Source organism: Hevea brasiliensis, chromosome 1 (assembly GCF_030052815.1).
Source record: "Hevea brasiliensis isolate MT/VB/25A 57/8 chromosome 1, ASM3005281v1, whole genome shotgun sequence".
NCBI classification, from domain to species: Eukaryota; Viridiplantae; Streptophyta; class Magnoliopsida; order Malpighiales; family Euphorbiaceae; genus Hevea; species Hevea brasiliensis.
Window position 1 is genome coordinate 18077056 of NC_079493.1, and position 72089 is coordinate 18149144.

Genomic DNA, 72089 nt, shown 5'->3' on the forward strand with positions numbered 1-72089 from the left:
TTCTCAAATTCTCATGCAATAACAACTTATTATAACTCAATTTCAAAGATTTAAGAAGAAAGAAAGTAAAGATAGGCACTAACCTCAATTAGGACCAACTTGGACTTGTTTAAAACTTAATTTTTCTTCAAATTTTTGCTACCTAAAGCTTCATCAAGGTGTAGGGATAATTTTTAGTGAAGAAACTTAGGGGTTTTAGGGTGTAGAGCATGGGGAAATTTAGTTTTGAAAAGCTTAAAAAAAAATGGTGAAAGATGAGCTATGAGGTTCGGCCAACTTGGTCCCAAGGAAGAAGATGATCATTTCTTAGTCAATTTTGTCTCTTGCTATGCATTTATCTCCATGTAATTGAATTAAGGTTATAATTATGTTATTTTATGATCATCCTTACATCATGCTTAGGTTAGCATGAGGTAATACTTATGTAATTATTCCATTTTCTTTTCCTTTTCTTTTATTTCCCATTTCCATCAATAAATTCACAATTTTAATTCATTTTATGTGTTTTAATCTCTCTCATTTTAATTGACATTTATGTCAAAATTCATCACTGAGGGTGAAATAACCAAAATGCCCTTCATTGAACTTATCGAGTTATAACTGCCTTTACCAATCAGTATAAATTTCCTTATATTTTCTTGGCATTTTTATTGTTGTTTAGACCTCATATATTCCCCAGTTAAGCCCCAATATTTATTTTATAGGGTTTCCCCATGAGTCTGGGGTTGGCAACTATCTTCACAGTCACTTTCCATTACCGTGACTTCTGGCTCCCTTAACCTATCTGTACTTCATTTCTTTTATTTTTTCTTAATTTTTCTTAGTCTTAATTCAGTCAATTTATGTCTCCTCACCCCAATTTAAGTGTAGTTCCAAATATCCTAGTTGTCCAAATAGACATTAGTAGTCAGAACAGTAAAATATACGGACTACCTAAAGTGAGGGCGTTACAATAATAGTGCATATAGTCTCCTGACTTAAGACAATACAGTTATCTTATATATAGGTCTTTTGAGTTTGATACAACTTACATACTTATACTAGGTATGGGTATAAGGGCGTGCATTGGCTTCAACTTGTTATAATATAGGTGTTTAGTCAGGATTGGATCTGTTACCCTAAGTAAATAGGGATAAATTCCTATGTGTATCTAAATTATTCGTGATAAAAAAAAGTTACTGGCTAGGACAGATAAACTAATTAGAAATGTGTTTTGATGGAAAAGTCTTATTAATCAAGAATTAGAATTAAGATGAGGACATATGGTTCTAAGCAATTAGGGTTTGACATAAACTGTGACCCTAGCTAGAATCAGGATTTTCTAACGGAGAGACTTTAGTGCATGGTATGTATGATAAAGGTTCAAAGGTAAGGGACGAATTAATTCATCACTAGTTGGGTAGTCATGTTACACTATGCTAGCTGTCAATCATGATTTATAAGAACCAAGAGTAGAAAGGAAATTTCACTCTAGGTATGGAAAGAGTTCCACTAATATTAAAGAGATAATATTATTCTTATTGCCAATTAGCAATGGACTTAAGAAGTCATAAACATAAGAACAAATGATCAAGGCATAATTAATTTGATTAATTAATTAAATAGTTTAATTGATTAATTAAATTAATGAATTTCATTTGCAATTAGATTGTAAAGTTCCTAACATAACTTAAAACTAAATTCAAGCAATTGGGTTTATAAGAAGAATATAAGCTAATATTTAAAGTGTTTAATATAAGCTTAATTAATTAAAAGAGTTCAATTAATGGTAGGAGAATTAATTTAGCTAATATAGCTTATGAAGCCATGAAAGAAAAGTGGTTTAATGGCTTGGTAGAGATTTGGCAGAACTTGACAAATGACACCATGAGATGATGGCAACTCATCTGATTGATTAGATGAGATGATGAAACTTGCAAAATCAATCTAATTAGTGGGAGACAACTAATCTCCACTAATTGAGTTTAGGGTTTATAATCTCTAAAATTTGGAGAGTTCTCACTTTAGGGATATGGGAATCCCTAAAGCATAAAAAGCCTGCAGCTTCTTCATTTTGGTGGAATCTTTTAGAAGATCACTCTTCTTTTCTTTCTCTTTTTTTTTTTTCTCCTCTCAAGCCAAAATTCTCTCTACCCATTTCTTCTTGTGATTGATTCAAGAGGTATTAGAAGTTTTACTCTTGAATTAAAATTAGAGAACTTGTTTATTTAATCATCCAACAGATAAAACCAAAGAAACCCAAAATTCTTCTTTGTGCACTTATTGATTGGACCAAAAAGGAGAGCACCAAGAAGGATTTCGGTTCAAGGGTCAAGCCAAGATTGTTTTGTTCATATGGATGGACAAGAGCATCGACACTTAGAGGTTTAAACTACTCGGATTGATGGTGAATTAGATTCTACGCCTATTCAAGTAAAATCCTAAAACCTTACTTTAGCTTTTTAGCTTTTAAATTCCTAATGGCAAATAAGCTAATAGTAATTGAGTTACAAGAGTTGTAATTATAAATATGTGATATTTGCAAAAGCTAAATGGACTTATATGTGATGCATGAAATATAAGATTTATAAATTTTAAAATTGATATTTTACACCCTCCACTACACCAAACCCTTCAGATAATTCTTCCATCCTTGACATTAGATACATATTTACCATCATTCCTACCTTAGGAGATTGTGTACGAACTTTTACCTACCAAATTCTCAAATAACTATGTCACCTCGACACTGTCCCCCTTCCTTATATAGCCTTCTAAAGCCAAAAGCATGAGCAAAACTTGAAGAGGAGGAAAAATTCCCTCCTATAGTTAATAGCACACTATTATCTATAGAATAATTTTTAACCCATGCCTCTTAGTCCTTTTCTTCAAATTTTATCATCTCTTTACAATTATTGTGCTTTATCTATAAGATATCAGTTACATCAACCATTTGTTGCACCACCATCCTGCTTGACATAACATCTTATAATTTACAATCTCTTTTTGTACTCCATTTATTCTCCATGCCTATCATCATTTGTCTGGTGCCCCTATATTCTGAAAGATATCTCTCGCCAATGAACTTTCCTAGAACTAACTCCAATCATACCTACTACCATTACTCTACTCTTCGTACTTCCCAATTTATACCTGTCTCTTCTTATTCTATCCCTTACTGTTATCTTGCCATTAATGCTTTGCTACAAAGTGACTTTATTGGTCACACTGAACACCTTCACTTAATACTCATAATAGACCTCTGACTATCTTCTTACTATTTCTGCAGCCTAACCTGAAGCATTTATGTCATTACCCATCATTCCTTTCTTTCATCATGCCTATTTGATCTATTAGGTTAACTTTTATTCGACTTACTTCTTACTAACTTCACTTCTTTATCTGATAAGATAGTTCTAGATATAAGTATACACCCTCTAGCTACCATTTGCTCTAATTGTGTTCTTGTCCTAACTTTCCTTATACTATCAACAAGTTAAAGGGAACTTATCCCATTGCCCTTTATTCCACTTTGGGGATGGAAAATAGACAAAGTCTGATCCAAATCCTATAACACTGAGCTCCATTTTCTAGCTCTTAACATTGTACTAACTATAACTTGCTTTGCCTTCTATACTTCTCGATTTGGTCCTGTTTTGGGCTCTTTAACTTTACATTTAAGTTCATCTTGTTTACCTTTCCCAAAACAACACCTTGCCTTCTATGTATATTGACTCTATTTTTCCTTTTGACCTAATAACTACTTTAGAAATTTGCACCTTTTCTTGCTATCTTTGCTACATTATCTATGCTTTTGTGTTACTCAAAATTGGTCCTCTGACCACTCTAACTAGCACTTCCACTAGTATCTGGTTTCTATCTTCTAGTGCATTTGAATCTAACTATCCTAACTCTATTTCTACACTTTTTCTATCTACTAGTATTCTATGATTTGTATACTTTAACTTACTATCCTTATCGTTTGCTTTGCTTCAAATATTTTCTTGTTTTGGGCAGTAAGAAGCTGAAAGGGAACTAAGGGAACAATAGCCATATATTCATTGCATGATCTCTATTCCTATCTGTTAAACTATAGATTACCCTTTATTACCTCAAAGAGGGAATTTGCAGGGATTCTCTTTTCCCATTTTCACTCAATTAGCCGAAACTTAAGGTACTGGATACCCAATTCCCATTACAAATCTAAAGGGCTCTACATCTATCATGATCTGATCATTCATGATTCTTATAGTGGAATTTCTACCCTCCCTAGGTACTTGAGCCACCAAAACTTTATCATAATATGATCCTATCTAGAACACCATTCCATAGGTCACTAACACTAATAGTAACCTTTTGTCTCTCCTGAGAAAACATTACCATACATTATAGCACAATTGACTTCAAAAGAGGTATTGTCCCCATTAATCTCTAGAAAAACATCCACCATAATGCCAAGATTGTCACAAATCCTACATGGAGACCAAAAGGTCCTACATAGTAAGTGCCAACATTACACTGCAATTATACTGAACCTCTAACTTGTGGCAACTCTTGCTATAATCCTGTGCTCAAGTTAGGATAATCGAGTCATTGATTTTAGTTATCACCCAACTAGAACCTCTGATACCCTATCTCAAGAGTTTTAAACCCTAACTAGGAGTTTTCAACTCCTATATAAAATATAAACAAAAGCTATCTACAAACATTTTCATGAAACACCATGGGATGCACATAGCTTTATATAATAATCTCATGTCAGTATTATAATATGCAATTTAAAGCACAAACAAATTGCATAGGTTACTGTGATATGTCAAAACAGACTGTGTTTTTTAACCTCTTTTCTCTCTCTAAACCACTGATACCAAAAGCTTGCCCTAACGAGTAATCCACTGGCAATCTGCCAACAGTGGTGCTCTTGCCCTTACTAGGGTGGCTATATTGCCATAACTTACCTCAATGTACCCATGCCTTGCACTAATTAGGCACACTGCATAACCCTACACTAGCTTATCACATTATATCTTGGGGTACATATTATTATAAGGATAGAGCTTAATGAATCTATTAGCTTAAATTTATATCAATTTATATCCACAAGACCAAGACACTAGACAAACACCAAAATATGCTACCCGAGGAATAACGCTACTACTAGAAGTAAGGAGTTAAAAGACAGATGAAACATGATCTTATAATCCATATGTGATAAACCCAAGACTGTATTTCCCATTAACTTAGAGCTTAAGTTTTGATGCCAACTTTGTCACAACTCAATTTCGTGGACTAGAGCAGCACTAGGACTTGGGCCATCATAAAGCCCCTGAAACCCATGGTAAGCCTTACTGTTCTAAAACCTATAACCATAACCAAACTCAAGGCTTAACATGCAAGATAAAATAAAATATTATAATTAAACTTAGGTCATCTCAGCCCAAAAGTCATCACAAATACACAACTAGGAGAGTCCAACTCAACTTTGATACTCAACATAAATAATCTATTTAAAACCATTAATTAAAACAATATATTTATACACTAGTGTTATAGTGGAGTTCTAAGAATGACATAAATAATTAATAAATTAATTAATTAAATTATTTACTAATTACACAGTTTAATAACCTATAAAGAAAAATGCAGGTTAGACTCTAAAAAAAATTCTCCTCTTATAACTTGGGTAAAACATATTGAACAAGAATGAGCATTTGACTCAAAGAGTTTAGATATTAATTATAGTTATAATTTCTGTAACTATCTATTTCTAATGTAGTCCTATTAATGAGAATGTACCAAACAAACAAATCAACTAAATCCTCACACAAGAGGATAAATTGGTGCTACGCACACACATACCTAATACATATTAGGAGCTGAACCCATACCTTGACTCTTTGAAATCAAATAGTTTCTCTTATTTCATACTGCAAGAGTTAGTGGTAATATAATGCACATATCTACCCTACAGGTGGTGAACGATAATATAATGCACATACCTACCTTGCCCATTAGTATCCTTATCCTCAACCATTAGTATCCATATCCATGAGAGTTAGTGAATTCCTCATGTCATACCTACCACAAGATTTCATTTCCATAATACATATATATAAGCTCTAATTTATACCTAAGATGGCACAACATGGAAAATTTATAATGCAACACTTAAGGGATGCTCATGCTATTAATTACATATGCGTAAATGAATAAATGAGCATGCCAATAAATATAAAATATATAAAAAAAATATTGAAACTATAAAAATAATCAATATCCAACTCACAGACTGGTTGACTAGACTACAGCTGGTTCAGCTGAAAAGAAGAACACGACGTACTCCAATCACTTATACAGACATGCTAATCTTTGTCAATTGACTGACTTAACTTATTAATTAATTTAAGCTACAGAAGCAGGAATAAATCCTAAGATTTTGCCGAAATATCAAAAGAGTCTCCTTTATAACTAGAACTAAACATCTCTATAAGAAATACAACAACAACAACGACACGCAGGGCTTCAGACCTACAATAACAATTATAATGTTCATTCGGGGCCTACAAGAATTCTAATTTAAGTTTAAATCTCCAATCTTCATCTTAATTTCTAACTCCTCTACAGTCCAAATAATTATCAAATACACCCACCAAAAATATTTCTAGGGATCCTTCTCATCATCTTAAAGTCTATACAATTTATTTTAATTATTTTTAGCATACCAAAATATTTTATAAATTAATCAACTAGTTTAGAACTAAGTAAAAGCTGCATAAGTTGAGTTCGGGTTTACCTTTACAAAATCTGCTACTTAAAACACATTTGAAACACCTGAAAATGCTCGAATCGACCATAAACATAAACCCCTTTTAGGACAGGCCACCGGGCATCCAGATCGAGTTGAAAACCTAGTCCAAATTGCTAGCAAGCTATTATTGATCATATCACACTTAAATGAAGCCCATAAATTATTAATAATTATCATATAATTATATTAATTTATGAGAATTGAAAAAGCTCGAAAATCTCATCGCCTGATTCAGGTCATCCGATGATCGCCTCTTCCAAATGATGTTCAATCAGAATAGGATTGGTCCCATCTCGAAGGTTTGGCATGTTGAGTCCAATGGTGATCTTGGATTACCAATCTGACGGTCGATTTGGTTGAAATATTGCCGAAAAACTCTCGGCTAACCCATTTCTCTCTCTCTCTCTCTTTAGTTCTACCTCCTCCGGCATCATAGTAGCTGCGACCAGTTGGAAATGAGAGCTAGGAAGGTGAAGAGTTCTACATTGTTGAGAACAGGCTCATCGGAGGTCAAGGTTCACTAGAAAAAGGCCACCAAAGTGGCATTTGCATTTTTTTTCTCCCTCTCTCTCTCCTCAATTTTGCATCAACCTATCACTGTAACACCTTGCCATTTTCCCTTGGAGGTCGTTGATGCTTGAATCAGTGCTTTGTCGGCCTTGAAGAGTGCTCGCTGGAGATGGAAGAAAGTGAAAGGGGTAGTGGGGAAAGGAAAAAGGCTGGTTTGGGGGGGGGAGGGGGGGAGGGGGTGGTGGGGAGGCGACGTGTTGGGTAGATTATTTTCTTTTTTTTCTTTTTATTTAATATATATATATATATATATATATATATATTAAGTAAAAAAAAATATTATTTAACTAATATTCAATTCTAAAATATCTCAACATTTTATAATTTAATAACACACATAATAATAATAATAATAATAATAATAATAATAATAATAATAATAATAATAATAACTAACTCCAAATTTTTTTAATTGATTAAATTATTTAATATACTAATAATAATAGTTGTAAATAATTTTCTTTAAAAATCACCATTATATAAATTATTGTTTTAACAAAATAAATAAAATAAAAATATAAAGACATTATTGAAATTTTTAAGTTCAAGATGAATAGAATATTAATAAAGTAATATTGTAATTCAAATATTTTATTTAAAAAAAAGTTCAAGTTGTTACAGAAAATGGCTAGGGCCTAATACATAAAAGAATTTAACTAGATTCAAGATTACTACAAGAGACCAAAAAATCTAATTTAAAGATTACAATAAATCTCATAAGCCCAATGCAATAAACCATAGTCTAAGGAGAAAAAAAAAAGGCTTTAGAAGTAGAACCATGCTTAAGGTCCAAAGAGAACCCTAACCCTACAATCGACCTGCAGAGAGAAACTCGAAATAGAGGCAAAGACTAGAAGCAAAGGAGACACACTGCCATTCGAACTCCCACAAGTAAAGCCAACCAAGGAAATTTCCCATAAAGTGAAACACAAGGGAACCAAAATTGGCCATAGTAAGAAGAAGTTCCCCGCTAAGGCATTCCCCAATTGTTGAGCTAGCCCATAAAACCCATGAACAAAGAAGAAAACTCAGTACCATGAAAAGATAGAGTCACGCTGATGAGCACTAGTAGCAAGGGGGTGAGAGGTGACCCACTCTTTGGCATCTCTCTTGGCCTTTGGGTTGGGCTAATTCTTCAAATCTTATGAGTTGTTATCCCACAATCAAATTTCTCTAGCCTCCTAAAAGTAGCAGAGACCCAAGCATAAAACTAACCAAAACTCACCAAGCCACTAGATTAGCAGACGTAGAAGCCTTGGAGCCTTAGGCAAACGAAATGAAAGAGAGGAAATTTTTGTCTCTATCGCTAGAGAGAAGTATGGAATTGTAGAATATAATTAGGGGTGAGCAGATTTCGGTTAAAATCGAAAAACTGAACCGAACCGAGTTCGGTTTTAAAATTTAATCGGTTCAGTTTAATTTTATATTATAAAAATTTCAGTTATTTCGGTTCAGTTTGGTTTTGAAGAGAAAAAAATCAGTTAAACTGAACCAAACCGAATAGTAATTTTATATATTCAAATCGAATCAAATCAAACTGAATTGATTTTTGAATTAATTTATTTTTATGGGGAATTTATGAATTATATTTAATTATATATATATATAAATTGTTTAATTTTATTGATTAATGTTTATTAGGTTCAAACCAAAGTCAAAATTAGACCAAATAACTTAAAAATCAAGTCTAAATTAAAAAAATAATCAAAAATCAAAACCGATCGATTTGAACCGAATCGAACTGAAATGGAGCAGTTTGGTTCGATTCAAATTTTCATCCATTTCTATTTGGGTCAGTTTCTAAAATATGTAATTCAGTTTTCATAATTTAATTCGGTTTGGTTCGGTTTGATTCAGTTCGATTTGAATCAAATCCTCACCCCTAAATATAATATCATAATAATCATATAAAGTAAATAAATAAATATAAAAAATGAATAAATTGTTAAAAAGATCATTACAATTGATTTGTTGATGGACTAACAAAATATAACTATGAAAATTTATAAATTAAATGCTTAGATGAAATATATGAAATCATGGTTCTCGGCAAAGCTTTTGCACAATACTATACCTGTTGTGGTTCTTGGAGACAAGTGAAAGTGAGATATAATAAATTAAGCATTCCTTCTATTTCTATGGATTCGTAAAAAGTTTATTACTTACATCATAATGTCATAATATCACAATAATTTCTTGATTATAATATCATAATATAACAAAATAACATATGAGGGGTAAATTTCGCTTGCGGTCACTGAACTTTATGGATTATTTTAGTAAGGTCACTCATCTTCAATTTTTTTTTTTTAAAAAAATCATTCAACTTCAATATGAAATTCATTAAAGTCATTTTGACTAATTATTATAGGTTTTCCAGTTAAGTTGCTAATTTATCATCATTTTACAAAATAAAATTATTTATCTACCCTTTCTTTACATTAAAATCCATTTTCTTTCTTCCTTGCACTTTGCTTTGCACTCTCTCTTTGAAACACAGAAAAAGAACAGAAATTTAAGAGATACCCAAAAAAACAAAATACATCAAAGAATATAAAACATATTCAAACATCAAAATCCCATTAATTGAAACTTCAAATCAATGAATCTAACATCCAAATCAGCAAATAAATATTCAACAAATCCAACATCAAATATCAACTATTAAAACCCAAAATTCAACAAAAATTAGTGAATTGGGGGAAGGACAAATTGCAATAGTTAGCAATGCACTATGGAGAGGCTTGAAAGTAATTGTGAAGGCAATGAAGGTAAGATCATAAAAGAAAATATGAGATAGAAAGGAAAGAGAAGAGAGTGTTAATCAACATCCATAAATCAATAAATACCAAACACACAACCAATTTATTGAGAATTGCAAGAAATTAAAACAAGAAAGTTTTTTTTGAATTAGTAAATTAACAAACAAAAATAAAGAATCAGTTTAAAAAAAGCAAACTTTAATAAAATAGATGATCAATCTCCACCTCACTTATGCTACAACAAACGATCTTTTGATATTTTTTATACAAATTAAAAGAGTATCACTCCTTTCAAATTTTGCATTCAAATCCCCATGACAACATACTAGTATTTTTTTTTTCAAAGTCATGATTAGAAAAAAGTTGAAATTTTCAAGAAAGTAGACAAATTTAAGAACTTCAAAATAAAAAATCCACCAGCCAAGAAATTAAATGACATCAGAATATACACACCCACCCCATCAAATCTGTCACGACCCAACCTATGGGGGCCACCACACTAGACTACACAGGCCCAAACCATAATTTAGGCCCAATATGCATATAAAAATAATTTAAATTAAACTTATAATTTTATTTAGCCCACTCAACCTGTACATCATTTACAAACTATTTAAAACTCATAAAAATTTTTCATTTATTAACACAAAAACTTAAATTCATGCAGTCCCTGACAGGATTAATGCTACTACTAGTACATGCGGAGTCCTAAATTACGAATTTAGAGAATAACAAGACAATTAAGTAATATTTTCATAAATTATGAAAAAGGTCTCCTCCTGTAGCCTGAAAAAATATGGTGAACAGGAGTGAGCGTTCGACTCAGAGAGTAAAACATCAATTTTAACCATAATCTCTATAACTATCTAAAGCTAATGCTCTTTGTAGAGTGAAATGCAACATCAATAATAATTTCACATCATAACAGCAAAAAGGTAATTTGGAGCACTCACACACCCAGTAATATCAATCATAATATATGGGAGCTGATCCCCTATACAGCTCTCTTAAATCCAACTTTGTGCCGGAAGAACTCAATCGGACTTCCATTTAATAAATCCATAGTCAATACCACATCACCGCACACCAACGCGCATGCTTTTCCAAATTACCACAACAACATCCATGGCACTTTAACGCTTATGAATGTTTAACTACTTAGATACATACATATAAGTGATGCATGGGCATGCTTAAACATATAATAATATCGAAATAACAATTAAAATTAATATTTTACTCACAGTACACCGATAACTATTGTGGCTGCTGGATGCAGAAAAATAGCTGACCTCGATCATTTAATAATTAAATTATAAATTTATTAGTACTAAGTTAAGATAAAACTCTAAAGAGGCAATAGACAGCCTAATTCATGCCGAAAAATCGAGTTTTTCCCCACATACATGGACCCCCCCACCTGCAAAAGGCTCAAATAATACTTCTAAATTCAACTCATATCTCATTATCATTATAAAAATTATATTTTAGTCCTTATAATTGAAATTTTGTAAAAATCCACTCAAACAAGCTCTAAAAATTCTAAAATTTTGCCCTGCGGTCCTTAATAATATTATACGGCTATTGCAAAAGGAATTATAATTTTTTGATCATCCACGAATATTTTATGAATTTTATTCTAAATCGATATTAGTCGAAAATAAGCAACTTGGAGTTCGGGTTTACCTATATGCATTTCGACACCAAGCACATCCAAAACTTCAAAATGCTAGGATTGTAATATTGACCACGTTACGAGGAGGGCGGCGCAGCGGGCGGATGTCAAAATCAAATCTCCGACGCGCGTGAGCTATCCTCAATAAATTAAGTCCAAATTTTGTTAATAATTATCATAAAATTATTTTTAAATTTTAGAAATTGAAAAAGTTCAAAAATCTCACCAAATGATCTGGACCGTTCGATTATCACCTTTTTCAACATCGGTGGCCTCGGATTCGATCCGACGGTCGATCGTCGGAAAACTTTTCCTCGCCGTCTCTCTTTCCCTCCGCCACCAAGCGGGTGCCCAGGTCTCATCTAAAAGTTCATCATCTTGGGAGTCCGTGGCACTTGAAATCACGAACGTGAAGAAAAGCAGCCCACACACTCTCTCTCTTTCGGCACGGGAGGAGGCGGGGTACCTTTGCCAGATCTTTCCGGCGGCCGAGCCGAAAAATGGGAGGGAGAAAGTGAGGGGAGAGTGAGAGAATGGGGAGGGGGTTGTTGAGTTTTAAGTTTTTTTTTTTTTTTCTCCACCCCTTAAAAAATTCATCCTCGAATTTTGAATAAACAAGAGATATGGAAAAGAAGATTATTAGAACAAGTGCTATCCCTTTGTTTCAATAATCTCTTTCTTCCAAATATACTTAGACCAATCTCTGTCCATCTTATGTAACTAGTTAGGTAGAGTTCCCTTCAAGGGCTAACCTTTATCAACTTTGGAAAGCAAACTGGGTCTCCTCTCTTATATGAAAAATGTGTTTATATTCCTGACTACCCAGTCCATGTGACTTTATCAATTCTCACTCCTCCTCTGGAATGAGAATATCTAGATTTTTTCCTAAGCTTTCTAGTATGTGGCTTATCACACATTGGCATAGATACTAGCTTTACCGAGCTTTCTTCTGTCCTTTGGATCTTCTATCTTGATTACTAGTTCCATTACAAATTCTTTTTGTATCCCCTTTTTCCAACAACTATCGAACTTCCCTACCAGCCTTAGTAGAAATTCCAAACAAGATACTTCACGCTCATCATTCTCTTAAATATAATATATATTGCCCATAGCTTTCTAAACTTCAACCTCAAAATTACCCATCAAAAATTTGTATTCCCTCCGACTCATAGTTTAAAAAGTTGCAAGCCTTTAGTAGCTAACTCAATTTAACTCTCTCCACACTCTTTCCAAGCTTTATATTTAGCCCCCCGCACTACCTCAACTACATCATGTTTATGTATCATATACATTTAGAACCACCTTCACTTTCATCACTATTTGATATGAAGAAAAAGGAGAAGAGGTGGAATGAGAGAAGATAGAAAAAGAAAAAGGGAAAAAAAGGGAATAGGGTTATTAATAAAGGGTAATATGGTAATTTCATTTGTAAAATAATGAGAAATCAGTAAGTTAGCTGGAGAACCTACAATATTTGGTCACAATGACTTTAATGATGCTCAAATTAAAGTTGAATTATTTTTAAGTAAAATATTAAAGTTGAATGACCTTACTGTAATAATCTATAAAGTTTGATGACCATTATGAAATTTAGCCAACATCTAAGCGTAATGTTTTGATTTTAACTTTTTCCTACTAAACATAATGAGGTGAAATGAATTGGAATTTGTATAGAAATAAGACAAGGAATCTGAATTGGTTAAAGGTATTAATGACACCAACTAGGACTAATCCAATAAAAGGAGAGTCTCATCTTCAAACAAATTTCTTCAGTCATCACTGTTTTGTTAATTGTTTTATTTCAATCATTATACTTTAATTTATTTTAATAAAATCATTCATCTTTTGTTTTTGGTTTACTAGTAATAACTCATACTAGAATCCTATAAAATCTCTTATGAAGTTCTTATATGATATGTCTAATGTAGTTTTAAATCATAAAAAAATCTATCTCCTCGCCAAGTCAAATTAAAAAACCAAAAAAAGAAATAAATTTTATCTCTATGCTGCTTATTACATTTACTAATCTCTATTTCTAGACTAAAAAAAATAAAGAAAGAAACAAATTTTAATTTGACCTGCCAAAGATATAATTTTTTTATGATTTAAAGCCACGTAAGATATGCCACATTGCAGCTTTACCAGAGATTCTACTGAATTCTGGTATGAGTGATTGATAGTGGACAAAAAATTAAAAAAATGAATGATTTTAATGAAACAAATTAAAGTATAATGACTAAACAAAATAATTAGCAAAATTGAGTGACTACATGTAAAATTTATCCTCATCTTCCTTTATAAATACAAGAAGAAGCTAACTAATTTTTGTAAGGTCATCAATCATCACTCTCTTTTCTCTCATCTAAAGGAATTCATCCCATCACCTATCACTATGCATTTCGTTTTACTAATTTCTTTTGAAATAAATCATTTATAAGAATATATTTGCTTTCTATTTATTTTAAAATGAATTTTTCAAGTTAAAAATAATTTAATTATTTCATTTCAAATATGAGAATTGACAAAAAAAATTAATAAAATTAAATTATATATATATATATATATACACACACACTGGATGGGCATAGATGGCAGTAATATTTATTCTATAAAATGTATTTATTTTAAATATAAAATTTAATTTAGGAAACTATTTGATTAATTCAACAAAATTTTAAAAAATTAATTATTTTAAATTAAAAAATATATATAATAAAGGGCATTTTAATATTTTTATTAAAAATAACATTAATTTATAAAAAATTATATGAATAGATTAATTTGTATATATAATAAAAAATAAGGGACTAAATTATTTAATTTAAAAAATTATAAATTTGATTAAATTTTATGAATTATATTATAATTTATAAGTTAATTTTCTCAAATTCAAATTCTTTGGTTGCACTACGTCTCAAAGATAAAGACTTTATTATTTAAAATTTAAAAGTTAAGTCAAAATCGAAAAATAAAGCAACCTTTTAAGCAAAGTACAAATTTCCCCCCAGAAAAGTAGATCCCAATTTGCCTTAGATTAATAAATTTTTTTAATATACGATATGACTATTTAATCATTAAATTATTAGTTGTACAGTTCTCTCCGTCTGGATAACAGAGTTGTAATTTCTAGACAAGTTGTTAAAGAGTTGGCAATTTGAGGGCTCAAAGCTTTTGTCTCTGTTTCCATTGTGCGTGATGATATAAATGGTAAAATGTTTAAGTTTATTGTACTCATTTCATTTTTTTGTCAGAGTTAATTTAGAAGCTTTAATTCAAACTAATTTAATTTAAAAATTAAAATTTATAAGCTAAATTTATTGATTTTAATTTTTATTTAATTTTTAAATTTTAATTATTAAATTTAAAATTATTTTAATAATTTTTTTTATGAATTTTAAAATTTTCTTAAGTTTACAAATTTAGACATTGTAAACTATCCTAATCCTATCATATATTCCTAAAATCAATTATTTTTTAATTAAATTTTTAGTTATATTAAAAAATTAATTATTGTTAAAATTCACTAAAAAATTATTTAAAAAATTTAAATATATATTTTAAAAAATATTTCACTTATTTAAAATATGAAAATTTTAATAATGATATTTCAAAAATTACTAATGGTATTCCATTTTATTTATCCTTTTATTAATATATGTTAAATAATTTAAAGACTAATAAAAAATATTCTATCAATTTATTTATTTATTTTAAAATAAAATTATAAATAAATAAAATTTATAATATAATTATAAAAATATAAAATATATTAAACTATATATTAAATTATATTATTAAAATAAAATAATAAAATGATTAGTTTATTTTTAAACCAAATACATAAGTCCCTCAGTTATAATTTATTACATAAGGCCAATGCCAACTAAAACGCAGTTAGTATGCTCTTCCGCTCTTCGCTTCTCTTAAGATCAAAACGTCTCCTCTCCTACTTCTCCTTCTCTACAGCGTCCATTGCAGCTCCTTCAATCTCTCCGACTCTACTGAAACAATGCAAATCCGTTTTCCAAGCAAATCTCGTCCACCAGCAAGCCTTAATTCATGGTCTATTAACCCATTTCTCCATCAATCTTATCTCCACCTACTTAGCTCTCAGTGCTCCTTTCCATGCTCTTTCCCTCCTCCAACGCCTTACCCCTACTCCCTCTGCCGTCTTCTGGTGGAATGCTCTCATCCGCCGTGCTGTGCGCCTCGGCTTTCTACACCACTCCCTTTCTCTCTTCTGCAGAATGCTCAGCCTTGGATGGTCCCCTGACCACTATACTTTCCCCTTTGTTTTTAAGGCGTGCGGTGAGCTTTCCTCCTTTCGCCATGGCAGTTCACTCCATGCTGTTATCTGCTCAAATGGGTTTGATTCTAATGTTTTTGTTTGCAATGCGGTGGTGGCCATGTATGGCAGGTGTGGCGCATTGGACCATGCGCGCCAAATGTTTGATGAAATGTGTATGAGTGAGATATACGATTTGGTTTCCTGGAATTCAATGATCACCGCTTACATGCAAAGTGGCGATTCGAAAAGTGTACTTGGGTTTTTTCGTAGAATGTGCGAAGTAGGTGACAAAGATATCCGACCGGATCCTGTTAGTCTTGTCAACGTGCTTCCTGCTTGTGCTTCTATGAATGCTTGGTTGTGTGGTAAGCAGGTACATGGCTATGCATTGAGGAGTGGCTTGTTTGAAGATGTCTTTGTGGGTAATTCACTTGTGGATATGTATGCAAAGTGTGGAATGATGCACGAAGCTTACAAGGTTTTTGAGCGGATGCAGGAGAAGGATGTGGTTTCTTGGAATGCAATGGTTACAGGGTATTCTCAGATTGGCAGGTTTGAAGATGCTCTTACTTTGTTCGAGGCAATGAGGGAAGAGAACATTGAGCTGGACGTTGTGTCTTGGAGTGCTGTTATTGCAGGATATGCACAGAGGGGACTTGGCTATGAAGCAATGGAAGTGTTTAGGCAAATGCAGGCTTGTGGGTCGAAGCCAAATGAGGTTACCCTTGTGTCACTTCTTTCTGGTTGTGCCGCGGTTGGAGCATTGCTTCAAGGGAAGGAGACTCATTGTTATGCCATAAAATGCATTTTGAACTTTGATAGGAGTGATCCAAGAGAAGAGCATTTGGCAGTTAACGCCATAATTGACATGTACACAAAGTGCAAAAGTATCAAAGTTGCCCGTGCCATTTTTGATTCTATTGTGCCAAAGGATAGGAATGTAGTGACTTGGACTACTATGATTGCTGGGTACTCCCAACACGGAGAAGCTAATGATGCAATAGAACTCTTCTCCCAGATGCTCAATCAGGATATATCAGTAAAGCCAAATGCGTTTACCATATCTTGTGCCTTGATGGCATGTGCTCGTTTGGCTGCATTGAGATTTGGTAGACAAATCCATGCTTATGTATTGCGCAATCATTACGATGTACTTTTTGTGGCCAATTGCCTGATAGATATGTATTCTAAATCTGGAGATATTGATGTTGCAAGAACTGTGTTTGATAACATGAAGCAGAGAAATGCTGTTTCTTGGACATCCCTGATGACAGGTTATGGCATGCATGGGCAAGGCGAAGCAGCACTTAATGTTTTTGATGAGATGCGAAGAGAGGGTCTTGTTCCTGACTGTATAACGTTCCTTGTTGTGCTCTATGCTTGCAGCCATTCAGGAATGGTTGATGAAGGGATTAAATACTTCAATGAAATGAGCAAAAACTTCGGTGTTGTTCCTGGAGAAGAACACTATGCTTGCATGGTTGATCTTTTGGGCCGTGCTGGTCGCTTGGATGAGGCCATGAAGCTCATTGATGGTATGCCTATGGAAACAGGTCCTATAGTGTGGGTAGCGTTGCTAAGTGGTTGCAGGAAACATGCTAATGTGGAACTTGGGGAGTATGCTGCAAACCGATTGTTAGAACTGGAGTCAGAAAATGATGGATCTTACACATTGCTTTCAAACATATACGCCAATGCCAGGCGTTGGAAAGATGTGAGCAGGATCAGATCTTTGATGAAACATACAGGGATTAAGAAGAGGCCTGGTTGTAGTTGGGTCCAAGGGAAGAAAGGCACTGCAACCTTCTTTGTTGGGGACAGGACTCATCCACAGTCTAAACAAATATATGCAATCCTCACAGAATTGATTCGACGAATTAAAGTTCTTGGATATGTTCCAGAGACTAGCTTTGCTCTCCATGATGTGGATGATGAAGAGAAAGGTGATCTTCTTTTTGAACACAGTGAGAAGTTGGCTCTTGCCTATGGCATTCTAACATCAGCTCCAGGCGCACCCATCAGGATTACCAAGAATTTGCGCGTATGTGGTGATTGCCACAGTGCCATTACTCACATATCTATGATCATTGATCATGAAATCGTATTGAGGGACTCGACCCGCTTCCATCATTTCAAGAAAGGATCCTGCTCCTGCAGGGGCTATTGGTGATAAATGGAATTCTGGATTTTCAGTTGAGCTTTTATTCTTTCTTTTTCTTTTTGTCTTCAATTTTTGGTTAATAACAGAAAAACCTATTAAGTTTACCTCAAAATACGTTTTGGTTTAAACTGTTTCAGAATTAATATTTAAGTTTCTAGGCAATCGTTACTGAAAAATGCTAAATCTCAAGGGATTATGATATAATATTCCAGTATTAAGTGTAATTAAATATGAAAAGACTAAATTGTAGTCTAGTTTATAATATTAGGAAGTCATAGTACAAAAATTTATAAATTTATAAATTTATAATCAAGGATTAAGTTATTGATTCATTAATAAATTTCATGAATTAAAGTATTAGTTATGAAATAATAGAGACAAAAATATATCTTGAGACTGATTTTAAGAATTTTCTTTTTCACCTATTCCCTACGAAACTTTAAACTTACAAGGACTGGTTTGGTCTATTAAAAGCATTCAATTTCATCTATGATATATGGTTTCAATATTGTATTTTATAAAAATGGTTTCAAGAAATCAAATTGCTAAATCGTATCTTCTCTATAGTCAAACAGCTCATTCTGTATTGTATACTGACTTGAATGATCATATTTCTAACTTGTTAACAGGTTACCAAAACAACGAACCTGTTAAAACCAATAAGAAGGAAGAGGAAAAGCCTCCCTCACTTCAGCTTATAGACCAGTACCTTTAATTCTAGTATGACAAACAACGTGTGACCATGTGCATTAAGCATTATACACTTGTGAGCTTTGAGAAGAGTTTATATACACAACCACTCGTGACCTCTAAGTCACAAGCAAAGTAACTTTACTATTGCACCAAAGCCACCCTCTTTATTCTAGTGTGACACAATTTAGTGTAAAATGCAACTGCTAATATTACAAGGAATTTTATTTCAATAGAAAGCCAACGTACCAATTCTGATAAACAACAATTTTCTATCCGCTATCAAAGAATTCACCGTTCAGTTGCTGCTCATTTTCCACTGTAAGTACCTTTCCACACTGTCGAGCCCACAGAGCTCCTTCACAACAGGCATGTTGGCAGGGACCTCTAAGTTGAATGTTGAATGGGAACTGTCTATGCAACCCCAGGAATAAAGCTGTTGTCTAGCATCTCTAATAGCAGCTCTTGTGGCACAGTGAACTGAGGCTGCTAAGAGCAATGGTGGCTCACCAGAAGCTGCACAAAGCATAAATGAATCAACAACTTAATCTTTATCAAAGAATACAACTTCCTCCAAGAAGTGTTGCGTTAGTGTCCTTGAAAAGAATTACATCATAATTGGAGCCTAATTACAACTAGTACTGGAATTTGGACTTAAATGTAGCTTTATCATGGAGATCCATTTCACTGGTAATTCTAATGTCAGCAGTATCTGAAAACCGTATCATTTTTAGCCTCACTTTCTTCTCAAGTAGTTCTTTTGTAGCTTGCAATGATTGACTTGCAAAATCAACCTAACTTCACTTTATTATGTTTATCATTAAAGAACTTCCTGAAAATGCGTTTTTATATTCTGTCCTCAGAGAATGAAACAATTAAAAGATTCTGCTTCCCTAACTTATAGTGCAAATGAGTATTTTTAATAGTCAAACATCAATCCATAAATGCCAGTTTCAGGCACAGACAACATGCTGTCTCATTTGATCACCCTGTCATTCTCCATAAATGTGCCTCTTAAAAATATCTATCTTCTGTGTCATCTCTAATCAAGCTTACTAGTAATAGTGGGGTTCATTTCATCATCAATCAACTAAACTTTTTATTAAATCCCAATAAAATCACTAAATTTCAATTTGCCTCTTAAAAATGATTAAACCATGGTTTTTTTAACAATAGCATCAAAGAAACAAGATTTGGACAAAATCAGTCAAAAAATTTTATGCAACAACCATATTAGACTAAAAACATTTTATATGCTTAGCGACCCAAGAAAATTCTCTACTCTGTCCTTTCTCTCTCCTCTATCTTTGAAGGTAAAGGATATTATAAAAAGAAGAAAAAAAGAACTTGGGTTGGATAGCAAGTAGAGAGACAATGAAGTAGTAAGAGAGATAAAGAGTGTTACTTTTTTTTTTCTCCTGGTCTTTTACTAACAGAGAGAAAAGAAAGAGTAGGAGAGAATAAAGATAAAACTGTATCAGGTAGCTCACTAGGTGTTGAGTTTTTAAAAAGAAATAAGAAAAGGGAGAGAAAGGGAGAGAATTGGAATGAACCTCAAAGGATTACATTTTCATTTACTTGCACTTGGCATAATACATAAGAGTCTATATTTATAACGGAAGATACAAAATATATGGCATTCTTTGAATCACTCCTTAATACAAGCACTAATTAAGCTAAGCAATCACATGATTTTCTCACAAGCATATCTCATAAATTGAAATAAAATCTCATCAATTCCAACATTCCCCCTTGATAAGATTTTTGCTGAGATCCATCATCAAGAATGAAAATTTAGGAGAAAAATAGCTTTGGGACTCAAACCCTAGGATAAAATGAAGAAGAATGAGAATATGAGAGAAAATTAGCTAAGACTTAAATCCTAGGCTCTGATGAAGGATAAGAGAGTAGGGACCTCAACCCTAGACTCTCAAATCATGAAGAAAGAGAAGAAAAGGAAGATAAATAGCTTGGGACTAAAACCCATAGCTTTGGGACTCAAATCTTGAATAAAAAAAATAGTTTTTGGGACTCAAACCCATAGCTTTGTGAAGGAGGAGGACAATGAGAAAGAAGAAACCCTAGAATTTTTTTGTAGAATCTGATAACATGTTAAATTTTGAAGAGAGTATTGGTCAAATTACAATTTAATTCATTTTTAATTCTAGCTTACATGAGTGATTAGATTGCTTTACACATTAAAATGACTAACTAAGTCAATGTTGGAATCTAATCACTTATATTTACCCTTTTATATTTATACTTTTCCAATGTGGGATTTATAATCCCAACACTCCCCTCTCAAGTGTAACCACATGGTTGTCACTTAATAATTAGTTTATGTTTTTAACCCAATATGGGCTCAATTATAAGCCTTATGGGCAGCTGAAACCCACAACCCAGCACGGGCTCTGATGTTATGTTGAATTTTTAGAAAGAAAGAAGAAAAGAGAGAGAATTTGAATGAACCTCAAAGGATTACATTTTCATTTACTTGTACTTGGGTATAATACATAAGAGTCTATATTTATAATGGAAGATACAAGGTATATGACATTCCTTAAATTACTCCTTAATACAAGCAATAATTAAGCTAATCAATTATATGAATTTCTCATAAGCATATCCCATAAATTAAAGTAAAATCTCATCAATTCCAACACTAGGTAATACAGAATAGGAAGATGATATCATTAATACAATTTAGGAATTATATTCCATATAAAATTAGGAAATTTAAGAGTTTTATTCTTTAGGAATTTTATTTTTATTAGGTCTATTATTTAGGAATTCTATTATTTCTTAGTTTCTTTTGGTTTAATTTACCAATCTCTCCCTGGAGCCTTCACCGGACTGATCAGGAATTTGGATCTGTTTCCACACCCAATAAGCTCACCTAGCTTTATTGTGAGCCTATAAGCAACGAATTTGACCACAGCAACAACTCACATCAGATAGCCACATCAGCTTGTGACTTCAATGCCACATCACCTACCATAATTGCCATGTCATCATTGCCACATCAGCAAAATTTTAAGAGTTTCTTTCCTTGCTAAGTTCGACATCCGGCATTTGATTTTGTAACTCGCTTTCAGCAGAAACAACTCTTAAAAGCTGAATTTTGAGTTTTTTCTTCAAGAAAGGTATGTTTTCTTACTTCAAATGCCATGACAACTTATATGGAAAGGCTAGAAGAGGAGATCAATTACTATAAAAATATTCTCAAAGAAATTTATTATGACACTGGATTTCATAAAGGTCAATTTTTATCTCTATATCATTGGATAGATAATTATAATTATAGACGAGATCGTAGAAGGTATTCGTTCTTACATGGTGAATATTAAGAAGTTAGATAGATTTTACTAGATAATTCTTGCAAGTTAAGGAAAGAAATCTTGAAGAATGCAGCAAAGAACTTGTAATTTCAAGTGTAAAAAAATTAAATGCACAGCTTGATAAGTTTCCCAAAGTAAAGCTTAATGAGTTATTAAAAGTAGAATTATCATTAGCTTTACAAGGACTTAAAGAAGAAATTCAAATTGAAAATCAAGAAAAAAAGATTGATGTTAAAGATGAACAAGAACTCAACTCAACTCAACTCAACTAAGCCTTTATCTTAAAAATTTGGGTTCGGCTATATGGATTCGCTTTCTCCGCTCTAAACAATTTTGGGTTAAATCCTCATAAATTTGTAATGCTTCTAGGTCATATTGTACTACTCTCCTCCAAGTCAATTTAGGTCTACCCCTTTTTTTCTTTCTATCATCTAACCTAATGTGCTCTACTTGTCTAATTGAAGCCTCTGTATGTCTACGCTTCACATGACCAAACCACCTCAATCTCTCTTCTCTCAACTTATCCTCAATTGGTACCACTCCTATCTTTTCTCTAATACTCTCATTACGGACTTTATCTAGTCTAGTATGGCCACTCATCCACCTTAACATTCTCATCTCTGCAACTCTTATCTTAGATGCATACGACTCCTTCAATGCCCAACACTCACTACCATATAACATAGCCGGTCATATGGCAGTACGGTAAAATTTTCCTTTCAACTTACTGGGAATCTTACGATCACATAAAACTCCCGTGGCATGTCTCCACTTCAACCATCCGGCTTTAATCCTATGACTAACATCCTCCTCACATCCCCCATCTACTTGAAGGACTGAGCCGAGATATTTAAAGTGATTATTTTGGGACAATACCACTCCATCCAAACTAACTCATTCCCTATCACCAGTTTGGCCTTCACTGAACTTGCAATGCATGTATTCTGTCTTTGTTCTACTTAACTTAAAGCCCTTTGACTCTAGAGTACCTCTCTAAAGCTCTAGCTTTCTATTGACTCTTTCTCCCGTCTCATCTATCAGAACAATATCATCCGCAAACATCATGCACCAAGGAATACTCTCTTGTATATGTTTCGTCAATTCATCTAAAACTAATATAAAAATATAAGGGCTTATAGCTGATCCTTGGTGTAATCCAATTGAGATAGGAAAATCTCTTGTGTCCCCTTCCACTGTGCGCACAATAGTAGTTGCTCCTTTATACATATCTTTCAACCCTTGTATGTACCTAATAGATACCCTCTTTTGTTCTAACACACTCCATAGGACATCTCTTGGAACACTATCATAAGCATTCTTCAAATCAATAAAAACCATGTGTAGATCTTTCTTCACATATCTATATTTCTCCATCAAGCTTCTAACGAGAAAGATCGCTTCCACAGTTGAACGACCAGGCATGAAGCCAAATTGATTGAGAGAGATAGAAGTATCATAACGTAGTCGATACTCCACAACTCTCTCCCACAACTTCATAGTATGGCTCATGAGTTTAATTCCCCTATAGTTCGAGCAACTCTGTATGTCTCCCTTATTTTTAAAAATAGGTACTAAAATACTCCTCCTCCATTCATCAGGCATTTTCTTTGAGTTTAGAATCTTATTAAATAATTTAGTTAACCATGTCACTCCCATATCTTCCAAACACTTCCACACTTCAATTGGTATTCCATCGGGTCTACAGGCTTTATCCACTTTCATTCTCTTAAGTGCTTCCTTTACTTCTAAAGATCTAATCCTTCTAGTATAATTCACATTCTTTTCTATCATTCTATAGTCTATATTCACGCTATTACGATTTTGACTATTATTAAAGAGATCATTAAAATAATTTCTCCATCTTTCTTTAATGTCCTCATCTTTCACCAACACTTTTCCTTCTTTATCCTTAATGCATCTAACTTGATTGAGATCTTGACATTTCCTTTCTCTCCTCCTTGCTAATCTATAAATATCTTGCTCCCCTTCTTTAGTTCCAAGTTTCTCATATAACTTTTCAAAGTCCTGTGCTCTTGCTTGACTAACTGCCTTTTTTGCCTCTTTCTTTGCTATCTTGTACTGTTCATATGCCTCGTTATTATCACATTTAGGTAATTTCTTATACCATTCTCTTTTTCTCTTCACTGCCTTTTGTACTTCCTCATTCCACCACCATCTCTCTTTTGAGGGTGGTCCATGTCCTTTAGACTCTCTAAGTACTTTTCTAGCTACTTCTCTAATCTTTGATGCCATCTGTATCCACATATTATTGGCCTCCATATTCAGCTTCCATGCTTCAGATTCGAGAAGCTCATTTTTGAACTTCACTTGCTTTACTCCTTTGAACTCCCACCACTGTGTTCGAGCTGCACTATTTCTTCTGATCTTACTTGAATTGTTCCTAAGCTTGACATCCAAGACCACTAACCGATGTTGACTTGTTAAAGTCTCTCCTGGAATGACCTTGCAATCCTTGCATAGAGCTCTATTTGTCTTCCTGGTTAAGAGGAAGTCGATTTGGCTTCTATGTTGGCCACTTTTGAAAGTCACTAAATGTGACTCTCTTTTTATAAAGTAGTTATTTGCTAGTATTAGGTCGTATGCCATAGCAAAATCCATGATGCTTTTTCCCTCCTCATTTCGACTACCAAAACCAAAACCTCCAAGAACATTCTCATAGCCTGGCTTATCACTTTCTACATGTCCATTCAAATATTCACCAATGAAAATATTCTCTTCATTCGGTATGCTTTGCATTAAATCATCCATATCTTCCCAAAACCTTTGTTTACTCTCACTATCTAATCCTATTTGTGGGGCATAAGAACTAACTACATTTAGTGTTTTTCCTTCTAGTACTAGCTTTACTAGTATAATTCTATTTCCTACTCTTTTCACAGCTATTACAGCGTCTTTCAATGTCCTGTCTATGATTATGCCCACTCTGTTCTTATTTCTCTCCTTTCCGGTAAATCACAGTTTGTACCTTAAATTACCCACTTCTTTGCTTTTCTTTCCTACCCATTTAGTCTCCTGAATGCAAGCAATATTCACCCTTCTCCTTTCCAAGGTATCTACAAGCTCTATTAATTTTTCTGTAAGTGATCCAACATTCTAAGTACCAACCCTGATCCTCCTTTTATCCTGTTCCTTCCTAGTTGGTCTTCTTTTATGATATCTTCTATTATTTTCTATGTCTATCTTGTGTTTTGTTTCACTATCTGTTCTACTATCTATCCTATGGACTAACTTCTTTATCCACACCCGTCCATGATGTGGGAACCCTTGCTCACTTAACACCACACCCGGGCGTCGGCATGGCACGTCGCTTTAGTTGAACACCCTACACCCTTGCATATTTCTCACTACACCTGTGCTCCGATGTAGCGCATCGTTAGTAGAGGACGCCCCAACGTTTATATCATTTGAATCTATATTATAAGGTGTGATGAAATTTTTACGTTGATTGTCACCTACCGCAACCCTCCTCCTTTATCCAGGCTTGGGACCGACTAAGCGCAAACTACTACTTAGGCCAAGTTTAAAGATGAACTAGAACAAGAAGAAGAATTCGAAAAGCAGCTTGAAAATGAGAATGAGGAACAAAAAGAGTAACCTAGAGAAACTAAACTTGAAGAGTATGAGATTGAAGAATTTGAAGATTCGAGTCTTGAACATTCAAATGTTGAAGAGCCTATTCCAGAGCAAGAAGTTGATAAAACTGCATAAGCAAAACTTGAGAAAGATATATTTGAGAATGAAAAAGATTATATGGAAACATCAATGAAAATTGAAGATCCTGTTGATTTAAAGGACATTTCAACTATTGTTCTAATTGATTTTATCTATCTAGATGTTTCCAAGTCTGCAAAAGAGAGTGCAAAATTCTTCAAATTAATCTTGCTGTTGCCATACATGAAGATAGTACTGTGTGTTCTCTGTATTTAGCTTGTAATCCTTCAGCACTTCAAGACTCAGGGATGAGTTTTCTCTGACCAAGGGAGAATAATGCAAAATAGGAAGATTATATCCTTAACACAATTTAGGAATTATATTCCATGTAAAATTAGGAAATTTAAGTGTTTTATTCTTTAGGAATTTTATTCTTATTATGTCTATTATTTAGGAATTTTATTATTTCCTAGTTTCTTTTGGTTTAATTTAGTATTCCTAATTAAGATTAAATTAGAGTTCTAAAATTCTAATGTGATTGAGATTTCTAATTCTATAAATAAGATCTAGAGTTTCTATTATTATTAGACAAGCTTTGTTATGACAATTTTATAAAATCAATAATATCTTGAGAATTAGTTTTCTCTTTCAAGGATTGGTCCTTGATTTCTCTTAGCTTCTTACCTAGGGTTTCTATTGTTATTAGACAAGATTTGCTATGACAATTTTATAAGATTAACAATATCTTGACAATTAATTCTATCTTTCAAGACTTGGTCCTTGATTTCTCCTAATTTCTTTATTTGTTCTACATCACTAGGCAAAATGCATTAAAAATGTCCAATATGGTGACTATGAGTGTCTTCTATGGTTACTAGCCTTTATTCATAGTATAATTACTTTATTACGAAAAAATAAGATGATTTAATATAAATTTACAACTCATCTCATGTGATTTTTGTAAAAAAGTTCTTTTTACTGTAAAGTAGTTAATTGTGATGGACAAAAAATATAGCTTATTCACGTAAAAAAACACATAATATTTAATATAAAAAAAAAATAATTACAGATAACACCAAATAAATAGTAAGTTAACAGAAAAAAATAAGTTCACGTAAAAAAAAAACACATTATATATAAATACACACACACAAGCACGCACGCACGCACGCACGCACACACGTGAAAAAACTTTGTTTTTTTCTATTAAATTAATAAATTTTTCATAATTAACTATTTTACTGGGAAAAAAAGTATCAGTTTACAAAAATCTAATGAGATAATTGTAAAATTTTATTAAATTATCTTATTTTCTGTAACAAAGTAATATTACTTTGTAATAGTACCAAATACCTATAGAATATACCGTCACTATGTCATACTTTTGATATTAATTTGGTAAAATTTTGATTCCAATAGTTTTATCGTTGCAAAAACCAGAGTTCATTATTTTTAAGAGAATGAAATTTACCCAGTAATTATGCTACTCCACAGAATAATATGAATGGTGAGCCCACCTGTATCTATACATTATCTCCAACATAATTAAATTTGACAGTAATACAATGAAGATAACATGAGCAATTTTAATATACTATTATGCTCACTTTCAATAAACAATTATCCCTCTTGCTTATGTTCCATCCAATCAGATCATTAATTTACTAATTGAAAGTTGATACTTCACAATCATCCGAAAAGTTTCAACAAAACATTGAACAGTTGATTACAAGACAAACTTTTTAACATACTGCATGCATGGAGAAAACTATTATGGTTTTTTTTTTTTTCTTATTTATGAATATGGAAACAATATACCTTTTGACGACAGAACACGATTTTGGTGATGTCCACTGTTAGCTATTTCCACATTAAACTGTTTTGGTATGGTGTCTATTGTAGGGATCTTGTATGTCCATGTGCCTTCCTCAACCACTAATCCATCTGAGTTTGTTGTGTATTCTTCAAGCATGAAAAACCCAATTCCTTGGACAAAAGCTCCTTCAATCTGCAAATGCCAATTCCTACTCTCAATATAAAAAGTATACGACGATCAACCATTTACTCTCCCTTTAAAAAAGGCGCAGGTAAGAGACAACATGTTCCTTCAAATCAATATAAAGAATTTTGATTTTGACTATCTGAGAACCGTACGTAATCCAAGTATATTTAAGAGGCTAGGCCATAGTTTAAGAAAAATAAAAGCAAGGAAGACTTTTACGACTCGAGAATTTGACTTTTTTATATATATAGAACTAACCTGTCCTAGATCCACAGCAGGGTTGAGACTTTGTCCACAATCATATATAATATCTGATCTCAAAATTGTTGTTTGTCCTGTCAGAAGGTCTACCTCCACCTGTGTAAACCAGGGCTTCATATTAAGTTTACAATTATTATTTTTAAAAAACTGTCCAAGCATATCCACATCATCTTGAATTAGTATTCCCTGATTTTAAGTTTGAACGTGCTTGGTTTCCCAGCTCATATTGAGAAACAATACTTTGGTCTCGGGTCAAACCAAAACAAATAAAAAAGAAAAGGAAAGATGAGTCGTGGATAAACTTGCCTCACTCACTGCAGCACCATAATTCAGGTATCTCATTGAAGCAAGGTCAGGAACAAAGAAAGAACTAGCTGATAAGTTCACAGCTTCCAAATAGGCCTGCAATTTTTTTGGTTGATTCTAACAGTTAGAATGCAAATAGCTTCCATATCTAAATGAGTATATATATAAAGAACACCCCCTCTCCTTAGCAATCAGTAAATAAAAACCATTCTTCTCATGATAGGGCCCATTCAAACAGAATAAAAAAATAAATAAGAATCTAAAATTCAACAAACAGAAAATATGGTTGAGTGACCAAGAATTTGATAAGAAAGTAAAAATAAATCAAAAGCACCATCGTTTGGATGGCTTTTCTAGTCATCTAGACTTCGATCCTACAAGAGGTAAAGTACATAAAAAGTATAGAATGTTTGAGACATGCAGATAAATACCTGGCGAATAAGCATGTCCCATTTTACAGAACCTATTTGCGCTTGCAACCTTTCCTTTAGAGGTGTCAGTCTGTCAACCAAGGTTTTACAGCACATTCTAACTGCTTCACAGCTTGACTCAGAGGTAGTGCTCCCAGAAGTAAACCCCCCTTGAATTAAACTCAAGGTATTGGATTCTATGACTCGCACTTTGTCCAAGAGGTCTCCAACTCCGACACATTTGATTGAACCAAGACCAAATGCAGCCATCTGTTTTACCTTTGTCCAGAGCCCCTGGCCCAGCTCTATTCCCCCAACTTCAACAACAACAGACCCATCACTTAGAATGCTTACTTTGCCCGGAGTTGGCCTCAACATCACCTCATGTACAGCAGGTACTCGAGAAATACCTCTTTTTCTCCACAAATTACACCTATTAAACTCTTTTATCATTTCAGTCCTTTGGATAAAGCTCGAAGATGTCGCTAACTTATCCCATAATGAAGGTAAAGTGTATTCAAGAGGTTCTCCAGCACTAACATCATAGAATGAGTTAAGGCTATCATGGGTGTGGAGATTTATGGCTCTAACTGAATCTGCATCCATGGAAAGAGAAGATGCCACATGTTCAATTACGGCTTCTGCAATATATGAACCTTGCACCTCTCCAGGGGCTCGCATTGCTGATCTACTTAGAAGGTTTGTTTTGCATACCTTCATATCAAAAGATAAAGCACCCCAGTCATATTTTTTCAATGCTCCCATTATGTTATGTGGCATAACTGGACTTATGTCTAGATATATGCCAGCATTGATCAGTATATCAAGATTTAAGGCTGTAATTTTCCCACTAGACTTGAATCCTACACTGAAAGTTATTTTCATGGGATGCCTTCCTCCTGCCATTATCATATCAGTCTTGCGATTGAGATACATCCTGACAGGGCGCTGTAACTTGTATGCTGCAAGTGCACATGCAGTAGCAACCTGAAAAGTAAAATCCATTATAATTTCTTGCACCCGCAATTACAAGATGAAAATAACTAGTGATGTAGAACTACAAAAGATATCAGAAACACAAGAAGAATAAAACAAGATGCTCTCAAATTTGATTTAATTCTTAATAATCCAAAATAGGAAAACTAGTGATAAGGAACTCCTTGAAATAAAATAAACCTAATCCTAACTGTTGGAGGATACCTCATCTATTGCAGATAAGAAGTTTGAAGAAGATAAAAATTATCTTTAATAAAACTGAAACCAACAACTTCTATCATGTTTTTTGAATTTTTTATTATGTTTTTGAATTTTGAATTTATAATCTTTAGTAGATTTTAGCCAGCAATATCATTATATAAGTGCAAAACCAATCAACAAAATGTGACAATTTTCAATCCCAAAAACAACTTTCTTGCTCTTCCTTTGAAAAACCAACAAAATGGTATTAAAGTATATTTATTAAGGGCCTGTGAATTTGAGAGAGATTGAAAATTAAGAAGAAAAGAAGAAAAAAAAAAGTGATAAAGAAAAAAGCCAATAGTGCCTAACAAAATAGGCACAAGTAAAAGGTAGGATTGAGGCAAGGAAGTCCAGGAAAGCTTTTGTCATTCAATTTACACATTAAGAAAAACACAAAACTATGCCAAGACAAGCCAGAAGGGGAACAAAAAGAACTTCTTCAAAAAACGACAAAGCAAATTCAATAAAACAAAATCAAGACAAGCCAACTTCTTCTTCTTCAAAAAAAAAAAAGGAAATAAAAAAAAAAAAAAGCAAAGCCAACAAAACAAAATCAAGCAAGAAGCGACAAAGCTCTAAGGGACCTAAGCATGTCCATAAATTGTAGATGAAAAAAAAAATGATGAAGAGACATACACGTCTCTTACAACAGACTTGCAAGTAACTTTATTAAAAGAGGAGCTAAAGAAAGATGCTTGATGATGAATTCAAAACTGCAGCAAATGATGCAAAGAAGAGAATTGGAAGATGCCCAAATAAGAAGTAAGAAGAAAATAAAGACTCTCTCCAATAAAACTGAAAAAATGTTGCCAACAACTATCAGGTTTTTGAATTTTGAATTTATAATCTTCAACATATTTTAGCAAGCAATGTTATATAAATGCAAAACCAATCAATAAAGTGTGTGACAATTTTCAGTCCCTAAAACAACTTTCTTGCTCCACTTCCCTTCCTTTGAAAAACCAACTGTAACATCAACTACTAAATTACCCATTAAATAATATAGAAAGGACATGTCAATGTTAAAAGGAACATCAATGAGAGAAAGACAAATCATAAATATTAAGAATGACATTCTTGGAAAGTTATACACAACAAAGTATCAAAGAATTTGCAATGATATGATAATGCAGTCTGAAACAGCATTTTTTGCATTTCATCATTGTAAATGGGCTATGATTTCTGGTCTGATTAGCATAATATAAAAATGAAACTCATTTTGCATAGAATGCCTTCTATTTATCCACACATTCTTCCCTACAATATGATACATCACCAACAAAGATAACAAATTTGATGAAAGTTTGTTCCATGTAGAGAATTTTGGACCCAGGAGTGAATACCAAATTGGCAGGTCACACGCTAAATCAGGCTTGAAATTGGGCTCCTCGTCACCAAAATGGCTTAATTGATTTGCCAACACTTATATGCCCTTTAATTTTCTTATACACTGCCGATGTAGGACTAGTTCCCATAAGTGATATTTCAACATTCCAGGATAACATGATAACCACGAACATTCTGCCACGTAAAATTTTGATTTGAATCTTTATTTCTTTTACTGCCCACTTTCTTTCACGAAGGAGATGAAATGAGGGGATGGGTAAGGGAAGGGAAGGGCCTTTTCCTACTTGATAGTAAAGTTCCAACCAAGGAATTTAATGTTGATTCTTGAATGACAACAAAAGACATATTGTGTTAACCTGGATTTTTTTTTTCCAAGAAAAACCTTAAGAAAATGCACATGTGATTCTGAGCAGCATCTCATGTTTGCCAGTAACCTTTTGCACATGACACATGACTAGAAGTCTAGAACTAAATTTGCTCCATGGGCAAGATAAAAGTTTATGCAACAATTGTGCCAACTTTAACAGAAAGTCATATTTGTGTCAACAACATATTTTCCTCAAGCGAATCCATATAGCCGACCCCAAATTTTTGGGATAAAGCTTAGTTGAGTTGAGTTGAGTATGAGCATAGCCCATAACATTATTTGAATTTATATCCTTCTCCGACCATAAACCTAAAGGAAAAACTGCAACTGAATTATAAGAAAGATGCTTGACTAATAGATTTTTGTATACACAAATATTAACATAATCATGTTCACATTGCGCCAGATTGTAAGATAACAGATCTGAATCAATCCCTAGAGTAGAGATTGGAACAGAGTTTCGAGAGGAACAGAAGAAAAGAATGGATGAGAAGAGAAACAGAATCAGATGAGAAGAGAAACAGAATAAGATGAAAAGAGAAAAGAATCTAGAGAAGAAAGAGATATGATTGATGTTCATTCTTGAATGAATTACAGATCTGCTTACTACTTTTATAGACAAAGTAGTAATTGCCTCCTAACAACTCTAACAGAATCAGTTAGCTAAAACTGATTTAACTAATACAAGTAATTCCCTCCAAAGAGCTGTTACAGCAGTTGCAAGCAATTCCCTCCAAATTCCCCAGCTAACTATCTACTAACAGCAACTACTGATTAACGTTCTTCTTTCTTCTTTTATAATATGTAACAATACCCTCCCAAAGAGAATCTTCTTGTCCTCAAGAAGATGAAAATTCTGGAAATTGAGCCAGGTTGAATGATTGATCCCCCCAAGTAGCTTCTTCTGTTGGAAGATGAAGCCACTTGTAAGGCCCTGAAGAACTTGCAAGTTATCCCTGGCAAATTAGTTGAAGCAGAAGTGGATGCAGCAAAAGTGTGACCAGAACTACTGCTGAACTAAGGAAGTTGTAAACAAATTATCTCTTGTCCATTGATTGGATTGTATTTTCTTCCTTTGTCTCCTCCAAATTTCAAATTCATTTTCTCTGAGCAGTAAATGATTGTAGTATCTTAAAGGACACATTTTCTTCCTCTGTCTACTCCAAATTTCAAATTCATTCTCTTTAAGGATTATATGACTACATGATGTCAAATCAATTTTATTATCCCCAAAATTGCAATCTTCCTTTCCACATATATCTTCTTCATAATATCTAGCTGCATATTCCCCTGGAAAAATCTTGCTAAAACTAAAAAGGAATCTATGGTTTGTCTTCACAATAAAGACATGTTCAAGATATTCTGAATTTTTTTCTTCAAAATTCACTTCAAATTCACCTCCTATTTTCTCAATTGCAAACTCTGGTTGTCCATCATCCTCTTCTTCATCATTTTCCTCCTTAGAATCTTCATTCATACTAAATATATCAGCAAGAAAATCCTGCTCCTACTCAGTGCCCTTGTCATTCTTAAAAACTTCACTGGAAGCATTTTGGTCTTCATTTGATTTGTCATAATTTCCAAGAAGTTGATCTTCATCAATTATATGTTTATCTTCATTCTCCGCTACTGATCCATTGCTAACAATTCCTTCTTGTTGGTAGTTGACTTTCTCCTTTGGATTAGGGAGAATACCTTACTCCCGAAGACAGCAACAGAGATTCCCACATCTTTACTTACTCTAGGACCACTTCCTTTACTTTAATCAGGCAAAGAATCCACAAAAATGGCTCACAACTCCTCCCTAATCATCCTTCTAATCTCTATTGCACTCTGCAAGGCATACTGCTTCATTTCCTCCCTCAAATCATCCCTATCCTTCTTGGATTCTGTCTGCAAAACCCTAACTAATTCCTCCAACTCAGAGATCCTTGGGTCTTGAGTAATTACCCCGGATCTAGTCATTATTGTGATAACAGTGGAACAGATTGAAAGCAAAACTCACACGTTAAGAACTTCAAGAAGCAAAGAAAATCAAGAAAGGGTAGAAATCTGATTTTCGGAAAACAGAATAAGAACACAAGGAAAGGAAATTTTGAGGGAAAATAAAGCAAATAGGGAGAAGAAATTAGGGAAAAAGTGGAGGAAGGAATAGGTAAGAATTTCAAGAAACTGGTTTTTTGAAATGCAAGAAGTGAAAGATTAAAGAAGAAAAATAGAAGAAAGAACTAGAGATTAACAGAAGAAGAAAGAAATTTGATTCAAGAATTTCAAGAAAGAAAGAAAAACAGAAAAGAAATCATAATAGAGGAAAGGGATTAGAAATAGAAGAAGAAGAAGAAGAAGAAGAAGAAGAAGAAGAAGAAGAAGAGAGAGAGAAAGAGAGAAGAAAGGAAGAAATCTCAGAGAAGAAGAAGAAGAATTAGAGGGAAGAAGAGAAAAGAATCTAGAGAAGAAAGAGATAAGATAAATGTTCATTCTTGAATGAATTATTACAGATCTGCTTACTACTTTTAAAGACAAAGTAGTAACTGCCTCCGAACAACTCTAACAGAATCAGTTAGCTAAAACTGATTTAACTAACACAAGTAATTCCCTCCAAAGAGCTGTTACAGCAATTACAAGCCATTCCCTCCAAATTCCCCAGCTAAGTAACTATAACAGCAACTACTGATTAACATTCTTCTTCCTTCTTCTATAATATGCAACACAGATATAAGAATAACAACATCCATGATCCTTTATATAATCTCATGTTAAGCAGCATCAGCTATGGTCTTTTATCATGCATGTCGACTTTAGGATAGCTGAATATATATAAGCATTTCAACTATGTTTCATTATCTATTAAGTAATAAAGTAGAACAACATTTTGATGAGCTGTATATATGCCATGGTACACACCTATTAGTTTTCGATGGATATAAAAGTTTATTGAATCATATACATAAAAAACAAATTAGGTAAGCAGGTAAAACTTTGATTGCATAAAAATTTACAAATTGTTGTGAAATTAGTATTACATTTAATGTGATTGAAACCCACTTCTCTATGATGCATGTGTATTTATTTGATCATATATACATGCATAAGTGCCTAGAAACAGAGAAGTTAAGTTACACCAAAATAGAAGTCAATTTTTGGCCAAGCAGATCCTCCAATACAGGTCTGAAGCCACATAAAAATTTGAGAAGAAAAAAAAAAGTAGCTTTTTCTTCCACAAGCAAAGAAAGTATTAGATATCATTTATTATGGGCATCATTTTTTTGCCAAGATTAGAATTGAGGGACCCGGCCATCCTATCTCACCATCTAAAGTAAACCCTCATATGAAGAGAGCTGAAAGCTTATCTTTAGAAAAATTCAGCGTATCCATCAACAGAAAACTCAAAACCAACTCTAGAATTTATGAATTTAAAATGTCTAATCAAAGATGGTAGGTTTTGGACATTGCTACCAACAAAAGGAGTGCACTCAATACCCACTATTAGAGTCACTCACATGGTTCTTGGGATGGATAATTTGCGTACAATTCCAGCCTTGTGCATTTTATCAAGCGGTTGTATATCTTTCAGATAAAGAAGGAATTAAAATGCTCAACTATAGAGTTTGAACAGAAAGATACTTACAGGCATCGCTTTTATGGCCTTTCCACCAAAGGCTCCTCCAACCCTCCTTGTAATTACACGCACATTATGTTCAGGAACCCCAAGACATTCAGCAATTACAGCATGTGCAAACTCAGGGCATTGCGTTGAACTGTAAACCACCATGCAGTTTTCTTCATCAGGCACAGCAAGGGCAGTTTGATTCTCCATATAAAAATAATATTGTGATCCTAGTTTTATCTGGATATCATAATTCAGCAGAAATTTGGCAGTGAGTATTGAGCAAAATCATAATGCTGAAAGATTCTAGAAAGACAACAAGACCAATTTTTAGACTTGCAGTTGTGCCTTCAAATGGAGAGGAATATTTTTTTTTTCTTTCCTTTTCTTGAGGGAAAGAAGGAAAGAGAGGGGAAAAGGAATTGAAAAGTACCTCAGCAGAGATAATCTTGTGATCAGCTTCAGCCATTCCCTTTGATACATCACCAATTTGTTTGGGGTAGATAAAAGAAGGGACCTCAAAAAGGCTGGATCTCTTAATAGCCTGTTCTACAGTTAAAATGGGACGGTCCAGATTTTCCAAGTCATAATCAACCACTGCAATGCTTGATGCTACATCTGCATGTTTCTGTGTATCTGCAACCTATGACAATAATTTGATAGGCTGGATTAGGAAAACACTTGCCAATCCAATCAATTCCCTATTTTCTTAATCCCCAAAGCAAATCATTTGCAAATCAAGTGGATGTTGCCAAACAAGGATGATGAAGAAACAAGTTACCACAAGAGCAAGTCTTTCTCCTGAACATCGAGTGAACTCATCAGCAAACAAAGGTTCAGGACCAAAAATGGTCTTAGCACCTATGTTCTCCCCACCATTTGGAATGTCTTTGAAAGAAATAAGTGCAGTGAGTCCAGCTGGGAGCAATTTAGAATTGAATTCAATACCCTTTACCCTTGCAAAAGGCTTTTTGCTATAAATGAATGCTCCATGTAGACAATCTCTTGGAGAGGGAATGTCATCCACGTAAACAGCTTCACCTATATAATTTGTTACAAAGTAAGATATCCATATACTCATTGGCAGTTCTCCACTATGAACCAACGAAGAAATTTCAAATTGAGATAGATTAAACCAACAAAAATCTTTAGCATGGTACAGAAAAGTGTCTGTCACTGACCATGTCAAAGCAAGGAAAAAAGAAAAAAAAAAACAACAAATCTGATTTATTCAATTTGATAGTTCCTTGTTAGAGAAAAAGGACTTTTCAAGGAAAATTTTTATGAATTAGGTTTTTGCTTGCATACAAAAACAGAAAGAGTTCATATTAACACCTAGAGGACAATTTCAAGAACACAAACCTAAAAAGGAACAGTTAAAATCTCCATTACATGTTCTACCAGAACATAAAAAGCAACACATGACTATGTTGTAATATACAAATAGGAATATATATTATGAGAAAAGGTATACAAACCAGAAGCTTGAAGTGCAGCTCCCGATTTTGTAACTGGCTCACCAACGGGATGATATTCTTTGTTTATTTGGATCACTTGCCTTGCAGATGATAGCAAAGTAGGGAATTTAACATGGTCTAGACAGTCATAATTCTGTTTTGACTTTCCGTCATTGAACATCAAAGTGTTAATAGATCTATTCACTGAACCATTACAAATGGTATTTATTAAGGGGCTAAGAAAGGCAAAAAGAAAACCAACAGCCAAGCTTGACCTATATGTAGGATTCCTAGTCCCATCTTCAGGCATTACATTAGCTTTAACTAATTTAATAGCATCATACAGAATATCAATTGTTAAAAGTTTTCCCGCCAGAAATTCCTCAACTTTCCATGCTCTAATTGCATGTTTGGTGCCAAAAGCGCCAAAAGCCAACTGACATCTATTTAACATGATTCCAGCAGATGATTTTGAGCAGGAAACTTCAGCTAAGAAAGCAGCATTCAAATAGGGTAAAGCATTTCCTAGGGGCCGAGGTGCAGCTCGATAGGTTTCAAATAACAACTTGCTATTTCTTTCAGGAGATATATTCTTAATTGATTCACAATTTGGGATTTTAACATTTAAGAGTACACTTTTGGAATCAAAGGGAGCCCCTACCAAAAACTCCTCCAATGTAAGCTTTTCACGCATGGTACCTGTTAATATTTCAACCAATGAACCAGCTGCCAGAAGTATGGTAACAATATCTGAAGGAAAATGTTTTCTTTGTGCCATCACCAAATTTCCCCCAACACTGCCTGTATTTCGAATAAATTCAGAAGCGATTTTCTCCATATGAACTGCAATTTTTTTGAACACCACCTTACATTCTGAGAGAAATTCACCTTTCCACTCTTCTTTCAAAGCTTCAATAACTTTAGAAATAGTCAAACTTGCCCCAATTTCAATCCCAGACTGATCCCTCCTAATGACTGAGAGCTCAGGAATATGTGTGAGATCAACATATTTGTCATAGTGTTCTAGTTCCTTATAGTAACCCACGCCTGTGTTACCAACCACTATTTTCATCTGGACCCCATTGTTAGCGTCAATGGTGTCTAATAAGCTCTGAAGCTCCTCAATGCTAGCAGGTTTGTACCAAGAGAATCTTTTAGATTCTAGAGGCAACGAAGATTTGACTTCCCTTTTCAAAAACTTGGGGAAAGTACAAATCTCATGATTACGGTTATAGAAAGGTAATCTACTTATCTTTACTTCCTGACTCTCTTTCTTCTTCCAGAAAGAGTTAAATCCCAAATCCTCCATATCAACATCAGCAGCAAAACTTTTGCATGCATCAGCAATTGGTCGATATCCAGTACAACGACAAAGGTTTCCTGCAATAGCTTTTTCAGCTTCAATGACTGTTAGCTTGGAGAATCCTAGAAAGGGGTCCGGTCGATCAGTCTTTTCAGCATTAACAAGTGCCCCAAAGAGAGAAATGCACATTCCAGGAGTACAAAAGCCACATTGAGAGGCATGGAATCCAGTGAACCTTTGGTGAATCGAGTGGAACCCATCTTTGCTATTACCAAGGCCTTCAGTTGTTGTAATCGAACATCCATTTATACTGCAGAGCAGTGTGAGACATGAACTTATCGTAAAATCCTCAATATGTTCACGTAATGGATCATACTTTGAGAGCAGCACAATACAAGCACCACAGCCACCTAAACCATAAATTTGAACACATTGAGAAACTAATGTTTGACAGTTTCAACTTTTTCAAGTAATTCACATTCCAACACAAACCAATAAAGCCTCAATCATATATTGGCTACAATGAGAACACATTGAAGAAATACCTAAAGAAAAGAAAATGGTCTATTATTTGCTTACTAAAAGAATACAGCATCAAACACCTCCAGCCTCAGAGAAGAACAAAGTTCAAAAACTCACTGTTTGAGAGTTTCTTATTCTTTTCTTTTATTATTTTATGTTATTTTTGTCATTTTAGTAGTTGTGGTTTTTATCCATGATTGCTTCTATACCATTTTCATATGTGAAAATGACTCATTATGCAGCTATGACCAATTTACACATGCAGGTTTAACAATATTTCAGAGTCTCATAACTTATTTGTGAATCATATTTTTGCAAATTGACTGTTGAATTTACTATTTTGATCATGTAGATCATGAATGCCAAATTCCAAGTTATGTAGACAGTTAAAGGTATATCACATAAACAACTGTCAAAATTTCCTAGAAGAAAAATACTTGTATATGTTTTCTTTATTTTTTGTATAATAAACTTTATAAAAAAAATTATCAACATTATGCTGAAGTGATGCCTCATGAATATGTTAGGTAAGAACCCTAACAACTGAAACTCAACAGAAGAAGAAATAGAATAGAGAAGAAGAGAAGAGAGAAATGATATTATTGATTAGAATCTTGAATAAATACAGAATTACTCTCACCTCCCATTTTATACAATCTTCATCCATCCATAACAGCTCAGAAACAACTTTTAACAATCCTAACAACTTGCAACAGCTTCCAACAGCTACAACCAATTTTCCCACCAACAGTTCCCTCCAATTACAATCTATACATTTCTATTTCTATACTTTCTCCTACTATACGTAACAGAATAATACTCGAACTGAATGTTATTTTATCCCATAAAGGCACCATACAAAGAAGAAAAAGAACATCCCCCTTCCCTCTCCCCTCTCCCAAAGGAAACTCTAAGAAACTACAAACTAAGTAATGTAAATATGTTCATGACGGTATAAAAACTCTGAACTGACTAAAGACCTTTACTTTCATCCCAAAACAATGATCCTAAAACTTTTATTTCAGCAGGCAACTGAATACAATGTTTCAGACTTTACATATATTCAACAATAACAACTAAGCCTTAATCTGAAACTAGTTGGGGTTAGCTGTATATATATTTTTTTCCATTCAGCTCTGTTTAAGACTGATTCCACATCGATATTCAAATATTGTAAATCTTTTAATGCTACTTCCCTATGTCATTTTAGGTTTCTCTTTTTCCTCCTCATCCTTTCACCACTAATTTATCATATTTTCATATTGGAGAATTTAATTCTCTACATTGAACAAGACCAAACAATCTTAATGAACACTTTCTCATTTTTTGCTTTACATAAATTATGACCAGTAAAACTCAAGAGTGTTAGAGATTAAAATCCGACATCTGAAAAATATAAAAGAGGTTAAAGCTTAATAACATTTTAGGATCAAACTTTATCACCTAGGTTTTAAAGTTGGATTTGGTTTTTCTAATACGGTATAAGAGCCAACTTATACTCCCCATTATGTAAGTTTACATTGCCTGCGTGTCTCTGCCACATGTTTGTCCGTTTCATGCTAAGTTTCAATTGTTTCAACACTTGTGTTTTCAATCAATTAATGACTTGGTTTTTCTAATAAAGGTAAAAAGTATCATCCATAATTTTAAGATTTTATAAACAGAAATTAAGCATTCTAAACATCAACTAATATCCGAACAACCCACTATCCTATTCAGTAAACGAATCAACCTATCTCGAAAATCTTTTCAGCAAACAACATATATAGAGATCATCAAACACTAAAAGTGAGTGACACACACACACCAAAAAAAAAAAAAAAAAAAGGAAGCAGCTATGACAGAAAACACAGTTAAAAGTCAGGGAGCAAACCGCTAAATTCTAAATTCTATAGAAGCAAAACATCAATAAATCAAGGAGAATGGCTATTTAAATAAATAAATAAATAGATAAATAATCTTCAAGGACATAGACATATACATACACATATAACTATATGCATGCATAAAATTAAAGATGCTCATCAACCCATCCAAGTAAAAGTAAGCCAGGTTGAAATCTAACTAGCCCTCATTCACAATTTGTATATAAACATTTACAAAGCTTAACACTCTTGACAGAGAGTACCTTCACCACAACTGAGCTTGACACTCTTGAAACTGGTGTGTGAACGCAAGAATTCAAGCAAAGTCATAGAAGGGTCAACGCTTGAGAGCTCAAATCTGTGTCCATTAACAGCAAAGACCAGATTGCTGGTTCCAGTCGGTCTTTCTTCTTCCATTTGGTTCTGCATTGGGAGACGCAGAAACTGCTAAGTAGCGAAACAGGCATCCACATTGCCTTGAAAGATGCAAGTAAATAGCAAAAGCGAATCACAGTAACTCCATACTGTCCATTCAGATACCCAACAAAATATTAGGTAGCACCACAGCATTAGCATATAAAATGACCAAACTACCCATTAAATTATAGAAGAAAAAATATAACCATAGCTAAATCCTCCTTTGCCCAAATCCAACTACACAACTTGTTTAGATTAGAGAGGTAAGGGATGGATTTTTAAAGTATTATACTTATTTTTTAAGAAGATTTTTTAAAGGAAATAATATTTTTAAAATTTTTAAGAGATTTTACTATTTTATCTTATATTATATTATCTTACTTTATAAATCCTTCTCTCTTTCCATCCAACACACACAATAATTAATGATAATTTGCTTATATTTTCAACAAAGTAAAGAAGAAGCTCGCTCATATTTAGCTTAGACATTGATGAGACAAGCTATTTGACAACTCTTCATTATTTTTCGTTGCACTTATTCAGTGACCATATTGTTGGAGTGAGAAATTAAATCGAGATAAAACAAGGCCATCTCATAAGTTAATTAGCAAGCTATCAGGTTTGATGGTAAATATCAACTAGTAGTTTTTGCTGCCTCATTACGTAGGTTATTTTTTTATTTATTTTAATAATATAAATTAATATTTGTTTTTATATTTTTAAAATCATATTAAAATTTTTTAATATTAAAATTTTCAATTAATTATATTAAATATAAAATAAATTTTATTAAAACTTTGAATATTGTTATCATGACATAAATAGAAATGAGCATTCTCATAATAGGTAATTTTTATTGAATATATATATATGATAATTGTAACTTAAGAATTTTAAAATTTTAAGATATGCCACGTGATAATTTTTAAGTACTCTCATTAAGTTATATGGCACACTCTTATAACCTTATTACTAGGACACAGAATAAAATAAATTGATAAATAGATAATTTTCCATTATTTTTTAAATTAGTTGGCATAAATTTTGTAAAAAAAAATATACATATATCACGTGGCAAATTTTAAAATAGTATTATTAAAATTTTGATACTTTAAATATAAGAAATTTAAAATATATATTTAAATTTTAAAATTCTTAAAAAATATAGTAAAATATTAAATAATTATTTTTTATGAGATAATATTTTAGTAATTATTTGAAAAGATATAAATAAAAAATTGATATTCAACATCATAAGATAATTTTATAAAAAAAAAATAAAAATAGAAATATATATATATATATATAGTGCTTGTGCTGTGCAAGTGGATTGGTTTTATGAAAGGGCAGTTCGTCATTTCATCACCTAATTTACAGTGACGTTACGTATCATATTTCTCCTTGGCAGACAAGGATTTTCCGGAGGAGGGTGGGATACGAAAGAGCCTTTAACGTGGCATGATGAATGAATATGAGGAGAGTGTGATGTGTAGTCCATTAAATGAATGCAGCATATTTTTCATTTTTTTTAAATTGTGTTTGTGGTCTTGTAGATCATTTTATCCATTCTTCATTAATTTATGAAAGAACTTTATTTTATTTTATTTTTTAAATACATGTCATCCAACTTGTCCTACTAGATTCTTATAAAATTTAAAATTAAATAATTTTTTTTGTCAAGCTAAAATAATAAAGAATAGCTTGTTATAAATGGAACTTTTCTTTATTTAACATCACTATTTTCAACATTATCATAAATAGTATAATAAAAAAAATGAATTCTTCTTCATTTTTTAATTATTATTTATTGTACCTTTTGGAATTATCAGGCAACGGATAGTAAAAAATTTATCAAACTATGGTGGCTTGGCTGAGGTTAATTAAGATAGTGTTTAGTACAAATAAATTTATTTATAAAGATAAAATTTTATTATTTAGTTTAACTGAAAATTTATTTAAAATTTTTAATAAATAATTTTATAAAATTTATTAAATTAAATAAAATTTTATTAAAATTGATTAAATTTATAAATAAATTTAAAATTTAAAATTATATATATTTAAAGTAACAAAATTATTTTTTTTTATTATATATCATATTATTTTATTTTATTTATTTTAAACACAAAATTCATTTCAATTGAAATGAATTTCACATTTAGGCTCCGTTTGTTTCACGAAAAATATTTTCTTAAAAAATATTTTTTGTATTTTCTGATATTTGGGAGTGCTCATAAAAATTGATCAACGGAAAATATTTTTCTGATCAAAGGAAAATTAATTTATTTTTAAGGAAAATGATTTCTATTTTTCAAAAGAGAAAGTCATTTTCTATTTTCTAAATTTTGAAAATCTTATTAAAATGTGAATACACTTATACATATATAAAATAAATAAATATTATTAATTTAATATTACAACCAAACAGCGAAAAATATTTTTATGAAAAATATTTTTTTAGAAAAAAGTTTTTATGAAAAAAATTTTTCATATACAAGAAATCTTCCATGAAACAAATGGAGCCTTAATGTATAATATACTAAATAAATAAATTCATTTATAAATGAGTTTTATCATGAAATTTATTTATAAATGAAATAAATTTTATCATAAAGTTGAACCAAATAGGTTAAAGCATTTGGATTTTAGGAATTCTCAACCCCTTTATAAATTATAACTTTATAAGAATTTAATTTAATTAATTTTTTTAAAATGCTATAATGAAAAAATTTAATTTTTTAACTTAATATTCATTTTAAAGAAAATAAAATTTAATTATGTGAGAATTTTTTTAAATTCTTTTTTTTATAAATAATTTATTTCAAAAAAATCCATTGTGTGAAAGCTTGTGGCTTTATTTAAATTTTATAAATTATGGAAAATCATTGGCAGTTTGTTCAGTGAACTCTGGCAACTTCTTGAACTAGAGATTAAATACTGCTAATGATTGTCAATGGGTATTGACCAATGATTTCAATGTCATCCTCATTCACTAAAAATAATAAATACTTTTAATTCTAAAATTAAAATAAAAAAATTACACATCTAATTTAAAATTGTAAATGACGTTTTTTAATAGAAATCTAGTCATAAAAAATGGAATCTAAACTAAATGTTTGGGTAATCTCCCTTCCAATATAAAAAAACAGATTATCTGCAAAAGAAATTCATCTTTCATTTTATTTTGAAGTCTTGTATTTATAATTTTCATAGTCATAAGTGCTTGCTCATTAATTGCTGTAGATATTGAAAGAGTTAAAATAAGACGAATCAATTTATCAACAAAATGATAAGTTTTTTACTTTTCTATCTTAATTAATCCTCTATACAATTCTAAAATGAAAGATAAATTTTTGCAATTTTAAATTTTGAGGGACATCAACTTCAAAATGTTTCAACTGAAATATCAAATTAGTCTTTTCATTCTGAGCAAAATTAAGAGGATAATATTTTTCTACAAGACTACAAATACGATCAATATTAAAGGATTTATAACCATCCTTTGGATCCAATGTTGAGCTCAGTATTAGAACTTCCATTGTTTGTTCATTAGAGCTGCTATCTAACTCTCGTAATTGAAAGTTTATGGTGGCATTCAATATATTAAAATGATAATGATGCTCAATAATAATATGATCTCACTAACGATGACCTTGACCTTCAATATATTTAACACTTAAATCTTGAATATCAATTTAATGACTATTAGAGAATGATAAGACATTTTCAAAAAAATCATGCCAACCATCTTTTCTCAATTTTTGGATAAGCACTCTTATACTCGAAACTAAATGCATAGCATTCAAAATATCTTGGGATTTTTGTTGTTGAGCTTGACAAAGGATATCGGTAATGCCCATAATAACTTTCATTAAATGCAAATGAAAATGAACTTGTTTCCTTAAAAAACAATTTAGCTAACTAACAGCTAAGAAAATGCGTGAGCGTACTAGATAATAAGTATATTACTTGGGATTACGCTATGACTTATGGATCAAACGACTATGAGAACTGACTACTTTAACGCAGTTTCATCAATCTCACTTTAAAATTAGAAAACAAGTAAATTAAAAATCGAAATGACGCTTTGATTAATTGAAAAGAGAGTACAAGGCTTGAAATTAAATGCAAGAGTTTTGGAAAAATAAATGATAAAATAAAGATAAAAGACTATTAGACTCTAGTTGAGTTGTTATTGTTTAATGTTGTTGGATGGTTTTCATGTTGCAGTGTATCTGACTTTTATAGTTCTGCTTGCATGTATCTAGAAGATTTTTGAAAAACTCTGGAACATACTTTGTCACATTCTAGAGTTACCTGTAACCACCAGCCCACTCTTTGAAACTGCTTTGAATTGTTTAAAACTGTTGCCAACTCTCTTCTTCAGATAACCATCTAGTAACCACCATTGATTTAATTATTAATTATCTTAGGGCAAAAATTAATTAAATTAATAAAATAAAATTAATTAAATTAATTTTACAACAAAATAATTTAATTAATTCTTAGGCCTAAAAATAATTAATAAATAAAATAATTGTTTTTGGCATAAATAATTGCCCACGGCATTTGGATTGGCATAAATAATTGCCCCCGGCATCTAGATTAGTTGACTAAGTCATTCTGGGTAGATAAGATTTGATTCTAACTCATCTTTTACTATTCAAAATTCAAAAAATAATCAAATATCCCCTGTGATCTTCCTGGGAATTTGAAATTCAAGCTAACTCTATCAAATAAAAGTTCAAATTCCTATAGAACTGTAATAACTGGAAATTATCATTTTCATAGAATTCTAATCACTACAAATCTCTTAATTATTGCAGACTTATCTCTCCAATAATTTTTTCCCCTTAATTGTTACTCAAAGCACCAAACCAATTTATTTCTTTGTCTCTTTCTCCCTGTCTCTCTCTTTCTCTCTTCTTTTTCTTTTCCTATTCAGTGCGTAATTACTATGCGATTCAAATCTCTTTGCTAGCAATCCATCTCTTATCAAGATACTCATGTTTGACAGCCATCTTTACCCGTCGTTCAACATCATTGGCATTTCATTGGTCCCTTTTTGTTGTTCCTTTGCTGGTCTCCATTCATTGATTCATCGTTCACTCCCACTAGGCCAAGAGTCGGCGTTGCTCTTTCCTTCTCCGATTACATTTATTCTAGGCCATTGGGCATTGTTCTTTGCAATTTGCTTTACTGGTGCATGACTTCCCTTTAAGTTTCTTCATGGTCATTATTCCATCCCTTACAGTATCTTACTCCATCGATGGCCATTACCAACCGTTACCATCATCGATTCAAGCTAAGGTTGAAGGCTTTCATCATGCAACATTTCATTGCCATTTTTACATTCTTGCTCACCTCAATTTTAGGTATGATTTGAATCATTCACTGCTCTTTTGCTGTTGATCTTGCTATGTGATTGCTAAATATTAAATGGGTCATGTTGATTGTTTCTGGATTTGAGAATTTCTCAAGTACTTGCTCAGGTACCTACAATATCTTGATCAATATTTGCTCTATATTATTTGGTACCTGTAATATGTTGGTCAATGCTTACATCAGTACCTGCAAATCACTTATATCTATTAAATATGAGTGTTGTATTTGAACTTGTTTTTTGGTACCTGTGTCTCTTACTTGACTATTGTTGCTTGGGAATGCTCATTATATCCCTTGTATTTGCAGAGATGGCATCAGACCCACCTTTTGGTTCACAAGTACCAATTGGTACCCAAGTACCCGCCACCTTAAAGGTACCAGCAGATCCACAGGTAATATTAATGGTACCACAAATTTATCCTATCAATAGTGGTGTTCCTAGGCTGAGTGTTACCTCTTTTGCCTTGCGAGCATACACTCCACCGGCCTTCCCTATGCCTAGTGCCAACTTATTCTCTTGTGCTATTAGAGGTAATTTCTAAACTTACTGTATAGTGAGCTTTCTGGAGATTGTGTCTGATCATTGTATGTGACCATTTGCTTGTATTTGAAGAATTATCTATCCATTTTATAAGGGAAAATCTATCTAATTTTTGTCTCACTAGGTACTGACTTTTGTTTTTCTAGGTACTGGCTTGTCAGAACCTACAGGTATTAGTGCCTTAGGATTTGTGGGTACCAGTTCTGGTAGTACTTGAACTGTTCTAGCATCCATTCCCTTTTTAGTAAGTCTTGTGCTTTTTAATTTTTATCTAGGTACCTAACTCACTTACTTCTTTCTTACAGGGTCTTATAGTAGGGGCTGCCACTATAGGTCCCTTTGCTTTTCCTTATGACATTCTATTGCTTCCTTCCCCTCTGGGGAACTATAAGGAGCTATTGCTTGACTGCAAACTATAGTCCTGTAACACCCCCACACTAAGTAGTCCGTACATTCTACTATTCTAGTGACTAGAGTCTGTCCGGACGGCTAGAATGTCTAGAACCATATTTAAGCCACAAAGAAAAAGTCATAAATAAATTTGATAAAGACCAAATGTAGTAAGAATAAAACAAGTGAAATAAAGCCTAAATTGGTTAAATGAGCCGAGGTCCCGGTGATGAGTGACCGACCTAGGAAGCGACTGCGAGCTCAGTTGCAACCCTAAATTCGTGTGAGACCCTATGACATCCTAGGCCAAGGGATAATTGTGAAACTACTAGGAATGTAAAAACCATAGAAAAAAAAAAAAAAAAGAAAACAAGCTCAAACAAGGGAATCAAAACTTAAAGAGTTATTAGGTGTTATTAAAAGATGGATTAGAATCGATGAGGGGCATTTTGGTTAATTCACCCCTAGAAGTGACTTTTGACCTAAATGTCCATTAAAATGTATGAGATTAAAATAATGAAAAATAATTAAAAATATAGAAAAGTGTAGGGAAAAGGAAAAGGAAAGAAATGAAATCTAAAGTTTAATTTGAATTATGACATCATCATGACATGGGAATGACACAATTAAAATTTATAATTTTTAATTATAAAATTTAGAGATAATTATAACCTTAAAAAGACAAAAAAAATCAATTAAAATTAAAATCATCTTCTTCCTTGGTTAGAGCCGGCCACTCACCTCTCTCACTCCTCCATTTCCAAACTTTTTTCAAGCTTTCAAAACCTTGAAAATTCTCTATTAATCCCTTAGTTCATCACTTAGAAACTTGAAATTTGATCTTGCTAAAGAGAATAAAAGTGGAGAAATCAAAGGATGTTGAATAATATAGAAGATTTGAAAGATCACCATAGAGGTAAGTCTCTCTCTTCTACTTAAATTAGTATATAATCATAGAAATGATGTTGAATAAGTGGAAAGTAACTTGAAAATGAAAGAATTGTTGATGAAATTTGCACTATGGGAATTCAGCCAACTTGAGGGAATTTAGGAATTTATAGTGTTTGATGAAATTAAACATGCGTGGTGATATTTTATGATGTGATAAACATAATTGGTGAAGTGTAATTGCATGAATTGTGAAATTAGGAGAATTAGGGTTTATGGAAGCTAGAGTTTTGGGAGAAATTGGGGGTTTTGTGCCTTGATGCTCAATTGAAGTGTTTGAGGTCAAATATTAACCATTTAAAGAGAATTGGTTGAGTTTTGAAGTGTGTTGTTGGATTGAATTGAGCAATTGGAAGTGTTGCTTGTGTGCTGGATTTTTGGACCTCTGAGTCCAGTGTGCTTTCATGGTTATAAGTAGAGCTAGATAGCTCCAATTTGTGTGAGGCCAATTGGAGATGAAACTTAAGACCTAAAGCCACAAATTTTATGAAGAAACCTTACCCAGAAACTGACCATAAGTTAGTCTAAAATTAGCTTGAATCCAGAATTGGTGTTCTAGACCTGACCAGAAATGATCAAATGAACAGTACATTTTCAATTAGGCATAACTCACACTAGAAAACTCCAAATTAGGTTATTTTTAAACCAATGAAAACTTGAAACATATTAGAACACTTCTTATGAAGATCATGAACCCAAATAATGACCCTAAGTTGGTCAAATTGCTAAGAAAAATTAGTCTATCAAATCTGCCTGATTATGGCCTAACCTAGAAATCTTAGACAAATAGCTATCCAACCAGTTTTGGCAAAAATGTCATAACTTGGGTTGCAAAACTACAAATATAGTGATTCGAAAGCCAAAATCTTCATAAGACCTAGAACTACAATTTTGATATTTTGACAAGAATTCAAAACCAAATGCATCTTAGGGAAATTGCTAAGAGAATTTAGGAATTCCTAATATGGAAATTCCTGCACCTGGACAGATTGACCATTTGACACCTAGATAGTAAATGAATCATAACTTTCAGTAGAAAAATGTAATTGGGATGAGCCAAATTGATCTGAAAACTTAAGACTTAGGGCTACAACTTTGGTTTAGAAACCTTACTCAAATTCTAAGGGTAAGGATCTCAAATATGAATTGCAAAGACTGACCTAAACTTAAAATCCTGAATATGCAGGGATTATGAGTCCAGGTTGGTTAATTGACTATAACTAAAGCTAAAAAACTCCAAATTGAGTGATTCAAAAACAAAAATAAAACTACAACATAGAGGAACAGTTTCTATGAAGAACATTTCACCAAATTATGACTAGAACTAGGTGAAAATTGGGTTAAAAATCAAGGCATAAAACTGTCCAGAACCCAAATTTCTTGAAATCTGCATAAGTACCTTAGGTATTCATTAGACATTCATTTAATTAGTTATTAGAGATAATTGGGATAAGTATTGAGACATTTCCATTGTATATTTTCAGTGGAAAAGGAGCCTCATAAAGAGGGGATAAGTTGACTTAAGAAAGAGGAATATAAAGAGGTTTGTGCACAACTAAACCTTTTTCCTTGTTTTTCAATTTGAAATTGATTTGAATAAGTTCATATGATTGAGTTATGGTTTTTATTACATTGAAAATTTCAATTTGAGAAATTGTGTGTTGCCAACCCTATTAGGGGAAATTTATAAATGAAATGTGATTGTTATTTTGAAATGAAATTATTTGAATGAAATTGTTGGATTGGTTTTTGAAAGCATACTTGGCATGACAATTCTTATTGTGTTCCTCCTCCATCTATGGGGTTGAGTTTGTTTATGTTTCCTCCCTTTCTGGCTTACCAATTGAGGTTGAGTTTGGATGAGTACTCATTTAGCTAGCTAGCTACCTCCCTCATTAATTTCAGTTAGTGAGGTTGTAGATTGCTTTGTCGTGGTGTACAACACGGCATTGATTGAAAATTTTGTGTCATGACCTAAGTTATGTGAATTGTGGCAACTCTAGTGTTTGAAATTACCTTGATAAAATGTTATTGAAAATGTGAATGTTGGAAACTCTTGTTTACCCCTTTTGATAAACTGTGTTTTGTATTGAGCTTTAAAATTTTAAGTTGTGCATCACTGAGTTCTCCACTCAGCGATAGCTTGTTTATACTCTCGCAGGCAAGGAGATAGATAAAACAGCAGAGTGAGCTACTTGTAGCGGGGATTAGAGCTAGATTTTGACTATTCCTGGGTATATCAGTTATACCCTTTGTAATTTTTTTTTTTTATGTAAATTGGTCTGTATGTAGATTAAGACAGATGAGCAGTTGTATAAAAAGTCTTGTATAACGTTTTGAATTTGTAATTATTGTAATTGTATTTCTTTGTCACAGGAACTATGTAAATTGTAGTAACATGAACTCCTTTGATTTTCATAAATAATTATTATCTCCTTTTGAGATGAGAATGAGAAATGATTTGTGGAATGATGGAAAGCAATGTGATGAATTGAATTTGATTGAATTGGGTTGAGAATGATATTTTTATGAATTATTTTTCACAGGTTTAGAAGAACTGTTTTCTTGAATTTTAGCCGTTACTTTGCCAAAATTTCTATAAAATTTTAGAAATACCAAATTAATTTAAATTAAAATTTTATAATATGCATCTGAATTGAAAACATTTTAACAATTCTTTTATCCTTATTTTCACCTAAATAAAATGAAAATTGTTTTAAAATCCCTTATAGTATATTTAACGAATTATCGGTAGGCGAAGTTCTATAATTTATTAGATATATTACGGGATCATGTCCTGCCTTATGGAGGGGTAAGATGTGACAAGTCCCTCCCTCATCCAGGTGACATCAAATTCCAGCTGAAGCATTCTTTTAGCTGGGAGGCATAATAGACCAACTCCAGCCTCACTTGTCTCAAACTTGGTAGCTTTTGGGCATATATGACTTCTTCAAGCTGTCTAGATATAGTCCTCCTTTCTGTCCTATTTATTGGCTAGCTCTTTGAGGTTATAGTTCAAATCTTACAACTTTCATCTTGTCAATAAGGCCTATGTCCATCACACTGAAGGACATTAAAGTCTTGACAAGCCTACCTATCATTGGCAATGAGGTTCTTAGTTCCTTCACAAAGTTTCCCTCCAGATATAAAAAGCTAAACAAATTCACCTCCTACAGCACCTTTATTGAGCACAGCACAGGTATCAATCAGTTTGACCATACTTTATTCCTTTGGTTTGTAGATTCATCTTCTGTCCCTCTTTAGGTGGCCTTCTATTGAGTACCTACCACAAAACTACTCTCTCGCTTTGGATTAGCCTTATGCCTTAGGTACCATGCTGCTGGATTTTGTTTTTTGAGCCTTATCTACCATGGTATCAAACGATGTGCAATTGAGCAAGGTAAATGGCGTTTTCTAGATTGTGCAACTGTGGCTATTCTCTTAGTTCCTTAAGATGGCAAACACTCCACTAGTCCCACTCAATAGTGTCTTCAGCAAAAGGGTTGTTTCTCTGGCTTGTACTTAGGATGAGAACCATTGAGTTTCCTAGTTTAGCTATCTACTTTGGACTTCTCCGTCTTCACTCCTTTTGATGATATTAAGGCCCTTGAGTCTGTCGGCCTTCCTATTTAGCTCATCCACTCTAAAGCCATCTTTACTGATGATGCTATTAACTAGTGGGCCTCTATTACTACTGTCCAGCACTTACATATTGGTACCACCTTTGGCACCCATCTAGGCATAATAAAGCTTAGACTGAAGTTATATATGCCTTCTCTTTGGTGCAGACAATTGGGATTTGTTCAAGGTGTTCCTTCTAGCATTTTTATTCATGCCAACCCAGCCACCGATAGTGGGATCAGTCCATCCTCTCCAGCAGAAATAGGCCGATAAAGCTATAGATTGGAGCAGCTACTAAATGTGTACTAGATGATTCCCATGGATGCTGTTCATCATTTTTGTTACACTTTTCAAAGTTAGTGGGCTTCTAGGTTTCATGAAGTTATTGTCAGGCCTTTGGCCTTAGGTGCCTATTGTTTTGCTATTTTTCTTTTTGTTATACTTATCATTTACTAACCTTTGCTACTTTTTCTCCAGGTTCTCTTCTAGGCATTCCCTCTACTCCTGCTACCACAACCCAGAGAGCAGTTCCTTCTCAATCCACTCCTCCTTCCAGGAAGTGGGAGAGCATTCCTTCTTAGTTTTAGCTTCGTCCACCCAAGAAGACCAAGGCACTGGCCAAGAGATATGAGGTCAAAATCAGGAAGTCCCCTCCACCTCAGAAAAAGTAATAGGGAAGCTCTTCTCTTCCTTCTGTTAGGCATTCTGACTGTCATGTACCTATGGCCAGGAAGCCTCAAGCTCCTCTTGCAATTTCAGTAGAGGTTTCTTACACTAGTGATACTGACTTAGGGACTCCTTCAGGTGCTGACTCTTCTTCTACAAGTGATGCTTCTTCTAAGAGATATTTTAGACTCATAAGGAGGCATAGAACTCAGTCTCCTTTAACAGCGACCATGCCACACAGGAGGTAGCAAACGTTGGTAATGATGATGAACTTCTAGGAGATATTCCTTTACCCACTTCTCTTAAGGAATGCATTTTTTTTCCATTGAATTAACTTTCATGAGTTGGTACTTGCCTTCCTTTCTGCAGGTACCTATTACCTTAGCTCTAGCTCTTGTGACTTCTTTACTCTAAGCTCCTTTACTATTTTAGGTTAGAGAGCCATCCTTTTAGCTGATATAGTTGATCCTCTTCAGGATCTCAACTTCTCATTTCTAGCCCAGTTCTCTAGTAGCTCCAATGCTTACCTTACAGCTAGGCCATCTGATACCACAATCACAACAGCCAAAAACTAGCTACACTATTTGTTGTTTATAGGGCTTAGTTCTCATACAGAGAAGCAAAGGTCCTTACTACTTTTTACTATGTCCGCCCTAATTGTAGAACGCACACCACACTAGGATGCATAGACATAGGTGGCTGAGATCTTGCCTACTTATGCCGATAAGGTTTATTCTTCTGCAACACTCTCTGTTTCTATTAAAGATTTCTTCACCAGACACTGTGAGCTCAGGGAGCTTATTCAGAAGGCTCAGTCTTATGTGGTTTAGGCTAAGGAAAGGGAGGATACAGTAAAAGCCATTAAGGGCAAGGTAGCTTACTTGGAGGAGCAGATATCTTGCTTGAAGGTAGAGATTACCAAGTTGAAGGCTGAGGAGGCCTTCTCATGCAACTAAAGAATGATTTGTTAGTTAATCACATGATAGACAGGGGCATGATTTTATCTGAGGGGGATGCTTTGAGGGAGTTAGTTGCACCTATAGAGGCTAAGATTTGCACCAGTCTTGTTCAGACTTCCTAAAATCTTGTTGGAGCCATTAGGCTATTCTCTACGATTCTATTTTTGCTCATTTGTTGATTTCTTTTATTTGATTCCTGGTCTTATAAACTGTGTTCTGACTATAGTTATATTACATTTATTTTATTTTATGATATGATTAATTTTGACAACTATACTGTGAATGATAAGCCATGTATTGGCTTTTTTTATTTATATGTGCTACAGGTGACCCAAGAGCCAACCTTGATTACAGAGCCTATCTTTTCTGATTATATTGAATGTCTAGCTTTTTATGTTGACTTTAATTACATTCTTTGTACAAGAATCCTATGCTGGCCATGGGGTTGGCCCTACTTATTTTCTTCTATTTGTTTGTCTTTCATTTCTTACATAGTGGGAAAATATTTCTTCAGGTACCTGCAATTGATTGACTTCTTGTGTGGCTCTCTTACAAGACTAGCCAACCAATAAGCATTACCTACAAGATGCACCTAGAAAGGATCTTTCTAGTTTGGAGACTATTTGCTGACTACTTTTCTTTGGCACCAACAGGTAACACAGTATTTTAGACTAAGTCTCTTTATTGAAAATTCTGCCTTTTTATTCTCTTGTTGTAGATCCTCGACATTTTCTTCTTCTGTGCAGCCATGTGAATGAATGCCTGCATCCGAACTTCATCCAAGTCTTCTAACTCCATGGCTAAATCTTGAGTGTATTCATTTAGGGTGAGGCCATTATGAGACTTTAAGAGAAGGAACTACTTCCTCCATTGGCAGTACTACATTATGCCCATAAGCCAAGGCAAAAGGGCTTGTCTGTGTTTTATCCTGTTTAGAGTTCTTGTATGCCCACAAGGTCTCTAACAAAAGCAAGTGCCACTCTCTTGGGTTTCGGTTGATCTTCTTCTCCAGGATACCAATCAAGACCTTATTGGATGCTTCTACTTGCACATTAGCTTGGGCATAGTATGGAGTCAAGGTAAGCAATTTTATGCCATAATCCTCTGCAAAGTCTTTCATGTCTTAATCGATGAACATTATTCCTTAGTCAGTTGTGATGATCTGAGGGATTCCAAATCTATGAATGTTATGTTCTTTGACAAACTAAATCATATCGCTTTGTTCCACTTTCTTTATAGGTATTACTTACACCCACTTGGTGAAATAGGCTATGGCAATAATAATAAAATATGGCCCACTGAAGATGGTGGATGAATTTTACCTATGGGGTCGATAGCCCAACCTCTGAATGACCATGGCTTTAGGATAAGGTGCATTTCTTTAGCTAGTCTCCTCTTTACTGCACCATATCTTTGACATTGTTAGCAATGCTTTGCACATGTTATGCAGTTTTGAGGATCTTCGACCAGTAATAACCGTGTCTTCTGATGAGCCATCTCATCTTGATACTTGTCTAATATGCACCAGATATCCTTTCATACACCTACTGCATCACTCTCATAGCCTCAAGAGAACTAAGGTACTTGAGTAATAAGCCATCAAAGCCCTTCCAGAAGAGTTCACCTTCCAGCAACAAATAGTTCATAGTTTGGACTTTGATATGATGGGGTACTTTAACTGATGGAGACTCCAGGTACCTCTTCAATAAGGATCTCTAGTCATTTGTGATAACTAGGTCAGTATTAAATAAATCAATGGGTATACCTCTTTCTTCTATGGAAGGATGTTTCCTGTTTCTTACTAGAATAATCTAGTATGTCAACTCCTTTAACATTCCCAACCCAAAAGCTAGTTGAGTTAACTCATTAGCTTTTTAGTTGGCTTCCCTTGGTACATGTGTGAACGAAACTTCCTTCAAATAATCTAGAATCTGTACTGTAGCAGTAAAATAAGGAGTAAGGGAGAAGCTGCTGCACTTGTACTCTCCAGTAAGTTATTTAATGATCAGCTGTGAGTCTCCCATAATGTGTACCTCCTCTGCTCTTATTTCTTTGAGTATCTCCAAGTCGATAATTAATGCCTCATCGTTATTAGTGTATTAGAATTCCATACTGAAGGAAAGAGTTGTCCTAGTACCAACAGGCGACACAATGATGATCCATACACTTGTTGAAGCCTCTGTATTAGAGTTATCAAACCACAAGGACCAGGGCACCTTTTCTGTACTGTAGATATTCAACCCTTGCTCTATTGAGTCTGTAGTCTCCAGATATGAGTGGTCAGCTAAGTCTGCAAGTACCTGTCTCTTCACAACTTTTTAGGGAAAATAAAAATCAAGCCAAATTTTGATAAAGCTAATAACCACTTCCTGATTCTTCTAGTAATCAATGGTTTAGACAACATGTATTTCATTAAATCCATTTGTGAAACTACATATACCCTAAAACCTATTAAATAATGTCTCAATTTTGTACAGAAAAAATAAAAGGCCAAGCAAAGTTTCTTAATCGGAGAGTACCTAGTCTTTGTATTTGTCAAGTTTTGACTTAGGTAACACACTGCCTGCTCATGTCCCATTTGGCTATCATGTGCCAGTAGACACCTAACATAATCAAAAGTGGCAGATAGGTAAAGCTTCAATGGATCACCATGCTTTAGAGGAACAAGTACCGATGGCCTAGTGAGATACTCCTTGATTTTTTTCATAGGCTTGTTAGTGCTTGTCTTCCCATCTAAACTCGCTCTATTGTTTAAGCCTCAATAGGTAAGAGAATTGTTTTGCTTTACCAGCAAGATTAGATATGAATCTCCTTAAATAATTGTTGAGAAGGATTCTCAATGAGAAAAAAAAAATAAATTTTAGTGTATATTTCTATTGTACACTCTTCCTATTTATATACAATTGTCCTAGATACAAAAGTGAAGGAGTGGAAGTATGGATTAGAGGGCATTAGGAGCTTGAATTTCAAAAATTAATCTAGGGTTACATGCCACATGCTTGATGAGTTATGTGCCTAATCAATTTTCAATGCCCAATTGTATACCAAAACACATTTTAGCATGCTTTAAACTTTCATTTGCCATTAAAGATTGTGAATTAACATTTAATTCAATTAAACCCTAACTAAAAGAGGGGTTTTTTATTACTAACCTTCAAGTGCACAATCAATGAATTCCTCTTGCTTTTGATGCCTCTAGGACTCCAATTATAATCCCTCTAGCTTGTCCACCACAACTACACCAAGTTAAAACAATGGCAGCTCCAAATCTTGTCTCTCAAGCCTTGCCAACCACTTGATGATGGGGTTTAGTGCTTTAGTGAAGGTTAAAGGATGTTTAGTGAATTAGAAACAATTTCTAACATTTTTAATTCAAAGAAAACAAATAATTTCTCTTTGAATTAAGTGAGAAAATGAAGAGAAAAGGAGAACACTAAGTTGCCATCCACTTTGAAGAAGAAGAAGAGAATAAATTCTCTTTCTTCCTTTTCCCCTTTTATGGTAAAGTCAAACCTCACTAACTCCTTGCCATATGTCACCACAAGATCCCATCTTGCTTTTGGTTGACTTAATCCTAGAGCCAAGTGTCAAGCTCCATTTAAATCATAAAAAGTGGTCTTCCATCATTGGAAGACAAGTGGCAAGATCATATGGTGCCATGTGTCAACATCTCACGGTGCCACATGTCACCATATGATTTAATCTTACTTTTATATTTTAATTTGAGTTCTCAACTCAAAATAATAATTTCTCTTCTTTAAATTAATTTATATCAAATATAAATTAATTGATTAATTAATCTCCATTAATTAATTTTTTACAATTAAATTTATATTTAAACAATTTAAATATAAATTTAATTTATGTTATACATCCAATAACCTAGATTTGGTTTCAAGTCATGCTAGGGACCTTGCAATCTTATTGCAAACCAAATCTATTTAATTAATTAATTAATTAAACTCTTTAATTAATCAATTAAATCACATTTTATTTGGTGATTAACTTGTGTAGATGTGTGACTTATTAGGCTCATTACTTATTGGCAATGATAAATGATATTATCCCATAATATCATTAGAACTCTTTCTTACCTTAAATGATTTCTCTAAATCTTTTCAGGCATATCATAAACCATGGTTGACACCTAGCATAGCATGCCATGGCCACCCAATCGGTAATAAGGAATACCTTAAATGAACTTTTAATCATATGTTACCATGCACTAGAATCTCTCAATTATAAAATCCCAATTCCAGCTAGAGTCATGGTTAATGTCAAACTCCATTCCCTATGAACATTATGTTCTTTTTCAATTCAAATTCTTGATTAATTATATTTTCCTATCAGAAACTCTTTCCTGACTAAATCTATCTGTCCTGGCCAGGAACTTAAATCATCAAGAATAATTAAATGAACATAGGATTTCATCCCTATTTATTTAGGGTAATGGATTCTATCTTGATCAACACCTATCTCCATATATAACTAGTAGAAGCCAACACATGCCCATATACCCATACATAGTACAAGTATGAAAGCAGTATCAAACTCAAACCACCTATATACAAGATAACTGTGTTATCTCAGGTTTAAAGATTATATGCACTAATATGATATATGACAATGCATTGACAAGAGTAAACTCCATGTACTTGTCATAAGCGTCACTGGTTCGGCCGACTTATCATGTATAAGTGCTTATCATGTTTGTTATGTGGCATGAGACTCACCACTCTATCTTATTTATATCTCATATAAATACCTTGGGAACAAACATGATTACAATCTTTCTGGATAAATCATGCCCTTTGTGAAGTATCCTCGATTGTGAACCAATTTATGATACTTTGTTCTAGAAATACTGTCACTCATATTCTTAACAACTTAAGAATATAATTTCTAACAAAATATCAATGGACCTTTTCAATTACACATAAATAGGTTATGTAAATAGAAAAGTGAAATTGCCTTTTATTAATAAAATATGCACAAGAAACATATAAAATGATATGCTCTAGGGTATACTACTAACAAAAAGAAGTCTAAATATTCTAGAAAAGTAATAAAAGAAAGAAGATAATTACAACTAGGAAAGAAGAAATTCAATCCCTTTAATTTAGGGATTTACAATCTAGTAGGATTCTAACACTCTCCCTCAAGTTGGTTCATGTATGTTACACATGCCCAACTTGCAAACTAGAGTATGAAATATCTTACTGTTTAAACCTTTAGTAAATAAATCAACCACTTATTCTTTGGAAGTCACATAAGAGACACTTAATGACCCATCTATTATTTTCTCTTTTATGAAGTGTCGATCAATCTCTATATATTTGGTTTGATCAAGTTGAATTGGGTTATGAACTATATTGCTAGCAGCTTTGTTGTTGCAAAACAAGGACACATTTTTTGTTTCCAACAATTGCATTTCCTCCATTAATTTTTGTAACCTCAATAGTTCACATATACCCTGGGCCATAACTCTATATTCAGCTTCTGCACTCGATCTTGCTGCTACATTCTATTTTTTACTTCTCTAAGTGACCAAATTGCCACCAATAAAGGTGCAATAACCTGATGCTGATCTCCTATTATCAAGAGATCCAGCCTAATTTGCATATATAAATGCTTTTATCTAGAGATGACCATGCCTTGAAAACATAAGTCCATTTCCAGGGGTAGATTTTAAATACCTAAAAATACAAAAAATAGCTTATAAGTGAGGTTTTCAAGGATCATGCATAGACTGGCTCACTAGGCTTACAGCATAGGCTATGTCCAGTCTAGTGTGAGAGAGATAAATCAATCTCCCAACTTACCTCTGATATCTTCCTCTGTCAACTACTTCCCTAATTCCACCTTGTAGCTTGTGATTAACTTTAATAGGAGAATCTGTCGGTTTATAGCCCAACATGCCTGTCTCATCTAAAGGACTAGTATGTACTTCTTTTGAGAGATAAAAATCCCTTTGTCTGATCTGTCAACTTCTATTCAAAGGAAGTACTTTAATCTTCCCAATTCTTTAATCTCAAATTCCTAAGCCAAGCGCTCCTTTTGATGAGCAATCTCTTCTTTGTCATCGCCTGTCATCACTATATCATCAACATAAATATAAATAATAAGTAGTGTGATCTTACCTCTATGGTGTTTCATAAATAAGGTATCATCGGAATTGCTTTGACAAAACCTAAAGGAAATCATGGCCTTACTAAATCTATCAAACCATGTTTTGGGAGACTATTTCAAGTCATATAGTGCATTTTTCAATCTACAGGCATTTCTTGCTGTCTTTTCACCCTCAAACCCTAAAGGGATTTCCATGTATACTTCTTCTTTCAAATCTACATGCAAAAAGGCATTCTTCACATTAAACTGCTATAGGTCCAATTCAAGGTTTGTAGCATATGACAGCAAGATCCTAATTGTATTCATTTTAGCGACAGGTGCTAAAGTCTTCTGATAAGCCACCCCATATATTTGAGTAAATCCTTTTGCCACTAACCTGACCTTATATCTTTTAATGGAACCATTTGCTTTATGCTTTATAGTGAACACCCATTTGCATTCAACCAGTTTCTTCCCCAGAGGTAGAGGTATAAGATCCCATGTCTCATTTTTTGCTAAGGTCTTCATCTCTTCTACCATGGCTGCCTTCTATTTTGGATTAAGGTACACTTCCTTTCAATCCTATGAGATAGAAATAGAAGAAACAAACAAGACAATGGCTCTATAGGAAGGAGATAAAGAATTATAGGAAACAAACTTGGATATAGGATGTTTAGTGCAAGTCCTAACTCCTTTTCTTAGAGCAATGAGTATATTAAGATTATCAATAGAAATATTAGAAGGAGTATTAGAAAAAGGAGACTCAGCATATAATTCTTTTAGCTCAGAATGTTCAGGAGTTGAATCTAAAGGTTTTGATTGATTAGTCATATCATTCTCAATGGTTATATCTGTCTTATTCCGATTAGTGTATGTTCTTAAATCTAACTTATTCAATCTCCCTATGGTTTAAGATTGGGTTTGAGGAAATAATGGTGATATTTTGTCCTTATCCTCAGTATCCTTATCCTCAATGCTATGATTGGGTTCAAAAAACATCTCCCCCTAGACAATTAAAAAAGTCGCCTCTTCCTTATTATGCTCCCTCTAAAGAGGTGGTTGGAAATAAGGTTCATATTCCCTAAAGGTAACATCCATACTTACAAAGTATTTCCTAGAGGGAGGATGATAACATTTATAACCCTTTTGAGTGCTAGAATAACCCATAAACACACATTTTTAGGCCCTAGGTTCTAGTTTTCCAACATTTGATCTATGAACAAAGTAAACACACCAAAAAAATCATTGGAGGAATAATATAGGAATTTTTACCCTTAAGAACTTCCAGAGGACTCTTAAAGTTTAGTGTGTGAAGAGGCAATTGATTTATGAGATATGCTGCAGAAAGAACAGCGTCCCCCCAATATGATGTGGGAAGGTTCATTGTAAACATAAGTGATCGAGCCACTTCAAGTAAGTGCCTATTTTTCCTTTCAGATACTCCATTTTGTGCACTTGTATTCACACAACTAGTTTAATGTAGGATCCCATGAGACTCAAAATATGACTGAAAGATTTTTTTTATATACTTTGTCCCATTATCAGTTCTTAGAATTTTGACCTGTGCATTAAACTGGGTGCAAATCATTTTATGAAATTGCTGAAAACAAGAAAAAACTTCATGTTTATCTCTCATCAAACAAACCCAAGTCAACCAAGTGCAACAGTCAATAAAAGTGACAAACCATCTATAACCAGATAAAGAGGTTGTTTGAGCAGGACCCCATACATCAGAATGGATAGTCATAAAATATCACACCTTACCCCTCTATAAGGCATAACATGATCCCATAGTATACCTAATGAATTACCGAGCTTCGCCTACTGATAACCTATTAAATATACTACAAGGGATTTTAAACCAATTTCTATTCATTTTAAATATAAGGAAATGTTGAATACTTATCAAAAAGTCTTTAATTAAAGTTTATGTCATGAGTCAAATTTTTTATTAATTTGGTAAATTGCTGAAAACAAGAAAAAACTCCATGTTTTTCTCTCATCAAATAAACCCAAGTCAACCAAGTGCAATAGTTAATAAAAGTGACAAATCATCTATAACCATATAAAAAGGTTATTTGAGCAGGACCCCATACATTAGAATGGATAGCCATAAAATGTCACACCTTACCCCTCAATAAGGCATAACATGATCCCATAGTATATCAAATGAATTACCGAGCTTCGCCTACTGATAACCTATTAAATATACTACAAGGGATTTTAAACCAATTTCTATTCATTTTAAATATAAGGAAATGTTGAATACTTATCAAAAAGTCTTTAATTAAAGTTTACGTCATGAGCCAAAGTTTTGATTAATTTGGTATTACGAAAATTTTCTAGAAATTTCTGCAGAATGCCAGCTAGAAAATGAAAAAACAGTTCTTTAAAGCCTGTTAAAACACTCCCAATATACATATATCCACTACTCCATTTAAAATCAACACCATTCAACCTCAATCAACACAATTGCAATAATTCTCAATATCATTTAATTTAGATCATTTCACATACAAAAGTCTCAATTCAAGAAAAAGAGCATAAAATAATAATATTATTACAAATTTGAATGTACAATTGCTCATTCGGTTTTATAGATACATAAGAATAAAAATTTACATCAAAAGAAATTTACAAGGGTAGAAAATATTATACCTGTACAAGATCCCAAAATATGTTTCCCTATAGCTATAGCAGCTATAGCTCACTCTGCTGCTTTATCCTTCTCCCTATATGCGACAGCAAAAAAAAGCCATCGCTGAGTAATTTACTCAGTGGTACACAACAAAAATTTTTAAAAGTTATAAAAATATAATCATTCATAGATAAATAGAAATTTAAAAATTTCGGAATCACAATTCATAAAGCTAATGTTAACATTTTTAATAACATTTTATCAAAATAAATTGTAAACAATAGTGTTGCCAATAATTACGCAACTTAGGTCATGATATAAAATTTTATGATCAATGTTGTGTTGTACACCACGACAAAGCAATCTATAACCTCACTAATCGAAATTAATGAGGGAGGTGGCTAGCTAGTTATATGAGTATTCATCCGATCTCAACCTCAAACTGGCAAGCCAGAGAAGGAGGAACATAATCAATCTCAACTCCATAATTGGAGGAGGAACACAATAGATTGGCATACCAAGTGTGATTTTAAAGTTCAATTCAAAACCATATCATTCAAATATTTCATACAATTCACAAATCATATTTCATTTCAAATTCTCATTTACAAAGTAGGCAACACTATTTTTCAAATAAAATTTTCAAAGCCATAACAGTAAAAAAATATTCACAACATTTATTTCAAGAAATTCAAAGTTTATTGTGCACAAAACCTCTTTTGCTTGCCTTAACACAATCCACTCTACCTCCTTCCTTGGAAGGCTCCTTTACCACTAAAACACATAATTATTGTATTTCAATACCCATTCAACTCATTTCTAAATAATTAATCCAACAATTGAATTTTTCATACTTAATTTACTTATAAAGTCTTATAAGGTTGGGTTCTTTGCATTTGATGTTAGTGTGGTTACTATTCACATTACTATTCATGCAAATTTTTTACTTTTTCATAATTAATAGGTATATATAAATTCTAATTTCATGGTAGTACCACTGTAACACCCTCACTTTAGCTAGTCTGTATATTCGACTGTTACGGTGATTAATGTTGGTCCGGAGAGTCAGGATGTTTGGAACTACATTAAAATGATAGTGAGGAGACATAAAATGATGGAATAAATGATAAGAAAATACAAGAAAAATTAAGGGAAAATAAAAGAGATAAAGTACAATTAGGTTAAACGAGCTGGAACCGTAGTGATGAGTGACTGCATTGGGAAGTCACTGCGTAGACAATTGACGACCTCAGGACCACAGAGAACCCTAGGAAATAATTTTCGAGACCTAATTAAATTTTTATTGAAGTACAAATGACATTAAAAATGTCAAAGAAAAATTTAGTTAATCGGTACAGAGGAAAATGAAAATTAAAAGAACCGGCGGATTAGGGATTAAATCGGTATTACCGAAAAGGTTGGACTGTAACCCGAAGAGGGGCATTTTGGTTATTTGACACTTAGAGTTGACTTTTAACCTAAATGTCCATTAAAAATGAGTGGTAATAAATTTCGAAACCCAATAAAAATATGAAATTACATATGTAATGTGACTAAGGAAAAATGAGGGGGGACTAATTGAAATAATAAAACTTTACTTACTAACCTAAAGTTAGTGGAGTATATAAGTGCATAAAGGGACAAATTTCATCACTTCAACATTTCACTTTCTTTATTTCACAATTCATGGCTGAATGGTTCTCCTCCCAAACCTCCATGGCCGGTCACCATGCAAGCTCCCTATCTCTCCCATTTTCAACCTAAATTCACAAGGTCTCTTCATTAAAGTTTATCTCCACACCTTGGGCAGATCATAGGCAGCAAGAACAAGAGGATTTGGTGAAGTTATCACAAGGTTTGGAAATTTTTGATTGAAGGTTGGTGTCAATTTTCCCTTCCTTTCTTAATTAAACTTTGAATTAAGGTTGTGATGAGTTGATATGTTAAGAAATTTGAAAGAAATTGATGGGTAATGCTGAACCTTTATTTCAGCAGCTTTAATTCCCATGAGAACTTGATTAATTCTTCCTTGTATATTGTGATTAGTGAGGTTGATTAGAGTGATTACATGTACTAGAACTTAATTGTATGTGTATGTTTGAGGTTGACTAATTTGAATTAGGGTTTTGATAATATGCTGGAAATTCACCCAATGGAGACTTGATTGATGTTGCTAAAATTTGATTGATGATATTTAGAAGTACCATAAATGCTATTTGAAGTAAGAGAGTTGGAGGAATATAATTTGGGAGTGTACAATTTTCTTGCAGGTTGAGAATTATTGAGATCAGTATGTATTTTGAGCCATAAGTGAATTTATGTGACCCCAATTAGTGTGAGGCCAATTGAAGGTAAAAATAGACCTAAAATGCACCAATTTTCATGGAGAAACCATGTCCAAATTCTGCCTAAAAAGTGACCAAAAGTTTGCTCTAATCCGGATTGCCATTTAGTGAACCTAGAAAATTGACCAAATGAACAGTGTTCCTTAATTTGGTCATATCTCACTGTGGACAGGTACAAATGACCTGAATTTTATACCATTGGAAAGCTTAGACATAGGCATACAACTCTTGAGAAGACACCAAAGCCCAAAAATGTCATTAACCAAGTCAAATTGCTTGCCTAAGTAGAGATACCAAAACTGTCCAGAATTGAAATTGCCCAAAATTGCTAAACAAAGGCAAACTGACCAGTTTTGGTAAAGATACCATAACTTGGTCCACAGAACTCCAAATAATATGAAATTAGCGCCAAAATTTCAATAAGACATAGATCTACATTATTGGTATTTGGACCAAAACCCATAAATCAAGAGAATTAGGTCATTAAGCTAGGTCAAGACAGCATACAAAATCTGGAAACTTGCATAAGTAACCATTGAGTCCAGAATTGTCTTTTAAGCATAACTTGAGCTAGAAAACTCCAAATGGAGTGATTCAAAAAGGGAATTAGAGAAGACACAATAAGGAACAACTTTGTTGAAGAGAGTTTAGCCAAATTATTACTGTAGTAATGACCAATGGAACAGTAAACTCAAGGCATGAAATCTGAAAAATTGAAATAACATGTATTAAACTTTGAAATGGATTTGGCAACAAATGTCAACATTTGTGGAATGCAAAATGTGGTATGTTGGTGTTATTAAAACCAACATACCTATTGTCTATGAAAAAGTCAACATTTTGCTTGACTAGTGAGGTAAATAGTAACTATTGAAATTCAATTGCAAAGAACTTCACATTTAAATTTGTAATATGCCCTAGTAGGCTTAATGTGATTGGTTTGGATAGGTTGGCATGCCGATAGGTTGGCATGCCGATAGGTTGGCATGCCAATAGGGTTCTGTTAGTAGTACTGTTTATGGCATTATGTCATTCTGTGATTTATGGGATTTCATGGCATTCTATAATATTATGGCCTATGGCCATTCTACTATGCCTAATATACTTGGCCTTGTGCCCAATGATTATTACTGCTCATTAGCTGTTCTATTACACATCTAGAGACACTTTGTGACCGATGGTGTGATGGCCTGAGGTACTTGATACCTAGTGCCAGTTTACCCGTTTATCCAGTCCAGTCAGTCGGTTATAGGTTACTTGGGCAGTAAAAAGTATTAATGAGATTAAAAATGTACTGAAACAAAGTATAGGAATTGAGTAATAAGACAAAGAAGGAAAATAAAGATTGCAATAAAATAAATATTCCCAAAGTTCAATAAAACTTAAAATGATGTTTAAGATCAGTATAGGATCAACCTATAAAATGCTAAGAAGAGTTGATAATAAATTTTAATTAGCCTTCAACTAATCCATAACTTATTTAGTATACATTTTCCTTATAAGTATTAAAATTTGGAAATTATTACTTTTATTTTTATATTATATTTTCATTATATTATTGCACCACCAAACAAAAATGCTTAGCGCGTTAGATTTTCTATCGCGTAGGTTCTGGAGATAAGGAGAAAGCCCAGTGGATATCAAACTGGGAGTTTGAGATTTTGGATCTGCATCAGTGTTAGATAGTATCGCCTCATTCGTGCAGTGCATTTGGTAGGGCCCACTAGGCCATGTTAGTTATTTTTAGTGTATTATGAATATTTATTAAATTTTGTAATATATGTCGACACCATATTTTGGCCGATCCCCAGAATTAATAAACTTTGAAATCGATCCCCAGTACTAAATCTCTCTGTGCTAGATAACCACATTTCCGATCTCTCCTCACAAGGAATTGAATCAATGCTAAGTCCTCACATCAGTCAAAGCCTTACCGGTCTATTAAATCACTCACCGATCTCTCAAACCCATTGTCGAATCTCCTGACCGCTCAAGTATATTCCTGATCTCAGTTGACAAACGAAATTGAACTGACACTAGATCTTTGTTACCATTTTTGTTGCCGATCTCCCTTTCAAAAGTTTAAGAATAATCAAAGGTTCCGTTCTGGTTTAATGATGATCCCGATCTTAAATGTTCAAGCCCAAATTTCTAATTTTAATCAAGTACCGATTTCATGCTCATTGTGTTTTCCGATCTCTCACACTTAGGTTAATAATCACTTTCAGTTATTTCAACATACTCAGACAATCAAGTGTTTAAATAATTTAGAAATCTTCCGATCACAACCATTCATCGAACAAAAAAGGCATTCCATTTCATTTCATTTCAAGAATTTATACAAGTTATTCAGCTGGAGGATCATCCCCAGCCTGATCTACATCTTGTCCGTCCCCTCTCTCACCCTCAGCCTCCTCCTCACTCTCCTCACCTTCATCATCGGGAGCCAGGTTGGCCATCCAGGAGAAGTCCTCCTCAGGGTAACGCTTCTTGAGCTCGACCAGGAGATCTCTGTGAGCATTCACATAAGCGCCGGCCACTCCAGTCACTATCTCTTCTTCTTTCACCTTGAGCTCCTCAGCAAGGTGAGCGAGTTGAGCAGCTTCATCAGCTTGGATCGCCTGAACCTCCCCGAGAACACGATCTCGCTCGGCCAGAACATGAGCTTGCTCGGCCAACTTGTCCTCATAGAACTTCATTCGTCCCTCAATTTGAGATATGTAATCCTGAGCGGACGAAAGTTGGGATCGGAGAGAAGACACCTCATGATTCATCCTCTCGACTTCCTTGCCCAGGCGATGAGCCTTCTCCCGGACCATGTGCTGGTTCACCAAACACTCCACGTTCAGGCTCATGGATCGGGTCAGGATATCATCAAGGTTATCCGAAGACAGCCTATCCCGATCTTCTCGGAGACAGATAGAGGACACCATGACCTTGGCGAAACCAGGGTTTTCACGAACCGTACGATTCTTCTCTAGTGAGTGGATTAAGACTTGGGCACCGCGGGAGATAGTTCTCACGTTAGGTTGAGAAGGACCCTCTTCTGCGTTTGGAGCAACTGGAGGAGGTGGAGGCGGCTCTTCCCTGCGAGGAGGAGATCGGATCACTTCCACTTCGGCGACCACCAGTCCTGGAGGTTGAGACAAGCTTTCTCGTATTTCCCCCGGCTCATGATGAGGTGTCTGCATCTTCTCGACCCGCTTCATCTCCCGTACCTTCCGGGAGATCTCCCTCTTTCGCTTTCGGCTCTCCTTGGAGGCTTCGCCGCTGGCCATACCTGCACAAAGAAGAGGTTAGTGAGATCGCTAAGGTCCTGAGATCTGAGATGTAGAAAATACCGATGCCGAGGTCGGAGAGCTAGAGCCCACGATCTTCGCCGGTGATCAGCTGTATTGTCCAGTGATGCAGTTCGGCTGTCACCGCATCTAAACAGGAGAACTTCTCGCTAGCCGCTTGATCTTTCAGTTCCATCACCATGGCTCCCTCTTCCCTATTCAGAGCGAGATGCTTCGGAGTCGAGGGACCTAGATGTAGCCAGCTTCGTGGGAAACCCTCGAAGCCGTTCGGAATTTTGCTCCTTAGAAAAAAGAAACGATTCTTCCAATTCTTCAGGGAGGAAGGCAAATCGGTAAAGAGTCCACAACGAGGCTTCGCTTAGAAAAACCAATATTCGTCATCCTTTCGGCGAGACAGCCGGTGCAGTTCAGCAAATACTTTAGCCATAGGATGGAGACCCTTGGCTCAGCAGAGGCCCCTGAAAGCCACTAGGATCCTCCACGAGTTCGGGTGAACTTGGGCGATGCACACTTGGTGAAATTTTAAGACCTCCTTGAAGAAGTTGTCTAGGGGAAACCACAGACCGGCTTTCAATTATTCTTCGTAGACCATGATCATATCGTTTTCTTCGAAGAAGTGATCGGCATGAAGATCGCCGTGGCATTTAATTAGCTCGTACGTGTCTGGCCGAATGTTGTATTCTTGGCTGAACGATTGCAGATCGGTTTCTTGAAGGACCGATGGTAGCTCGTCCAGGGGAAGGTTCTCTCTCCCTGAAGAAGGCGCATGCCTTGATAATGTCGCTCGTCCCAGAGCTGAAACGGAGACCCTAGGAGGTTCAGGTCGCACGCTTAGTCCGACTACCTCTACCTCATCGGACGACCACGAGAACTGAAATAGAAGGAGGGCTCGTAGCTCTCTGACCTTCAGCACCGCTCATTTTCAAAGGAAATAAATATTTTTAACTAAAAGAAAGATCAAAGCCCTTACCGGAGTCTGATCGGTGTCTGAGGAACTTGAGAAAATGAGAGGATTTCGGGGTTGTTCGCGAGAGACTGAAAATGACATAAGAGAGCGAATGGCTGGTCCCTCCTCTATTTATACTCATCCGAGCATTTAATGCTCACTTTGTCCTAGGCGGCGCATCGGTTAACGGGATTCGCCAGCTGTTTCTGACATTTCCCAAGAATATTCTAGATACTTCATAAAGAGATCGGCTAGGCAGGGATCGGCGGATTAAAAGGGATATTTTGAATTGCAGATCGGTCAAGGATCATTCAATTAAGAATCAGGTCGGATAAATACTACGGAGATCGGGAACAACAATGATAAAATGATAATTGTCAAAACAAAATTTTATCTCCAAAAGTCAGATTACATCATTTGGGCGATCTCAATAGATCGGATTGCATTAAAATTGGATTACATCATTTGGGCAATCCCTAGAGATCGGATTGCATTAAAATTGGACTACATCATTTTGGTGAGATCAGATTACATTGAAAATAAAATATATCATTTGGGCAATCTCAGAGACCGGTGGAACATCCCATCTAAAGGACCTATGTCAAAGTCAACATTGTGACTGATCCAAAGGATGTCATCGACCGGAACCGAGCCGCTGTCGGAACACCCAATGTGGTGAGAAGCTAAATAAACTTGGAAGAGCAACCGCCAAGGGTCGACAGAACATTAGTAGTCTTCTCGGTCGAAATCGGTTCGCCGATTATACCGGTTGAACGACTCGAGATCGGCACAATCAAGGTCCATGATCTAGATCGGTTAATTGTTCCAGTTCTCTCACCATCATCAGATAAGGTCATAACGATTATTCGATCACCAGGGTCATGAGTTTTCAGTCGGGGAATAAAAAGGTCCATCGAAAAAAGATCAAAAACCACAATCCTGCCGGAACAACTTCTGGAACGACTGCCAGAATAACTAGAATAGGAAAGTAAAGAAGAAAAGAGGAAAATCGGATGGAGAAAGTTTTTGGGTCAGGGGGTATATATAGGGGGAAATCAAGCATTTATTGCTAAGCAGAAAATGAAGCGGACACTTCGGGAATCAGGGGAATTAATGCTTTGACCGGACCCGGCCTAGTTAAGGGAAATATTAGAATAATAGAGATCGGAAGAGGGGAGATCGGTATGAAAGATCGGAGAAGGACCATGTTCAGAGCCGAGGTAGTTAAAGCATTGCCAGGTAAAATCTCAACCGCACGCCCCAAAATCGCCCACATTTCTGACATGCGTACGTCAGGACGGCGCTGTACATCCTGATCTCCACTGTTGTTCTAACTTGTAAGGACGAGCCCAGAGCCCTTGGATCAAAGAAGAAGACGACAAAACCAACGCCTTTCACTCCTAGCCCTTGGATCTCCCCGGACAAGAGAATTTGGGGCCATCAGATTAGAGGAGGAAGAAGACAAATATTCTGAAGTGGATCTCGGCCGTCTGTTCTGATTCTCTTTAATTCTTGAGCTTAGGATTATGTCCTTCGAAATCTTGACCCTCCATCTCCCTTAAGATAGATCCTGACCCTTCAAGGGGAACACCCGGTACCTATAAATACCTGCATGAAAAACTGTTCAGGGGACGAAAAAAAAGAAGGAAGTTACTATAGCGGAAGAACTCTGAAATTTAATTCAGATCGTTACTCTGCTTTCATAAGAAGAACTTTTGGAACCAGTTTTCTGAAGTATTTTCTGAAAAAGATTTTGAACACTGAAACTTTCCATTTTCGCCTGCTCATCATCCTACGTTCACATTTTGCGCCTTGTTATCTTTATATTCACTTCCATCATCCATGTTCGATCTCGTTTAAACTCGAGTATAATTTTGACCCGATTGCATTTAGTGAAGCACTCTTTGTTCCAAGGCGCACCTTAGTCTCCCGGCTATCAACTTGCAATCTTATTGCGTTTTGTGATTCTCGGTTAGTTCACTAGAATCGACTCCTTACAGGTCAGTATTCATGTTGCCATTTTATTAAGTTTATGTTTTTGTTCTACGCATTCCCATTTTTCCTTCTTTATGTATGATATTTTCTTTAAGTTCATATCACGCTAGAAAGATATAAAGAAAGGTTGTGCTCTAGTTTATTTCTGTGTCGATACCTTTATTAATCTTTATTATTTCTGAGCGTAAGTCATCTAGTTCCAAATGATACATAAGTAGTTGAATGAGATGTAGGTAACGGCAACTTAAGAGTCCTTTTGAAATAATGAAAGGTCTGAATAATAAGCCTGGAAAATGGTAAAGCTGAGTCACTAGAATAACTCAATAAGTCATAGGGCAAGATGTCATAAGACAGAATAAAACCAAACCCCGAATAACTAAATGGAATAGATCGGTTACCAAAAATGCTGGTGAGGCGACCATATAGGAAAGTCGGAGGATTCGGCTTGGCATCCCCTGCCCAGTCCTAAGGTACCAATAAGTTAAAGAGGTCTTGCGCAGACCTCCTTGACATTTTTGAACGTCAGAACCCTTAGCCTTAGGTCCTCTCGATAGGTAAAATTTAGAGAGATCGGAAAGACCCTTATCTGACTGCTGTTTAAATAGAAGAGATCAGAAAGGAGTCTTTATCCGATCCTCAACCAGAATTTCAGCAAATATTCAAAAGAGATCGGAGGAGAGTTCTTATCCGATTCTCAATCTAAAATTTCAACAAATATTTTAAAGGAGATCGGAGGAGAGTTCTTATCCGGTTCTCACTTAAAAATCTTAATAAATATTAAAAAAAGGAGATCGGAGGAGAGTTCTTATCCGGTTCTCACTTAAAAATCTTAATAAATATTAAAAAAAAGAGATCGGAGGAGAGTTCTTATTCGATTTTCGAACTTAAAATTTTATCAAATATTTGAAAGGAGATCGGAGGAGAGTTCTTATCCGATTCCCAAACCAAATTTTAATAAATATGTAAGATGACCCCCCCCTAAAATAAAATTAATACGCAACCGCAATTCACTAAGGTTGCCTCATTTACTTATGTATCTGGGTAATCCGAATTAGTGAAAAATCAAATATTCCTTTTGTCAAAAGGATTAACATTTCCATTCAAACCCTTCCTAACTAATTTAGAGTGTGAAGTTAAATCTACTTACCCTAATTAAGGGACAAGGTGGGGTGCCTAACACCTTCCCCACCCGTTTACGGACC

The 72089-nt window shown here is 33.9% G+C and overlaps 2 protein-coding genes across 3 annotated transcripts; one reads left to right on the forward strand and one right to left on the reverse strand.

Moving 5' to 3' along the window:
* Positions 1 to 15651: 15651 nt before the first annotated feature.
* Positions 15652 to 18371, forward strand: LOC110655716 (pentatricopeptide repeat-containing protein At5g16860). 2 transcript variants are annotated; one of them, XM_058144407.1, is made up of 2 exons: positions 15974 to 16102; positions 16212 to 18371. In XM_058144407.1, exon 2 carries the CDS (start codon positions 16240 to 16242, stop codon positions 18250 to 18252), a length of 2013 nt encoding a protein of 670 aa, XP_058000390.1. In that variant the 5' UTR covers positions 15974 to 16102; positions 16212 to 16239; the 3' UTR covers positions 18253 to 18371. The 2 variants fall into 2 exon arrangements, with proteins under 2 accessions (XP_058000383.1, XP_058000390.1); XM_058144400.1 differs by having other exon boundaries at positions 15652 to 18371.
* Positions 18372 to 18966: 595 nt separating this feature from the next.
* LOC110655715 (abscisic-aldehyde oxidase-like) lies at positions 18967 to 41147 on the reverse strand. Its single transcript, XM_021812142.2, has 10 exons — positions 40893 to 41147; positions 36961 to 38652; positions 36264 to 36523; positions 35916 to 36125; positions 35504 to 35722; positions 28944 to 29909; positions 28513 to 28608; positions 28204 to 28302; positions 27762 to 27951; positions 18967 to 19449 (listed from the first exon to the last, which is right to left on the reverse strand). The coding sequence occupies exons 1-10, from the start codon at positions 41056 to 41058 to the stop codon at positions 19232 to 19234; spliced, it is 4116 nt and encodes a 1371-aa protein (XP_021667834.2). The 5' UTR covers positions 41059 to 41147; the 3' UTR covers positions 18967 to 19231.
* Positions 41148 to 72089: the final 30942 nt, after the last annotated feature.

What these genes read in the sequence shown, in the direction of transcription:
- LOC110655715 (XM_021812142.2), bottom strand. Translation starts at nt 41,058, where the DNA reads ATGCAGAACCAAATGGAAGAAGAAAGACCGACTGGAACCAGCAATCTG. An exon ending in GAGAAAGACTTGCTCTTGTG is followed by an intron (nt 36,126 to 36,263) that starts GTAACTTGTTTC and finishes TTATTGTCATAG; the next exon opens with GTTGCAGATACACAGAAACA. An exon ending in GGGACATGCTTATTCGCCAG is followed by an intron (nt 28,609 to 28,943) that starts GTATTTATCTGC and finishes AAAAAATTGCAG; the next exon opens with GCCTATTTGGAAGCTGTGAA.
- LOC110655716 (XM_058144400.1), top strand. Translation starts at nt 15,694, where the DNA reads ATGCTCTTCCGCTCTTCGCTTCTCTTAAGATCAAAACGTCTCCTCTCC.